This window comes from Talpa occidentalis, unplaced genomic scaffold (assembly GCF_014898055.3).
Source record: "Talpa occidentalis isolate TD23 unplaced genomic scaffold, MPIMG_talOcc4v2.1 talOcc4.8, whole genome shotgun sequence".
In the NCBI taxonomy this organism is placed as follows: Eukaryota; Metazoa; Chordata; class Mammalia; order Eulipotyphla; family Talpidae; genus Talpa; species Talpa occidentalis.
This window is the reverse complement of record NW_023605194.1, coordinates 64,827,856-64,899,579: the sequence shown is the minus strand read 5'-3', so window position 1 is coordinate 64,899,579 and position 71,724 is coordinate 64,827,856. Positions and strand designations below refer to the sequence as shown.

The 71,724-nt window shown below is 46.3% G+C and overlaps 2 protein-coding genes across 2 annotated transcripts; both read right to left on the bottom strand.

The window, feature by feature from the left end:
• Positions 1–28,422: 28,422 nt before the first annotated feature.
• Positions 28,423–29,155, bottom strand: LOC119234672 (60S acidic ribosomal protein P0-like). Its single transcript, XM_037497700.2, is given in 2 exon segments — positions 28,423–29,104; positions 29,107–29,155. Coding segments are annotated over 2 exon segments (657 nt in total). The 3' UTR covers positions 28,423–28,496.
• Positions 29,156–38,863: 9,708 nt separating this feature from the next.
• Positions 38,864–68,684, bottom strand: PPM1F (protein phosphatase, Mg2+/Mn2+ dependent 1F). The gene is made up of 8 exons (XM_037495783.2): positions 68,636–68,684; positions 62,552–62,793; positions 57,648–57,793; positions 51,754–51,956; positions 51,119–51,307; positions 50,366–50,509; positions 45,344–45,437; positions 38,864–42,984 (listed from the first exon to the last, which is right to left on the bottom strand). The coding sequence occupies exons 2-8, from the start codon at positions 62,746–62,748 to the stop codon at positions 42,605–42,607; spliced, it is 1,353 nt and encodes a 450-aa protein (XP_037351680.1). The 5' UTR covers positions 62,749–62,793; positions 68,636–68,684; the 3' UTR covers positions 38,864–42,604.
• Positions 68,685–71,724: the final 3,040 nt, after the last annotated feature.

The following is a 71,724-nucleotide window of genomic DNA, read 5'->3' as shown; positions in this document are numbered from 1 at the left end:
GAGAGCTTGGAGTACAATTTCTTTATATTAGAATGAAGATGGGCCTGGCTGCTGGCACTGATGTAATATCATTCTGGCCCCAGCAACAGCGTTGCTTTTCATCTCCTTTTCTAACTTCCCTTATCTATCCATCTATTAAATTTTAGTACCATATAGTTGCCAGTTAGAAGCTTCAGCTATAGGTCTAAAAAGTCTTAAGTCAACCAAGTCAAGACCAGGGTAAGGTAAGTGAGGCATCTACGGTGCAACATTTAAAGAATGGCACACTCTCAGAGTCATGTTATTGCAGCATCCACACCTGATATCGAGCACCTCCTGGTATGCCTAATGCCTCAATTGCTTCACCCTGGTCCTGGCCCTGCCAAACCAAAATGGTATGAACAGTAAGGACTCAGACTTTCTAATCAAACAAACATCCCATAGGTAAGCCTCATTAACATCCCTTAGGTAAGCCTCATTACTCCTCTGATATTTCTAGGGTCTGTCCAATTTGGTTGTGTTGGCATCATTCTCAGGTAAGGAGCAATCCAGTCCCCAATTGGTGCAGCACAATTCACAGCAAAAAAGGATGATCTTTTGCAAGTTTTATTCTTAGAGTAAGGTAACTCCTAAGAAGTCACAGAGTAGTATTCTCCTCATACTTCATTGACAGACCAGGTCATATGCATGCCCAATTAATCATCATTGAAAAGAATGAGACCACTGTGAGTGTCTCAAGTCAATCAAGATTTACCCTTGAAACTTAAGATATGGTAGTTCTTTCCTAGTCACATGAGAGAAGGCTGATATGCCATTCAATCCAGGGTTTAGAATCTGGAAGAAATCGGGAATGGATGAGCAACTAAATGGCTATCCTACCTTTCTCACATGACATATTCATCTGAGGGTAGCCATTCTCTTCACCACACTTGTAAGAATCTTACAATTCAGTTCCACACTCAAATGCACAACCCCCCCATTACAAATGTCTACCTGGAGATTTTATCTAAAGAAATAATTGCTAAGTAATGTCTCAATCTGGGACATGAACCAGATCAAGAAGTCTAAAGATCTCCAAAGAAAATACCAGACTAATGCACTCCAAGATGCATTATGATAAAACTCTTGAAAGCCAATGACTAAATATTTATAACACTGACAAAACAAAAATTAACCTTTAGGAAGCACCTATTAGATTGTGCATGGACTTTTGAGTAGTGGGGTTGCAGGAAAGAAGAAAATGGCAGGAGATGTGGAAAGTACTCAAAGACAATGATTTCTAGTCAGATTATCATTCAAGATAGAAGGAAAGGTAAGGATCTTCATTCAAAGGCAAAAAAGAACTTACTAACACTAGGCTCGATAAGAAGAAGTACTAAAGGGACAATTATAAAACAACAAAAGCCATCTCCAGAAGTAAAAGACCTAAATTACACAATGCGGAGGAGGACCAAAACAACAATGCAACCCATCAGATCAGAACCATCAGGCCATCAAAATAGCCCATCATATACTAACCATCGAATAAAAATCAACAAAGTATAACATGAGTCAGTGGAACTGGGACTTAAACAAAGAATAAAAGGAAGAGATCAAATAATTAAAAAGACAAACTAAAAAAAAATTTATAACAAAGTAGCATATGTATTTAAGTCACAATAATAACCACAAATGTAAATGGCATGAATTCACCATTAAAATGTATGAATGGATGAGTGGATTTCAAAACTAAGTCCAACTTTCTGCTGTCTATAGGAAGTTCATCTCACCCACAAAACAGCACAGACTTAAAGGTAGAGGCTGAAAGACAATCCTACAAGAAAATTATAATTTAAAAAGGGCCTCCTTGGTGGTGCAATGGATTCAGTCTCAGCACTATGAAGCTATCAGCAGCCACTGCAGCATGAGTTCAATTCCCAGCCAGGAAGCTGACCCACGTGTGGCATAGCAGATTTCTCCTATCCTGCCCGCTGCTCTCCACAGCAGTGTATTTCAGTAGATCTGCCTGATCTGCTTCCCACTCTGTCTCTGGTGAATCCTCTCACCTCCCGACTTCTGGCCTACAACCCAGCTCTTGTATGCATAAGTAAATAAATCTTTAAAAAAAAAAATAACAACAGGGACAGTTCTACTTGCATAAGATAAAATAGAAGCCCAATTGAATGGGCCTCCCTTTTGGCGCAGCGGTTGAAAGCTGGGCTGCAAAGCTGCCCGCAGCCTCTGCAGCGCTGGTTAGATCCCCGGCCGCTGGGCAAAGGTCCTACATGGCGCACAGACCTCTCCTGCCGCCCCCACTGCTCCCATCAGCTGTGTACTTTATCAGTCTGCCTGTTCTGCTCCCTCTCTGGCTCTGGTGAATTCTTTCACCCTCCTGAGCTTCTGACTGTACCCAGTGCTTGCATAAATAAATAAATAAATCTCTAAAAAAAAAAAAGATAAAGAAGCCCAATTGAAAAAAGGGGAGAGTGGAATTTTATATTATGATTAGATGTCTAATACAAGAAGAAGAAGTAACTCTTAAAATATGTGTTCATCAAATAATAGAGCACCAAAATACATGAGACCATTAATAGAATAAAAGAGAGAGATGGACAAAAATGTAATAATACTAGAGAAATTTTATTGCATTTACAACTGTGGTCAAGTCAACCAGACAGAATGAATAAGGAAACAATAGTCTTAAATGAGGAGCTAGACCAAATAGATTTAACACACATCTGCAGAACAGCACCTGAAAACTTCATATACATTTTTTTCAAGTGCAAGTCTTGTTGGAAAAGAAGTATTGTCTTTTTTTTAAGATTTTTATTTATTTATTTATACAAGAACTGGGGTACAGTCCAGGTGAGTGGGAGGGTGAGAGGATTCACCAGACACAGAACAGAGAACAGAACAGGCAGACTGATGAAACACACTGCTGAGCGGAACAGCAGGTGTGGCAGAAGAGGTCTACCCGCCATGTGAGACCCTCGCCAAGGGCTGGGGATCGAACTGGTGCTGCAGAGGCTACAGGCAGCTTTGCAGCCCAGCGCTCAACTGCTGCACCACCAGGGGAGGCCCAAAACAAGTATTGTTAAACAAATCATACCAAGTACTCTTTAGACCATAGTACCATAAAACTAGATCAACTATTAAAAAAATAGGAAAAACCATGCATAGTGGACCAGAACAATGTTGCTTAATAGCTATTGGACTAAAGAGGAATTTCATACACACAAAATACCTCTAGACAAATGCAAATGAGGAAACAAGCTGTCAAAATCTATAGGCAGCAGCAAGACAGTATTAGAAGGCAGAAGACTATTACAATACAGGTCTATTAAGAAGCAAGAAAAATTCTAAATAAATAACTTAAAAAAGAGGAAGAAACAAATCCAAAGTTAGTAGAAGGAAGGAAGTAATATAACTAAAACTAGAAATGAATGAAATAGAAATCAAAAAGACCACAAGACCATACAATAGATCAATGAAATTAAGAGTTGGTTCTTTTTTTTTTTTGTTAAAGATTTATTTATTTATGCATATAAGAACTGGGGTACAGACCAGAGGTGTGGAGGGTGAGAGGATTCACCAGAGACAGAGTGGGGAACAGAACAGGCAGATTGACTGAAATATACTGCTGAGGGGAGCAGTGGGCAAGTCAGGAGAGGTCTGCTGTGCCATGTGGGTATCTCCCTGGCTGGGGATCAAATTCGTGCTGCAGTGGCTGTGGACAGCCCCATAGGCTGGGTCCTAACACCTTGCACCACTAGGGAGGCCCAAGAGTTGGTTCTTTGGAAGATAAACAAAATCAATAAACCTTTAGTTGGGGCCTCCTTGGTGGCACTATGAAGCTATGGCAGTCACTGCAACACAAGTATAATCCCTAGCTGGGTAGCTGGCCCACATGCAGCAGACCTCTCCAGCTTCATCTGCTGCTCCCCTCAGCAGTGTATTTCAGTAGATCTGCCTGTTCTGCTCCCCACTCTGTCTCTGGTGAATCCTTTCACCCTCCCTTACCTCTGGCCTACACTCCAGTTCTTGTATGCATAAATAAATAAAATAAATCTTAAAAAATAAATAAATAAACCTCTAGCAAAGCTAACAAGAGAGAAAACAAAATTATGAATGAAAGGGGACATTCCCACATATGGCATATAAATACAAAGAATCATAAAATGTTACTATGAACAACTATATGCCAATAAATTTGACAATCTTGATGAAATGGACAAATTTCTAAAACAATATCATTTACCAAGACTGATCCAGGAAAAAACAGAACAGCTGAATAAATATATCACAGACATGGGAACTGAAATAGGAACCAAAAATCTCCCCCAAACAAAAACCCGGGTTTACAAGCAATACTCTCAAACTTCTAAGAACTTACACCCATCTTGCTCAAATTATTTCTAAAAATTCAAGAAGAGGAATGCTCCTCAATACCTTTTATAATACCAGCATTACACTAGTACTGAAACCAGAAGAAGATATAACAAGAAAAGACTACAGACCAGTACCACTGATGAATATTGATGTGAAAATCTTCAACAAAATGCTAGCAATCAAATTCAACAACTCATTACAAGAATAATAATTGAGTGGGGCCTCCCCTGGTGGCGCAGTGGCTAAGCGCTGGGCTGTGAAGCTACCCACAGCCTTTGCAGCGCTGGTTCAATCCCTGGCCACCAGGCGAGGGTCCCACATGGCGCGCAGACCTCTCCTGCTGCCCGCTGCTCCCCTCAGCAGTGTACTTAGTCAGTCTGCCTGCTCTGCTCTCCCCTCTGGATCTGGTGAATTCTCTTACCTTCCCGTGCTTCTGACTGTACCCGGTGTTTGTATAAATAAACAAAATAAATCTTAAAAAAAAAAAAAAGAATTATAATCGAGTGGAACTATCCCAGGAACACAGGATGGTTTCATAGAAGTAAATCACTCAACACAATACATTGTATTAAGACTTATTTTTATTTATATTAATGCATACAAGAACTGGGGTGTAGGCCAGAGGTGTGGAGGGTGAGAGGATTCACCAGAGGCAGAGTAGGGAGCAGAACTGGTAGCTCTATTGAATTACACTGCTGAAGGGAACAGTGAGTGAGACAGGAGAGGCCTGCTGCACCATGTGGGTTAGCTCTTAGGCTGGGGATCCAACTCATGCCACAGTGCCTGGTGATAGCTTGATAACACTGAGACTTTAACCCCTGCGCCATCAAGGAGGCCCCAATACAGTATATTAACAAAAATAAACATAGAAACATATGGTAATATGATAGACGCAGAGAAAACATTTGCTAAGTTTTAGCCCCTAGTGATAATAAAAACTCTAAACAAGATGGGAGTAGAAGGAAATAGCCTCCACATAATAAAGGTCATATGTCACAAATCAATAGTCAGTGTAATACTTAATGTTGACAAGATGAAAGCATTCCATTAAAGGTAGGACCAAGACAAGGATGCCCTCTGGCACCAGCTTTCTTTTCTTCAGTATTAGAGGTTTTATCTAGAACAGTCATACAACAGAAATAAAAGGTATCTGGTTTGGAAAAGAGAATGTGAACTATCACTACTTGCAGATGATATGATACTATATGGAGAAAAACCCAAAGACTCCACCAAAAACCTACTAGAAACAAGAAATGAACAGAACAAACTAGCAGGTTATAAATCACACACAAAAATCAGTTGCATTCTTACCTACAAACAATGAATGGGAAGAAAAAGAAATTAAGAAATTAATTTCATTCACAATCACTTCACAAAGATCAGATACCTAAAAATTATCCAAATCAAGAAGGCAAAGGACCTATACATTGAAAGCTATAAGATGTTATTAAAGATATAAAACAAGATATAAAGAAATGGAAAGCATTCCAGCTCATGGGAGGGGAGAATCAATAAAGTCAAAATTACTATCTTGCTTATAATGATTTGTAAATTTAATGCAATGCCCATCAAAATACCAAAATATTCTGCAAAGAAATAGAACAACAGGGCCTCCCTGATGGTGCAAGGGGTTAAGACGCAGCCTATGAAGCTATCCGCAGCCACTGCAGCACGAGTTTGATCCCTGGCCAGGGAGATACCCACATGGCGCAGCAGACCCCTCCTGACTCACCCGCTCCTCCATGGACACCTTTGGCCTGTACGCCTCCTCCTCCCACACCTTTTGTCTGTACCCCAGTTCTTGTATGCATAAATAAATAAATCTTAAAAAAATATAGAACAACAAAATAGAAACTATAAGGCCTTGACTAGCAAAAGCAGTCCTGAGAAAAAAGGGGAGTAGAGACAACATGTTATCTGACTTTAAATCATACTATAAAGCAACAGTAACTAAAAAAATGTTATTGGAATGAAAATAGATACATGGCATAATGAAAAAGAACTAAAAGCTCCTAAATAAACCCACATTTATATCAATGTTTAAAGATAAAGGAGTCACAACAATACAACTGAGAAACAAGAGCCCTTTTAACAAATGGTGCTGGGAAATCTGGATGTCCACAAGTAAAAGAATGAATTTGGATCACCCTCTAACCCCAAGCACAAAATACATTCCAAATGGATTAAAGATTAATGGATTAAAATATATAAAAGAAAATATTGGTGTTATGTTCATAACATCAATGAAAAGATTTCTTCAGAGGCTCGATCCCTATGGCAAGGGAAATGAAAGCAAAAGTTAAAAATTGAGAGAGAGACATCATCACCATGGCAGCAAAAGAACACTAGGATTGTTACACAGCAACCCCAATATGAAACAGGTTGTGTAACTGGGGGTCCTCACCCTGTGCTTAAAAGGAACTTATTAAGGGCCTGCCTGGTGGTGCAGGCGGTTGAGCGCAGCACTGTGTAGCTGTCCGCAGCTTCTGCAGGGCCGGTTCAAACCCCACCGGCCTCAGAGCAACCCACATGGCGAGCAGACCTCTCATGTCTCGCCCGCTGCTCCCCTCAGCAGTGTATATCTTCAGTCTGCCTGTTCTGTTTCCTGCTCTGTCTCTGGTGAATCCTCTCACCCTCCCATGCCTCTGGTCTGTACCCTGGTTCTTGTATAAATAAAATAAATCTTTTAAAAAAAAGGGGGGGACTTATTAATGCTCAACTGCAGACACAAACAAAAGGTTAATAAAAGGTTTATTTACAAAAGAAGGGGAAATGAAGAAACGAATAACTCAGGGAGAAAAAGGAGATAAATTCATGAATGCGTCCTGCCTTTTTGCTGACCTAGAATCCCAATGACCCCCTGAGAACTGGCGACAAGCCAAGAGCTGTAAGGCCAAGAGAGCGACCCCAGCCCCCATGGCTGGTTTTATATCAAAACATGGCTGTTAACTCCACCCTCAGGTCCCAGCAACCCTCCTTTTGTTGGTCATGGGATTTGTAGTTCCCAGTGCCATGGGGGTGGAGTCCACAAAACCTGTATGGAGTTTGCTCAGGACATCCTTTCCCCCAATAGGATCAAATTCTCCCATAAAAACATCTGATAGGGAGAAATAAAGGCGAGATCCTGATGGGACCCAGACGTGTTAGACAAAATTGGCAAAACTTGTAATTAAGGGAGGAAATGCTTGAAGAAAAGAAACCAGGAGAATCCTGAGACATCTGAGGTCCGGATAGTAAAAGATGGGCAAACTGGGGCATCTCCACAGACATACAGCTCAGGGTGCAAGCCCCTTTGTTGTGGCGCCACCCTCCTGGAGACCATGAGACCATTTAACTGGTGGCACATACCAGCAGAAAGGACATCAGGGGGAGCCTAATAGGGCTGTTTCCTCTATCAGGGCCTCTTGGTACCCTAAGCCCTCAGGTGAAGGACGCTGCAGGAGTCCCATCCCCTGTCCAACTACCTCACAGGCCCAGAAAGAGTGCTAATCCTCTTTCTGCAGCTCACACCCAAAGCTGCAGTTCATTTCACGCCCCTTTGTGCTTGTTTTTTTTTTAATTTCCTCTTCCCTCTGGGAAGACCATCCTACTCAGCCCTATGTGGTCCCCAGGGGACCAGACTAAAACAGCAATGACTAGCTCACTGGGAGCCATCAGAGTCCTGAGAAGCAATTTTCCCCCCATCTGTTTGTGTTTGTTTGTTTATTGGTCAGCTGGTTGTCTGCTATTCTTTTCCCTGTCTACTCTTTCTGTTTTACGATTCTTCTATTTTTTTCTTCCTCCATTTCAGCATTACCATCACTACATTCTCTTCTCCTTCTGCTGCATTTCCTCCACCTTCTCCTCTCTCATCTTCCCACTATCTAACGCCTTCTTTCTTCTCTCACCTTTGTTCCTTCTGCATTTCCATATCATCCTCTTCTTTCCTCTCATCCCTAGGGGTACCTAGCAGCTCAACAGAGAAATACTTCCCACCCTGCCTGCAGGCACCTCCCAGTGGACATAGCCTCAGCGTGTGTCTGGCAGTGCATACTCCACACAAGACTCTTGACTATCACAGGCTGAGACATCGGATCCTATCCTACAGATCCTATCCTACAGAGTGGGGGCCAGAAAAGCAGGGGATCCTGGTGCAAAGCACAGTTCAGAACAACACCAAACATAATAAAAGAGTCTAGATGTGTATCCAGCCACAAGCAGCTCAGACACTAGGCTGACACATCCATGCCTCAGCAAGGGAAGTCAGAAGTCATGCCTACCAGTACCAGTGGTACAAGGCCACTATGAACAGAGCAAAGCTGAACACTAACAATGGGAAGAAAGAAAATTACAAATGATCAAGCAGGCCCTTGTGGGACAATAAACCACAGAAAGAAAGTCAACCTCCAGAACCTGATAATATGCACATGGAAGAATTTCTCCACTTAGCAGACAAAGAATTCAAAAAGACCATAATGAAAATAATTAAAGAGATGCAAGGAAATGCAGAAAGAGATAAGAATATAATCAACGAACTGAGGAAGATAGGGAAGGAACTGGAGGATATACAGAGATTAGTGGAGGAGCTCAAGAATTCTGGGAAAAGGGGCCTCCCCTGGTGGCGCAGGCGGTTGAGCACAGCGCTGTGAAGCTGTCCGCAGCCTCTGCAGTGCCGGTTCGATGCCCATCGGCCAGCGAGGGTCTCACATGGTGAGCCGACCTCTCCTGTCTCACCTGCTGCTCCCCTCAGCAGTGTCTTTGTTCCATTTGTCTGTTCTGCTCGCTGCTCTGTCTCTGGTGAATCCTCTCACCCTCCTGCGCATCTGGCCTGTACCCCGGTTAAAAAAAAAGAGTTCTGGGAAAAGCAATGACAATAGAATAGAAGAAATGGAAGAACGAATCAGTACTCTCAAAGATACAGACATAAAAAGAACCAAAAATGAAAAGGAAAGAGAAGTACAAAGAAAAAAGAATGAAAATCATTTCGAGAACTATCTGACACCATGAGGAAAGCAAATATAAGAGTCATAGCAATCCTAGAAGGTGAGGAGAGAGACAAAGGAACTGAAAAACTATTCAAGATATTTTCCAAAGGTCCAAGACAAGGAAAAAATAATGAAACAGATGAGGGCAAAGAAATAGATAACCTATAAAGGAAACCAATCAGGCTGACATCAAACTTCTCTGAAGAAACACTATGGGCAAAAAGAGAATGGAGTCACATATTTCACAAACTCCAAGTCAATAAATGCCAACCAAGAATACCCTGCAAAGTTCTCCTTTCTCTATGAAGGAAAAATAAAAAGCTTCTCAGACAAACAAAATCTCCAGAAATTCGTTACTACTAAATCCCCACTCCAAAATATATTACAAGAAATCCTAAAGCCAAAACCAACAAAGGAATGAATAGGAAGAGCAGAATAAGGTAAGAAATAGAATCACAAAATGGCAAATACAGATGCTGATGTATTAATATAAACTCTAAATGTAAATGGACTAAACTCATTAATAAAAAGACAAAGAGTAGCAGGCTGGATTAAAAAATAGAACCCAACCTTTTGATATCTACAGGAAACACATTTAGCTACAAAAATAAACATAGGTTGAAAGTAAAAAGATTGGAAAACAATCCTACAAGCAAATGTACCAAGAAAGAGGGCAAAGTCCTCCCTGGTGGCGCAGGCAGTTGAGTGCAGAGCTGTGAGGCTGTCTGCAGCCTCTGCAGTGCCGGTTCGATCCCTGCTGGCCATGGAGATACCCACATGGCAGGGCAGACCTCTCTGGTCTTGCCTACTGCTCCCCTCAGCAGTGTATTTCAGTCAGTCTGCCTCTTCTATTCCCCACTCTGTCTCTGGTGAATTCTTTCACCCTTCTGCACATCTGACCCGTACCCCAGTTCTTGTATAAATAAATCTTTTTTTTTTTTTTTAAAAAGAGGAGGGCAGGAACAGATAAAAATAGGCTTCAAACTAAAAAGGGTAAAAAGAGCATAGATGGTCACTATATTATGATTAAGGGGACAATACATCAGGAAGACATAACACTCATCAACATATACTCACCAAATGAAGGAGCATCAAAATATATCAGACAATTATTATCATTTCTGAAAACAGATACTAAGAAAATATATATGTAATAGGAGACTTCAACATACCACTCTCACCAATGCACAGATCAATGAGACAAAAAATAAGTAAGGACACTAGAGCTCTAAATAAGGACCTAGATTTCATGGGTTTAATACACATCTATAGGACACTGCAACTTCAAAAATCACATTTTTCTAAAGTGCACATGGATCATTCTCCAGGACCAATCGATCACATACTGGGACACAAGATAAACATCAACAGATACACTAAGAACAATATCATACCAACTATCTTCTCTGACCATAAAAGCATCAAACTGGGGAAAAATAAAAAACCATGAAAAGAAAGCAAGGAGCCCTCCTACCTCATGGAGATTGTAACCCACACTACTACTGGAAAACATTGGATCAATGAGGAGATCAAAGAAGAAATTAAAACCTACCTTGAGATGAATGACAATGAGGACACAACTCTCCAGAATGTATGGGACACAGCAAAAGCAGTTATAAGAGGAAGATATATAGCAGTGCAGGCTCACATCAAGAAACAAGAAAGAATTCAAAGAAACAATCTAATCTCCCACCTTAAAGAACTGGAAAAAGAACAACAACAACAAAAAACCCCAAACGCCAGTAGAAGAAAGGAAGTAATAAAAATCGAAGCAGAAATAAATGAAATAGAAGTTAAAAAAAAATCCAAAAGATCAATGAAGTCAAAAGTTGGTTCTTTGAAAAAATAAACAAAATAGACAAACCTCTAGCCAGGCTCACAAAGAAAAAATGGGAGGAAGCACAGATAAATAGGATCATAAATGAAAGAGGAGAAATTACAACAGACAGAGCAGAAATGGAAAGAATAACCAGAGATTACTATGAACAGTTATATGCAAACAAGCTCAACAATCTAGAAGAGATGGACAAATTCCTACAACTTTGCAACAATCCAAAGCTAGATAAAGATGAAACAGAACACCTAAACAGAACAATTACAAGCAATGAAGTTGAAACAGTAATCAAAACCCTCTCCAAAAACAAAAGCCCAGGACCAGATGGATTCACAAATGAATTCTACCAAACATTCAGAAATGAACTAGTGCATATCCTACACAAACTCCCCAAAAACTGAGAAGAAAGGAATACTATCAAATACATTTTATGATGCCAACATTACACTAATACTAAAACCAAACAAGGACAATACACAAAAAGAAAACTACAGGTCGATTTCTCTAATGAACACTGATGCAAAAATCCTCAATAAAATCCTAGCCAACAGAATCCAACAAAGAATCAAAAAGACAATTCACCATGACCAAGTGGGATTTATTCCAGGGGCACAGGGATGGTTCAATATCTGAAAATCAATTAATGTAATCCACCACATCAACAAAAGAAAAACAAAAACCATATGATCATATCAATAGATACTGAGAAAGCATTCAACAAAGTTCAACATTCGTTTATGATGAAGGCCCTTGAAATTCTCAGCATAGAAGGAACATACCTTAACATAATAAAAGCCATATACAACAAGCCCATAGCCAATATTGTTTTCAATGATGAAAAGCTGAAAGCTTTCCTGTAGGATCTGGAACAAGATAGGGTGTCCACTCTCATCACTGCTTTTCAGTATAATACTGGAAGTCCTAGCCAGAGCAATAAGATAAGATAGACATACAAAGAATCCAAATAAGAGAAGAAGTAAAACTATCACTATTTTCAGACCATATGATAATATACATAGAGAATCCTAGAAACTCCACAGAAAATCTAATCAAAATAATCAACCAGTTCAGTAAAGTAGCAGGATACAAAATCACAAAAATCAGTAACCTTCCTATATGCAAACAATCATTATGAAGAAGAAATCCCCTTTATAATTGAAACAAAAAATATCAAATACCTGAGAATAAACCTAACCAAAGAGGTGAAGGACTTATACAAAGAAAATTATAAAACTTTGTTAAAAGAAAGAGAAGGGGCCTTCCTGGTGGCACAAGGGGTTATGTCTCAGCACTATGACACTATCAGGAGCCACTGCAGCATGAGTTTGATCCCTGATTAGGGAGCTAACCCATATGGCACAGCAGACCTCTCCTGTCTCACGTGTTGCTCCACTCAGCTGTGTATTTCAGTACATATGCCTCTTCTGCTCCCCACTCTGTCTCTGGTGAATCCTTCATCTCTTTGCACTTTGGCCTAGACCCTAGTTCTTGTATGTATAAATAAATAAATCTTAAAAAAAAAGATATAAAAGAAAGCACAAAGAAATGGAAAGACATTCCCTGCTCATGGGTTGGAAGAAATAACATTATTAAAATGGGCATCCTACCAAAAGCAATTTACTGATTCAATGCTACTCCAATAAAAATTTCAATGACATTCTTCAAAGAGATGAAACAAATATTTATGAAATTCATATGGAACCACAAAAAACTTCCAATAGCCAAAGCTCTGCTGAGCAAAAAGAAGGAGAATGGAGATTGCATATTCTCAGACTTCAAACTATACTACAAAGACATAATAATTAAAATGTCTGGTACTGGAACAAAAAAGACACACAGATCAATAGAATTGAATAGAAAACCCAGAGATAAATCCACATATTATGGACAACTAATCTTTGACAAAGGCGCAAAGAATATGCATTGGAACAAGTAGAGTTTGTTCAATAAATGGTGAGGGAAAACTGGACTGCTGCATGCTAAAAAATGAAGCTAGATTACTACCTCACACCATGCACAAAAACCAACTCTAAATGGATAAAAGATTTGGACATAATACCTGAAACCATAAAATATATAGAAGAAAATATAGGCAAAACACTACATGACATACATCTCAGTAATATCTTTAGACACATTCCCCAGGGCCTCCCCAGTGGCACAGTGATTGAGCGCTGGGCTGCAAAGCTGCCCACAGCCTCTGCAGCACTGGTTTGATCCCCAGCCACTGGTGAGGGTCCACATGGCACAACAGACCTCTCCTGCCACGCCCGCTGCTCCCCTAAGCAGTGTGTTTCGTCAGTCTGCCTGTTCTGCTCTCCGCTCTGGCTCTGGTGAATTCTCTCACCCTCCCGTGCTTCTGACTGTACCCAGTGTTTTTATAAATAAATAAATAAATAAATAAATAAATCTTTTTTTTTTTAAAAAAAGACACATTCTCCAAAGCAAAGAAAGTGAATAGTGTTCAGCAATCAAAAATGATAAACTCATGCTATTTGCAGCAGCATGGATGAAGCTGGAAGGCATTATGATCAGTGAAATAAGCCAGAAAGAAAAAGAAAAATATTGGATAGTTTCACTTATAGGAGGAATGTAGGGGGATCAAATAAATGATCAGGAAAAAAATAATTATAATAACTTAAAATACAAAATTAATAGGCAACTATTAATCAAAGACACTCTGCAGGGGTGGGGAAAGGAGAGGGATCAAAACAGGGGAGGGAAGAACACAAGGGACTAGGGTGACAGTACATGGTTGAATTGATGGTGGGAATTTCAATGGGACTACAGGCTATTCCATTTTTTTTTTTTAGAAGATTTATTTATTTATTTACACAAGCACTGGGTACAGTCAGAAGCGTGGGAGGGTGAGAGAACTCACCAGAGCCAGAGCAGGAAACAGGACAGGCAGACCAATGAAATACACTGCTGAGGGGAGCAGCGGGCGCGGCAGGAGAGGTCCGTCACGCCATGTGGGTGCCCCTGCCGTTGGTGGGCAGCCTCGCAGCCCAGCGCTCAACTGCTGTGCCACCAGGGGAGGCCCTCTTTTTTTAAAGATTAATGTATTTATGCATGCTAGAGCTGGGGTATAGGCCAGAGGTGTGAGGTGGGGTAGTGAGGGGACTCACCAGAGAGAGAGTGGGGAGCAGAACAGGCAGATCTACTGAACTACACTGAGGGGAGTTGTGGACAAGACAGGAGAGGTCTGCTGCACCATGTGGGTCAGTTCCCTAGTGGCTGCTGAGAGCTTCATAGTTCATTATTATTATAAAATTAAAAAACCTGGACTTTAAAAGAAAGAAAATTACCATGAATAAAGAGGAGCAGTACATAATGATAGGAGTCAATTCACCCAGAAGGTAACAGCCCTAATGTGTTAGAATAGGGTTACAAAACACATGAAATGAATATGATAAAAAAAGAAACTTCCAGGTATATCAGATTGAAAAGGTAAATCCTTAACTGAAGATTAGTTGAATATTTTAACAATCCTCTTTCAGAACTTGTTAGAACTAGTTAGCAGAAAATCATCAAGGATATAGGACTGAATCATTAACTATTTGGATCTAACTAACATTTATAGAACCCTCCATCCAAGAACAAAACATGTAATCTTCTCATAACATGAAATAATCACCAAGAAAAACCATATTGTTGATCATTATGAAAACCTCAACAAATATGAATTGGAGCCATGCAAAATATGTTTTCTGATTATGATCAAATTAGATTCTTATCAATAAGAGAAATATGGTAAAATCTCCAATTAGAAATTAGACAATTGGGCCTCCCCTGGTGGTACAGCGGTTGAGCACTGGGCTGCGAAGCTGCCCGCAGCCTCTGAAGCGCTGGTTTGATTCCCAGCCGCCCGGAGAGGGTCCCACATGGCATGCAGACCTCTCCTGCGGTGCCTGCTGCTCCCCTCAGCAGTGTATTTCGTCGGTCTGCCTGTTCTGTTCCCCACTCTGGCTCTGGTGAATTCTCTCACCCTCCCGTGCTTCTGACCGTACCAAGTATAAATAAATAAATAAATCTTTTAAAAAAAAGAAATTAGACAATATGCTTATTACTAAATTATCAACATGTCAAAGAGAAAGTCTCAAGTGAAATAAATACATTGAACTAAGTGAAAATGAATATAAAACATATCAAAGCTGTGGCTGCAGCAAATGAGTGCTGAATGAGAAATTTATAGCACTAGATGTTGATATTGGAAAAGAGGAAAAGCCTCAAAGTCTAAGTTCCTACTGCAAGATATGAGAAAAGAAGAGCAAAATAAACCCAAAGCAAGCAGAAGGAAGGAACTAATAATAAGTGCAGAAATTAGTTAAGTTAAAAACAGAAAAACAGTAGGTAAAAATCAATGAAACCAGAAACTGGTTCTTTGAACAGTTCCATGAATGGTGCCTCATGTGTGTGCGTGGGGGGGGGGGGGGGGTGGAGAGAGGGGGAGAGAGAGAGAGAACACAAAATTGCCAATTAACCATATGAAAAAATGTTCAGCATCACTTGTAATCAGGGAAATGCAAATCAAAACTACAATGAGATACCATCTTACACCAGTGAGAATGGCACATATTAAAAAAAACTACCTATAACAAATGTTGGCGAGGATGTGGAGAAAAAGGAACTCTCCTGCACTGCTGGTGGGACTGCAAACTGGTCCAGTCACTACAGAAAGCTGTGTGGAAATTCCTCAACCTGCTAAAAATGGAGCTTCCATATGATCCAGCAATTCCACTCCTAGGTATTTACCCGAAGGACACAGAAACATTAATTCAAAAGGGCACCTGCACCCCTGTGTTTATAGCAGCACTGTTTACAATAGCTAAGCTTTGGAAACAACCCAAATGCCCAAAAATAGATGACTGGATCAAGAAGATGTGGTACATATACACAGTGGAATATTACTCAGCAATCAAAAAAGATAAACTCATGCAATGTGCAGCAATGTGGATGGAGCTGGAAGGATCATGCTCAGCGAAATAGGCCAGAAAGGAAAAGAAAAATACCGGATGGTCTCACTCATAGCAGGAATTTAGAAAACCTAAATAAGGGACCAGGGAAAAGACTAATTATAACAAAGTAATAATCAAAATCAACAAGCAACTATAAACCAGAGAGACACTACAGTGGGAGGGAGGGGGAGGAGGGAAGGAGTGATTAGAGTCAAAATAAGGGAGGTGGGAATTTTATAGGGAATATAACCAAGATGAAAATGCATATATTGTACAAAAATGAAAAATGATGTAAAAAATATATAAAAGAAAAGAATGTGAACTAGTGACTAAAATTGTGAAAATGGAGAGGCAAATGTATCATTTCTCCTATTTACACTTCATATTTTAAAAATATTTGCATGTGTGTATTGTCATTGAGGTTTTTGATGGAAACTATTAAAGAATAAATAAAATCATTATGTTGTCCAAAAAATTAACATTTAATAATATCTGGAATGGAAGAGGGGAAATTATCACAAATCTTGGATTTAAAAAGAACATTAACAGAATACTACAAATGACTGTACACACACAAACTCCACAGCTTAGAAGAAATGGTTCTATTTCCCCAAACTTACAAACCACAATAACTCACCCAAGATGAAATAAGTGATCTGCATAGCTTTAAAACAATTGAAGAAATTGAATTAATAGTCTAAAACTTCTGAAAAAGAAATCTCCTGGCCCAGATGATTTCTCTGGAGAGTTATACTAAACATTTAAAGAGGAAATAGCACCATTTCAATACAATATCATTCAGGAAATAATGAGAGAACACTTGACATCTCATTTAATGAGACCAACATTATCCTAATGCCAAAACCAGTCAAAGACAATACAAGAAAACTACATATCAATCTCTCAAATGTGAAAACAAAAATTCCCAATAAATATTACAAAATAAAATCCAGCAATATAGAAAAACAATAATATACCACAGCTAAGTGGGCTTGTTCCCTACAAATGTAAGTCTGGTTCATTATTCAAAAATCAATCAGTAAACTCCACCATATTAAAAGCCTAAAAAAAAACCCTAACATGACCTAACATGATCATATGAATAGATGTAAAAAAAATTGACAAATTCAACACCCGTTCATGATAAAAAGTCACAGGACCCAGTTATCCAGTCAACCGCTTCTTTAAACAAAAATATCCACATTTCATAGGATTTTAAAAGGATTCAGAGTCGGGCCTCCTGTGGTGGCGCAGGCAGTTGAGCGCAGTGCTGTGAAGCGGACTCTCCGCAGCCTCTGCAGCGCTGGTTCCATCCCTGCGGGCTGGCGAGGGTCCCACATGGTGAGCAAGATCTCTCCTGTCGCACCCACTGCTCCCCTCAGCAGTGTATTTCGTCAGTCTGCCTGTTCTGTTCCCCACTCTGTCTCTGGCGAATCCTCTCACCCTCCCACACATCTGGCCTATACCCCTGTTCTTGTATAAATAAATAAATAAATCTTTAAAAAATAAATTAAAAAAAAAGGATTCAGAGTCCCATTGCATATTATTCAAAATTTCCAGAGTATAATACAAAAATTCCTAAAAATGAGCATTACTCAGAATACAAAGTTCCAGGAAAATCTCACACTGCCTGGGAAGAGACAATGAGAGAGTCAACTCCCATTCTGCAGGCTGCCTTTTCACTTGGTGATAGTACCCTTTGATGCACAAAAGGCTTTAATTTTTTTTTAAAGATTTATTGTATTTATTTATGCATGCAAGAACTAGGGCATAGGCCAGAGTTGTGGGGGGTAAGAGGATTCACCAGAGACAGAGTGGGGAGCAGAACAGGTAGATCTACTGAAACACACTGTTGAGGGGAGCAGAAGTCTCAGTGCTAAAAGATTTTAATTTTTTAAATTTAATTTTATATATTTTTTACATCATTTTTCATTTTTGAAGATTTTAATTTTTTAAAGATTTATTTATTTATTTATGCATACAAGAACTGGGGTACAGGCCAGAGGTGTGGGGGAGATGGGGTGTGGGAGGATTCACCAGAAACAGAGTGGGGAACAGAACAGGCAGACTGACCAAAATACACTGCTGAGGGGAATAGTGGGCGAGACAGTCTGCTGAGCCATGTGGGTAGCTCCCTGGCCAGCTGTCCTTCCAGCTCCGAGCCTTCTTTTGCAACTTGGTGTTGTCCAGATCTTCGCAAGTCCGCCAATCGAGCTGACTTTCTGGGCAGCAGGGCAGCAGGGGGCCACCTAAGAAGGGGCTTCTGGACCCCACACCATGGAGGACTGTGAGACAGGATGACAGGTGGCTCTTTACATACTCCAGACCCCAAATAGTGTTCAATGATTCATTTCCCAGGAATTCTAACATTCCCCGCTTCGCATACAGGCTCACTAAAGCTCAGAACCCGGCCTGGGCTCACCAATTGGAAGGAGGCAGAACTGGGTTTGGGGCCCTTGTCTCTGACTCTGGATTCCTTCTAACACTGCCCTGCCTGCTTGCCCTGCACCATCATGCAGTTTCCTAGAGCTCTGGGTTCTGATTTCTTTGGGGCACCACACCTACACACCCTGGAGTCCCCTCTGAACTTGGAGGACAAGTTATCCTTCTGTCTGGGGCTGGGCTTGGTGGCTGGGGAAGGGCTAGTCTGGCACTGCAGACTCTCCCTGACTAGCTCATCCTACTGCATGCTGAGCTTTTCATTTGGCATCAGGACCAAAGTTTCTGGGCATTTCAGAGCTAAAGGATCCCTCCCGTGTCACTGGGATGCAGCGTGCTGGTCATGCAGGTCTCATGGGAACTAATAGGCCCTGCATTCAAATCCTGACTCTCCCTCTCAGGAAGACACAAGGGTGCAGGTCTCTCTCAGCCTAGTTTCCTCAGCAGAAAGGGGCAGTTGCACGCCCTGCAGAGGCCCTCAGAGGTCTTCATGAGATAACTCACTGGAGAACAGAGGCACTGGGAGTCCTCCAACCCCTGAGCTGCCATGCTGACGCACAGTGAGCCCCCCACTACCCTGGCTCCAGGCCTAGGAGCCCTGGCTCCCTTCTGGCCTGCCCAACCTACCACGACTCTCTGTTCCTTTGGAAAGTCTTTGTTTGGTGGTTGCACCTTAATGGCCTTTGGTCACTGCTTTATGGGAGGTGTTTGTGCCTCAGAGCTCCTAATGTGTTCTGTGTAACTCTCCCTGGAAGGGACAGATTTTGAGCCTGGCTTCTGATGGGTGGAATGGAACTCAAGTGATGGGATGTCATGTCCAAGAGTGAGTCACTGGAAATCCCTGACCTCTGTCTGGTTCCTTCTCCTGGGTCCTCTGTCTCTCTCCCTGTCCCTCTGTCTCTCACTTTCTGTCTCTCTGTGATCCACTGTTCTGGACAGGCAAGCTCAGGTATTCTCAGGTGCCCTATCAGGTCCCAGGACCTGTGGGGTTCATGGTGTAGAACACAGTGTTTCCAAGGGTTCTTCTATCTGGTGGGGCCCCAGCTGAGGGAGTGTGAGCTGGGTGCTCAGAGGGTGTTGCAGGCAGTGGGAGGGAGCCGCACAGTCAGGAAGCAGAGAGTGGTGTTGGGAGTGAGGGGTGGGAGTGGTAAGTGCCTGCTTGGCATGGGTTCCTGTTGAGTAATGAAAATGTTGGGGAACTCAACAGTGGGGATGGTGCACAGCACGGACAGTGTGGCAAATGGCCATGAATTATACAACTCAGAGTGAAGAGAGGTTCTTTTTTATCAAACCTCAATTTTAACACATCAAAGAAACCAAAACCATATAAAAGTTTAAAAGGAAGGGCCTTTCCAGGAGGTGCAGGACAGCGCTAGTTCTGGAGCTGGCACTGCTGGAGTCCAGGGGCCATGGTGCTGGAGCTGCTCTAAAGCTGGGGCCAGTGCGCTAGCTGAGGCAACAGAGGTCTGGCTCTGGCCCTGGAGCGGCCCTTCAGGGCAGCTGGTGTGCGAGTGGGGTCTGATCATAGAAAACTCACTTCGTTTATTAGAGTCTCCTAATTTTTAGAAGTATTTTGCTTTGTCAAATCATCTGCTATGTAAATGTACACTCTTTGTGTTTGTCATTATGTCTTGCTTTACCTTACAGATTTCCCTTGAAATCTTTCCAATTTGTTATAAAAGGCAACATTTTATTGCTCCTTATGGATATACAGTTATTTCATGTGGGTAAAGTGTTCTTGACACAAACCTCTATCAGTGGGCACTTAGGTTGCTTCCATGTCTTATCTAGTATAAATAGTGCTGCTGCAGTAAACGTTGTAGAGAACAAGGTATTTGAGTGGATGATTGTATGTTCACAGAACATAGATACACAGAAGTGGATTTGTTGGATCATATGTATTTCCACTTTTAGTTTTTTTTTTTAAAGATTCATTAATTTATGCACACAAGAACTGGGGTGTAGGCCAGAGGTGTGTGTGTGGGGGTGAGAGGATTCACAAGAGTGGGGAGCAGAGCAGGTGGATTGACTGAAATACACTGCTGAGGAGAGCAGCGGGCGAGATAGTAGAGGTCTGCTGTGCCATGTGGGTTAGCTCCTTGGTCAAGGATGGAACTCATGCTGTGGTGGCTGCCCATAGCTTGATAGTGCTGAGACTTAACCCCTTGTGCCACCACGGAGGCCGCATTTATAGTTTTAAAAGGTAAATCTAGATCAGTTTCTAAAATGGTTGCAGCAGTTTATAAACCCACAGTGTAGTAACATTGCTCTTTCTCCAAATTTTCTCCAGCACTTGTTGTTGGGGGTCTTTTTGATATGTGTCATTCTCTGGGGTGTAATATATTCTGCCATTATTAGCTATGAGATGATTTCAAAGAGATTCCCAAAAGCTGGAAAGAATGTGTTGTTTGTGTAAAATGTGAATATGTTCTTACATTGAGAAGGATGGCCTTTTAGTATACTTATATTTTCTTTAGCTGTAAAAGCTTTTTAATTTGAGGCAACACCAATTTTTAACTTCCCTTGCCATAGGAATAGAGCCTCCAAAGAAATCTTTATCATTGACGTTATGAAACACAGCACAAGTATTTTCTTCTATATATTTTATAGTTGCAGGTCTTTAATCCATTTAGAATGTATTTTGTGCTTGGGATTAGAGGGTTCTCCAAATTCATTCTTTTTTTAAAAAGATTTATTTATTTATACAAGAAATGGGGTACAGGCCAGAGGCGCCGGAGGGTGAGAGAATTCACCGGAGACAGAGCGGGGAGCAGAACAAGCAGACGACCAAAAACACTGTTGAGGGGAGCAGCGGGAGGCAGGAGAGGTCTGCCGCACCATGTGGGTATCTCCCTGGCCAAGCAGGAATTGAACCAGCTCTGCAGAGGCTGCGGACTCAACCTGCTGCACCACTGGGGAGATCCCCAAATTCATTCTTTTACATGTAGCCATCCAGATTTCCCAGCACCATTTGTTAAAGAGGCTCGTTTCTCAATTGTATGGTTGTTACTCCATTATCTTTAAACATTGACATAAATGTGTTTTTTTTTTTAAGATTTATTTATTTATACAAGAAATGGGGTACAGGCCAGAGGCGCCAGAGGGTGAGAGAATTCACCAGAGCCAGAGCGGGGAGCAGAACAGGCAGAAAGACTGAAGTATACTGCTGAGGGGAGCAGAGGGCGGGGCAGGAGAGGTCTGCGTGCCATGTGGGATCCTCACCAGAGCCCGGGGATCGAACCGGCAGTGCAGAGGCTGCGGGCAGCTTCGTAGCCCGGTGCTCAACCGCTGCGCCACCAGGGGAGGCCCAAATGTGGGTTTATTTAGGAGTTTTTGGTTCTTTTCCATGTGCCATGTATCTATTTTCATTCCAATAACATAGTTTTAATTGCTGTTGCTTTATAGTATGATTTTTTTTTTTAAATTTTTTTTTTTTCGAGTCAGGGTCTCGCTATGTTGCCCAGGCTGGAGTGCAGTGGCTATTCACAGGCGCGATCCCACTACTGATCAGCATGGGAGTTTTGACCTGCTCCGTTTCCGACCTGGGCCGGTTCACCCCTTTATAGTATGATTTAAAGTCAGGTAACATGTTGTCTCTACTCCCCTTTTTTCTCAGGTCTGCTTTTGCTAGTCAGGGCCTTATGGCTTTGTGTAAACTTTTTGTTTTATTTCTTTGAAGAATACTATTGGTACTTTCATGGGCATTGCATTAAACTTACGTATCATTATAGGCAGGATGGTAATTTTGACTTTATTGATTTTCCCCACCCATGAGCATGGAATGCTTTCCATTTCTTTATGTCTTGTGTCATATCTTTAATAACATCTTGTAGCTTTCATTGTATAGGCCCTGTGCCTTCTTGATTTGGGTAATTTTTAGGTATTTGATTCTTTGTGAAGTGATTGTGAATGAAATTAGTTTCTTAATTTCTTTTTCTTCCCATTCATTGTTTGTAGGTAAGAATGCAACTGATTTTTGTGTGTGATTTATAACCTGCTAGTTTGTTCTGTTCATTTCTTGTTTCTAGTAGGTTTTTGGTGGAGTCTTTGGGTTTTTCTCCATATAGTATCATATCATCTGCAAGTAGTGATAGTTCACATTCTCTTTTCCAAACCAGATACCTTTTATTTCTGTTGTATGACTGTTCTAGATAAAACCTCTAATACTGAAGAAAAGAAAACTGTTGCCAGAGGGCATCCTTTAAGGGAATGCTTTCATCTTGTCAACATTAAGTATTACACTGACTATTGATTTGTGACATATGACCTTTAATATGTGGAGGCTATTTTCTTCTACTCCTATCTTGTTTAGAGTTTTTATCATAACTGGGGGCCAAATCTTATCAAATGCTTTCTCTGCATCTATAATATTACCATATGGTGTTTATGTTTACTTTTGTTGATGTAATGTATTGCATCAATCGATTTACTTCTATGAAACCACCCTGCATTCCTGGGATAATTCCCACTTGGTTATAATGTATAATTCTGGTAATGCGTTGTTGAATTTGATTGCCAGCATTTTGTTGAAGATTATCACATCAATATTCATCAGAGCTACTGGTCTGTGGTTTTCTTGTTCTGTCTTCTTCTGGTTTCAGTATTAGCATAATTTTGGCATTGTAAAATGTACTGGGGAAGCATCCCTCTTCTTGGATTTTTAGAAAAACTTTGAGCAAGGTGGGTGTAAGTTCTTCTTAGAAGGTTTGATTGAATTGCTTGTTTGGGGGGAAATTTTTGGTTCCTGTTTCAATTCCCATGCCTGTGATATGTTTATTCAACTTTACTTTTTCTTCCTGGTTAGTCATGGTAAATGATATTGTTCTAGAAATTTGTCCATTTCCTCAAGATTGTCAAATTTATTGGCATATAGTTGTTCATAGTAATATTTTATGATTCTTTGTATTTATTTGCCATCTGTGGGAATGTCCCCTTTTATTTATAATTATGCTTATTAATGTTTCTCTCTTCTTTTGTTAGCTTATCTAGAGGTTTACTGATTTTGTTTATGTTCTGAAGAACCAACTCTTCATTGATCTTTTGTATGGTCTTTTTGATTTCTATTTCATGTATTTCCACTCTTATGTTACTTCCTTCCTTCCACTAGCTTTGGGTTTGTTTCTTCCTCTTTTTTAAGTTGCTCTAGATGTAATATTGTTTATTTGGAATTTTCTTGCTTACTAATATGGACCTGATTTGTAATTATCTTTCCTCCTTCTAAGACTGCTTTTGCTGCATCCCATAGTTTTTGATAGTTTGTTTCCTCATTTGCATTAGTATCAAGGTATTTTTTGAAATTTCCGTATTGAGGGCCTCCCCTCATGGCTCAGCAGTTGAGTGCTGGGCTGCAAGGCTGCCCGTAGCCTCTGCAGCGCCGGTTCATTCCCTGGCCACAGGTGAGGGTCCCACAAAAAAAAAAAAAAAGAAATTTCTGTGTTGAATTCCTCGTTATTTCAATAGCTATTAAACAACATATTGTTCAGGTCCATGTATCTATGGTTTTTCCTACTTTTTAAATAGTTGATCTAGTTTTATGGTAATATGGTTAGAAAGAATATGGTTGGTATGATTTCAATATTTATAGTTTTATTGACAAATATTTGTATCCCAATAATGGTCTTGAAAATATTCAGTTTGCACTTGAAAAAAATGTATATGCTATTTTGTTGTGCATTGTTCTTAGAGGTGTTTAAACCTATTTGGTCTAACTCTTCATTTAAGGCTATTGTTTCCTTATTCATTCTGTCTGGTTGATGTGTGCATAATTGTAAGTGGCATAAAAATTCACCTAGTATTATTGTGTTGTTGTCAATCTCTTTATTAATATCAGTCTCGTATATCTTGGTGCTCTATCGTTTGATGCACATATTATTTTTAAAGACTTATTTATTTATGCATACAAGAGCTGGGGTACAGCCAGAGATGGAGGGGGTGAGAGGATTCACCAGAGACAGAGTGGGGAACAGAACAGGCAGACTGGCCGAAATACACTGCTGAGGGGAGCAGCAGGCGAGACAGGAGAGCTCTGCTTCGCCATGTGGATTGTTCCCTGGCTGGCCGGGGATTGAACTTGTGCTGCAGAGGCTGCAGACTGCTTCATAGTGCGGTGCTTAACCCCTTGCGCCACCAGGGAGTCTCCAATGCACATATATTTATAAGTATTATTTCTGGGCCTCCCCGGTGGCGCAGCAGGTTGAGTGCTGCACTGTGAAGCTGTCCGCAGCCTCTGCAGCATGGGTTCGATTCCTGGCCAGTCAGGGAAATACCCACATGGTGGGGCAGACCTCTCCTTCCTCACTCGCTGCTCCCCTCAGTGGTGTCTTTGGTCTGTCTGCATGTTCTGCTCCTTGCTCTGTCTCCGGTGAATTCTCTCACCCTCCGGCGCCTCTGGCCTGTACCCCAGTTCTTATATAAATAAATAAATCTTTGCTTTCATAATTTCAAATAAATTTAAAAAAGATTTTCAAATAAATCTTTGCAGCAATTCCACTCCTAGGTATTTACCCAAATGACACAGAAACAGTAATTCCAAAGGGCACCTGCACACCTATGTTTATAGCAGCACTATTTACAATAGGTAAGCTATGGAAACAACCCAAATGCCCAAAAACAGATGACTGGATCAAGAAGATGTGGTACATATACACCATGGAATATTACTCAGCAATCAAAAAAGGTAAACACATGCAGTTTGCAGCAACATGGATGGAGCTAGAAGGTATCATTCTCAGCGAAATAAGTCAGAAAGAAAAAGAAAAATACCGGATGGTCTCACTCATAGCAGGAATTTAGAAAACCTATATAAGAGACCAGGAAAAAGACTAATCAATCAAAATCAACAAGCAACTATAAACCAGAGACACACTATGCAGGGGGGATTAAGGAGGGGCAGGGAGAGGAAGAACTAGAGTCAAAATAAGGGGGTGGGGGGTGCAACTGTATGGGGAATATAACCAAAATGAAAATGCATACATTGTACAAAGATGAAAAATGATGTAAGAATTATATAAAATAAAATATAAATAAATAAATAAATCTTTAAAAAAAAGAAAAGTGTTATTTCTTATTTCTTGTATTAGGCATCTAATCATAATGTAAAGTCCATTTCTATCTCTTATTACCTTTTCTTTTTGAAAAAAGATTTATTTATTTATGCATACAAGAGCTGGGGTGCAGGCCAGAGGAGTGGGGGCTGAGAGGATCCACCAGACATAGAGTGGGGAGCACAACAGGTGGAAATACTCTGCTGAGGGGACCAGTGGGTGAGACAGGAGAGGTATGTTGTGCCATGTGGGTCACCTCCCTGGCGGGGGGATGGAACTTGCTGCAGTAGCTTTGGATAGCTCAGTGGCTGTGGATAGTGCTGCAATTTAACCCCTCACACCACCAGGGAGGCCCCTCTTATTACCTTTTTAACTGGACATCTATTTTATCTGATATAAGTAGTTATCCCTGACTTTTTTGCTTTGTCATTTTCTTGTAGGATTGTCTTCCAGCCTTTAACTCTAAATCTGTGCTGTTTATGTAGGTAAGATGGGCTTCCCATAAACAGCAGAAGTTTGAACTTAGTTTTGAAATCTTCTCAGTCATTCTATACATTTTAATGGTGAATTCAAACCAATTACATTGAAAGTTATTATTGAGGCCTACGTACATATTGCCATCTTGTATTTAAAATTTTATTTAGCTTGTCTTTGTCTTTTTAATTTTTAACCTCTTCCTTTTATGTTTTGTTTAGGCTCCATTTCCACCACCTCATATTTTACATTGTTGATTTTTATCTGATGGTTAGTATGTCATAGGTTTATTTCTGTGGTCTGTTTGACGTTCTGATCTCAAACTCATTTTGATGGGCTGCATTGTTTTTCTTCTCTTCTTCCAAATTGTGTAATTTAGGTGCCTGTTAATTTGTTTGTTTGTTCTGGAATTTGTTTGTTGTTTGTTTTATAATAGTCCCTTTAGTACTTCATGTCCAGCTTGGTGTTTATAAATTCTTTCAATTTGTTCTTTCCAGTGAAGTTCCCTATCTTTACTTCTCTCTTGTTTAATAGTTTGGTGGGATAAAGCATTCTGTACCATAAATCACTGTCTTTGAGTACATTTTAATATATCCTGCCATTTTCTTTTTGCCTGTGAGATTTCTACTTTAAAGCCCATGCATTATCTATAGGCGTTTCCTTAAAGGTTAATTTTCATTCGATTGGTGTTTTTAATATTCTGTCCTTGTCACTGATTTTCAGCTTCTTAATTATAAAATGTCTTAGAGTGTTTTGGTCAGATATCATTTTGTTTGGAACTCTTTGGAGTTCTTGTATCAGGACATCTGGTTCATTTCCCAATTTGAGATGGTTTTTAGTAATTGTTTCTTCGATTAAAAAATTTTTTGCCTGGCTGGGAATCGAACCCACACTGCAGAGGCTGCGGACATCTTCAAAGTGCTGCGCTCAACCTGCTGCGCCACCGGGGAGGCCCCACCAACTGGGAGAACATTTTTGCACCCAACGCTAATGATAGAGGACTGATCACAAAAATCTGCAAAGAGCTGATGAGACTCAACAACAACAAAGAAAATAATCCAGTCCAAAAATGGGCAGAAGAGCTAAAAAGAAACTTCTCTGAAGAGGAAATGCAAATGGCCAACAGGCATATGAAAAAATGTTCAACATCACTTGTAATCAGGGAAATGCAAATCAAAACTACCATGAGATACCATCTCACACCAGTGAGAATGGCACATATTAAAAAAACTAGCAACAACAAATGTTGGCGAGGGTGTGGAGAAAAAGGAACTCTTCTGCACTGTTGGTGGGAATGCAAACTGGTCCAACCACTATGGAGAGCTGTGTGGAGATTTCTGGACCTACTAAACATAGAGCTTCCATATGATCCAGCAATTCCACTCCTAGGTATTTACCCAAAGGACACAGAAACATCAATTCCAAAGAACACCTGCACCCCTATGTTTATAGCAGCACTGTTTACAATAGCTAAGCTTTGGAAACAGCCCAAATGCCCCAAAATAGATGACTGGATCAAGAAGATGTGGTACATATATACCATGGAATATTACTCAGCATTCAAAAAAGATAAACACATGCAATTTGCAGCAACATGGATGGCGCTGGAAGGGATCATGCTCAGCGAAATAAGCCAAAAAGAAAAAGAAAAATACTGGATGGTCTCACTCGTAGCAGGAATCTAGAAAACTTAAATATGGGACCAGGAAAATGAATAACTATAAGAAAGTGAAAATCAAAATCAACAAAAAACTATGAACCAGAGACACTTTTTGGGGGGTGGGGGGCCGGAGGGGAGGGACTGGGGTCAGAATGGGGGGATTGCAATTGTATGGGAATATAAAAATAAAATTTATTATTTAAAAACTAAATAAATAAACAAACAATAAAAAAAATTTTTTTTTGCCTTTCTCTTTTCTTCTTGGTGTCCCCATTAATACCTCCATGGGGCCTCCATGATATGGATGTTTCTCTTTTGTTTAATCCCAAAGAATTCTTATACTGTGTTCATTTTTAAATAGCTTTTTCTTCTTCATTGTTCTATTTGTGTGTTCACCACAACTGTCCTTTTAAGTTCACTAATACTCTCCATTACTTGTGTTTGTCTACTGCTGAGGCCCTTTATTGTATTTTTAATTTGGTTATAGTATTTTTTAGATCCATTAGTTCTAGTTGTAGGAGTCTCATATTTTCTTGATCTTTATTGTGTTCCTTTTCACATCATCCATTGTTTTTCCTAATTTAGCAAGCATGGCTCTAACTTATCTTTCAAATTCTCTTCAGGCATATTCTGTAGTTCTGCTGGAATGAGATTTCTCTCAGAGTATTTTTTTGCTCCAGCATTTGTGACATGTTCTTTTTTTTTTTTTAAAGAGAAGTAAGCCTTTATTTCCTAATATCACAATGAAAGCTGGCTTTGTAGGTTGCTTTTTGGTGATTAGTCGAAGAGACCAAATCCCATATCCTCATCAGACTCCTCCGACTCTTCCTTTGCTTCAGCCTTGGCTGGGGCTGCAGCAGCAGCAGGAGCAGCAGTGGTGACAGCAGCCACAGGGGCAGCAGCCACAAATGCAGATGGATCAGCCAAAAAGGCCTTGACCTTTTCAGCAAGTGGGAAGGTGTATTCAGTCTCCACAGACAAAGCCAAGACCCGCTTGTACCCATTGATAATAGAATGGGGCAGTGATGCCACAGTTGGATAGCCGATCTGCAGACACATACTGGCAACATTACGAACACCCTCCAGGAAGCGCGAGTGCAGCGTGTGCTCTGTGATGTCGAGCACCTCAGGGTTGTAGATGCTGCCATTGTCAAACACCTGCTGGATGATCAGCCCAAAGGAGAAGGGGGAGATGTTCAGCATGTTCAGCAGTGTGGCCTCGCTGGCTCCCACTTTGTCTCCGGTCTTGATCAGCTGCACGTCACTCAGGATTTCAATGGTGCCTCTGGAGATCTTAGTGGTGATGCCCAAAGCCTGGAAGAAGGAGGTCTTCTCGGGCCCCAGACCGGTGTTTTGGGCTGGCACAGTGACTTCACATGGGGCAATGGCACCTTGTTGGCCAGCAGCATGTCCCTGATCTCAGTGAGGTGTGACATGTTCTTTTGTCTCTTCACTTTTTTTTTTTTTATGAGTTGCAAAGTGGGTGGAAAGCAAGTTGCTTTTCTTATCTTTTTTTTTAATGTTAATTTTTTTTTTAAGATTTATTTATTTATTTATTTATTTATTTATTTATTTATTTATTTATTTATTTATTTATTTATACAGGCACTGGGTACAATCAGAAGCGCGGGCGGGAGGGTGAGAGAATTCACCAGAGCCAGAGCGGGGAGCAGAGCAGGCAGAAGGACCGAAGTACACTGCTGAGGGGAGCAGCGGGCGGCAGGAGAGGTCTGCGCGCCATGTGGGACCCTCCTCCGGTGGCTGGGGAGCAGCCGGGGATCGAACCGGCATTTCAGAGGCTGCGGGCAGCTTCGCAACCCAGCGCTCAACTGCTGCGCCACCGGGGAGGCCCTGCTTTTCTTATCTTAATAAATTGACTTTTGCCCTTTCTATAAGATGCTGGATATATGTAAAGGTTTGTTTTTTTTTAAAACTCAACATCTCTAGGTGTCATTTATTTCATTGACCACTGCTTTTGCATGTGTTCAGATGGCCAGGGCACCGTTGCCAATAAGGAGTGATAGGTAGAAAGGAACTTAGACTGTAGGGCACCAAAAGGTCACTTGCAATGAGCATCAAGGATTCAAACTTCCCACAGTGGTGTGGGTATCTGTGTTGTGTGGTGCTGATACACAGCAATCCTCTCTGTCAGCCCAAGTGTTGTTACATCTGTTACCAACCTCTACCTTTAAGCTGTAGTTGAGCACTAGATGCAGTGCTGACTGAAGACTATAGTTGAGACAAGGCCATAAACCAGGAATTTTCTCTTTCTTTTTCTATTATGGAGCTTTAACCTAGGACACTTGCTCCTGTTATTAAGATCAGCTCTGGTTAGTGAGAGCAATCCATTGTTGTTTCAGTTTGGCCCTGGAGAGCAATAAGGGAGGTGTCAAAAATCACAGTCTCAGGCTGCAAATAGTAGATTCTTCTATAAGGAGACACAGGTAAGTCCATATGGCTTTCCCCACAGGCTCATGTTCCTACTGTTCTAGGTTGGGCACCTCAAATTCAAACCAGTAATTATCACTTTGTACCCTTACTGCTATAGTTCTCCAAAGGTGCACTCTCTACCCTGCATGCTAACTGTGTACCCTGTGCTGATGCAGTTCCAGGTTTCCAAAGTCTCTGATGTGGGCTTGTGTCCCTATGTTAAGAATAGCATAAGGGCTCTGTATAGGAGCAGCCCCTCCCTCTAGTAGGTTGTACTGCTCCTGTATCACTCTAAACATAGTTTAACTTCAGTTTTTCCTCCTCTTTTTCTGCCACATCACTGTTCCTTATACATGTTTATCTTCCAGGGGTTATTGACTTTGGTTCATTGTAATTTGATTGTGATGATGTGGATAAAGTGTGCCCATAGTTTTCCCTTTACCATCATTTTCCTGAAATCACTCTTTTTTCTATTTATTTCTAAATCTATATATTTTGCATAATTATTCATTTTTGTACAGTTTGCTCTCTCCTCTCAAGTGTAATCCCTATAAAATTCCCATCCGCGAACCATCACCATAGTCTCTTGTGTTCTTCCCAGCCCTGTTTTATGCCCTCTCCCTTCCCCTCCCCTGCAGAATATCTCTGATTTACAGCTGCCTGCTATTTTTGTCTACCCCTCCTGAATCCCTTATTCCCCCGATCCCCTATATTCCTCCTATAAGTGAGTACATCCAATATTTTTGTTTTTCCTTCTCACTTATTTCACTGAGCATGATCCCCTCCAGCTCCATCCATGTTGCTTCAAATGACATGAGTTTATCTTTTTTGATTGCTGAATAGTATTCCATTGTGTATATATACCACATCTTCTTGATACAGTTATCTGTTTTTGGGCATCTAGTTTGTTTCCTTGTCTTAGGTATTGTAAATAGTCCTGCAATAAACACAGGAGTGCAGGTTTCCTTTTGAATTAATGTTTTTGTGTCCTTTGGGTAGATTTCTAGGAATTGCTGTTAACCCCTCTTTTTTAAAAAAAAAGTTTTTTTTCTACTTTTCTAACTGTATAATATTTTTAAAGATTTATTTATTTATTTATTTATTTATTTATTTATTTATTTATTTATTTATTTATTTATTTATTTATATAAGCACTGGGTACAGTCAGAATCACGGGAGGATGAGAGAATTCACCAGAGCCAGAGTGGGGAACAGAACAGGCAGAGTGACGAAATACACTGCTGAGGGGAGCAGCGGGCACGGCAGGAGAGGTCAGCCATGTGGGACCCTCGCCGGCGACTGGGGATCAAACCAGTGCTGCAGAGGCTGTGGGCAGCTTCGCAGCCCAGCGCTCAACTGCTGCGCCACCAGGGGAGGCCCTAACTGTATAATTTTTAATGTTCTAGTTTCAAGTTTCCCTGCTTTCTCCATTCTGCTATTGAGATCATTCATTAAATTTTAAAATTTCAGTTATTATATTTTTTTTGGTAGGAGAAAAGGTGTGCATATATTTTTTTAATTTTTTAAATATTTTATTTTATATAATTTTTACAACATTTTTCATTTTTGCACAATGTATGCATTTTCATTTTGGTTACATTCCCCATACAATTGCACCCCCCTTTATTTTGACCCTAATCCTTCCTCTCCCCTTCCTCCCTCCCCACTCCAGTATTGTGTCTCTGGTTTATAGTTGATTGTTGATTTTGATTTTCACTTTGTATTAATTAGTATTTTTCCTGGTCCGTTATTTAGGTTTTCTAAATTCCTGCTATGAATGAGACCATCTGGTGGCACATATTAAAAAAACTAGCAACAACAAATGTTGGCAAGGTTGTGGAGAAAAAGGAACTCTCCTGCATTGCTGGTGGGAGTGCAAACTGGTCCAACCACTATGGAGAGCTGTGTGGAGATTTCTTGACCTACTAAAGATAGAGCTTCCATATGATCCAGCAATTCCACTCCTAGGTATTTACCCAAATGACACAGACACATTAATTCAAAAGGGCACCTGCACCCCTATGTTTATAGAAGCACTATTTACAATAGCTAAGCTGTGGAAACAACCCAAATGCCCCAAAATAGATGACTGGATCAAGAAGATGTGGTACATATACACAGTGGAATATTACTCAGCAATCAAAAAAGATAAACACATGAGGTTTGCAGCAACATGGATGGAGCTAGAAGGTATCACGCTCAGCGAAATAAGTCAGTTATTATATTTTTCAGTTTTACCTGCCACTTGATTCATTATATCTTATTTCTTTGTTGAGATAGTGTATCTTTCCATTTGTTTCAATAGGGTTTGCACATACTTTTTAAGGGCACTTTTATAGTAGCAGCTTTAAAATCTTTGTCAGATAATTCCTATACCATTTTCATGCCAGCAGTGACATCTGTTGATTGTCTTTTCCCAGGAAAATTGAAAATTTCCTGGCTCCTTGTATTCTGAGTAATACATGCTCATTTGAAAAAATTCATTGCATTATATCCTGGTCATTCTGACTGTTGTGTCTTGTAACTCTGGATCCTTTTTTTTTTTTAATTAATTAATTTATTTATTCAAGCACTGGGTACAGTCAGAAGCACAGGAGGGTGAGAGAATTCACCAGAGCCAGAGGGGGAGCAGAGCAGGCAGAAGGACCGAAGTACACTGCTGAGGGGAGCAGCGGGCAGTAGGAGAGGTCTGCGTGCCATGTGGGACCCTCTTCCGGTGGCTGGGGAGCAGCCGGGGATCGAACCGGCACTGCACAGGTTGCAGGCAGCTTCGCAACCCAGCGCTCAACCGCTGCGCCATCAGGGAGGCCCAACTCTGGATCCTTTTAAAATCCTATGAGAATGTTGATATTTTAGTAGGTTATTGACTTGATTGGCTGCAAGTTCCAACCAATCAAGGCGGTTGTGGCATCAGTGTCAGTTCCATTTTCAAAATCTTTGCTGTGCTATTCTGTTTTGGATGTGCCATCCAGTGGCAAGTTTGGGGCCAGGGTGGTGTCTCTGCCATACTTTTGCTCTCTAAAAGTCTATGAATTGCTGTCTAGAGTCAGATCCACACAGTTCACAAATAATTTTTTAATTCTCTTGTTCCTTTCCGGTTATTGGGTTTCTCTTTTGTGGTCCTCTAGACAGAAACGTAGAGTTGTTCCTTATTTTGCTACATATGCCTAATGACTGAATCCATATCTGGAGCCAGCTGGTGAAGTACAGAGAGAGAAAAAAATTCAATATGTGCTTTATCTTCACCCCATTAGCAATCAAATTCCCTCTGATCAGACAAAGATTCTCCTCAGAAACTTTGACTCCTGAAGACCCCCATTGCAGTGATTTTGATTTTGCTGCTCTGCCCGAACTGTATCAGCCCAAAACTGCTTAGGAATGAGACAAGAAAAATGAGGAAAAAGAAAAAATGGGATCATCCCCTATTAGCTCTATATCTTAAGATAACCCTTTCCTGTTCTTCCTGCTAGAATCAGATGGCTTCTCTGGAAGCTCTTTTGTACATGGTAATGTACTCTTTAGGCTTCAGGCTGCATTGATTCTAGATTGGGGGATACTGGAAGGGAAAACGGGGGATTCACCACTGGTTCAGTTATACTTAGGATTCTAGTATTCTTAACCATTGTCATTTACTTTTCAGAGTCCTCAGAGTCCACGTGTCTGCATCTAGGTTTTATACTTGCATTTAGTGGGAGAGACAGGGTAGAGAGTGCTGATTCCATTTTTACCAACACAGTTCATTTTGTAGGATGACTCCAACCAACGCATGCATTATGACTTTTATAGGTCCTAGACACATTTTCATTTGTGGCTCCTTCCTCCACACACACAAAAATTGAAATACATTATATATATATATTATATGAATATGGTACTTATGCTTCTAATTTTACGATTACATTCATTCTTTTAAATTCAAAATAATCTAAGATAAAGATGGCTTGTGGGTCTCTAAAAGTATCAGGGACAATTGGCTCTGCTTTGCTCTGGGTCTGTTTAGTGTTCCTCATGACCAGCCCCAGGCTGTCCATTTCTGGAGGAATAATGCTGAAATGATGCTGTGTTATTCTTAGCATATCATGATGATAACTTCATCATCATGGCAATAACTTATCACCTGGCTTAGTCATTGGAAACTTGGTTCCATGGTCAAGTCACTGTCTGCCAGACTTGTCCACCACGAAGTCACCATTTCTCCTTCATGTGGTTTGAGAATTTTGTGGGGGAGATATTTGAGACCATGCCAAATACTCCAGCTGTCCTTATTTTCCTAATAAGTGACTCCAGAACATAGCTATGTCACAAAAACCATTCTACTGTGGTTATAGATCTTGTGAGTCAGGAGTTCAGACAAGACACAGTTTGACTTGTCTCTGTTCCTCCATCATCTGTGACCTCAGCTGAAATGACTTGAACTATCCAGAAGTGACTCAAATGGTTAGTAGCTAGAAGATTCACATTGAAGATGGCACATGGCACATGAGCTGGGGTGACTGATGTACAGGTTCCATGAGGGATTATTGCCATCGGAGACACCAACATGTGGCTTTTCCTTGCATCTTGGTCTTTTCACAGCAAGTTCACAGGGTTCTGAGAGGGAGCAATCCAGGATGGGAGTGCTCCAAGAGATAAAGGCAAAAGCTGCAAGATTTTCTGACATGGCTGTAGAGGTCACATTGTTACTGCTGCCACAATATCGATTAAGAGTGAGCCTCTGTAGTCTGCTCAGATTCAAGGAGAGGGAACTTCTCACCTGATAGGGTGTGAGAGAAGAGCATGTGTAGGGGGAGATTTTATTGAAAGCTATTTCAGAAATGCATTCTACATTTTGCAATAGTCTATTTCTCATGAAGCCTTCACCCACTAGCCTTACAGCATCTACAAAATCTTCTGTCTGAATCAATCCACACAGTAGTTTCTCTATTTCTGTTACCCTTTCTACATTTATCAGTTGGCTTTGCACTGATAGGAAGAGCTATCTCTTCTTAATCAATATGGACTCATGGATTCCTATGTTATTCAATGGGTTGGAGTCTGTTGTTATTTTTATTTTGTTGCTCTAATTGCCCCAGACTTGGTCATTGGAAGTCCCTCTGGCTGTCTCCTATATCTTTAAACATGTCACTTCGGGTACTTGACTTCTCCAGTTCCCCAGCCTGGGAAACAGCCATTTGTTCGAGGAATCCTAATTCCTTTTGCTGTAGGATGGTGTTTAGAAATCAAGATTTGGGGACTTGGTGTGCTTGTTGATAATGGGATGTCATTGGTTTTAGGCCCCCTCAGTGGACAGAACTATGGAGAAAGCACACACACACACACACACACACACACACACACACACACACGACATACATATATATTAATTATATAGTTCTCATGGACAGCTCTAATTCCTCAGGTTTCTTTCTCACCTTCCCTTCTCCATATTCATATTTCTCTTCTTCAGCAATTAGGAAACCCTGTTTCCCACTACCCTTAATATATTTGCTCACTCCCCTTGTGTGTAACTGATTTTATGACCACACTGACTGCTCCTTGGCCTCCAACTATGTTGCCAAGGGAAGGGGTGGGAAGGGAAGGGAGAGGCAGAGAGGAGAGAGGGAGGGTCTCCAACACTTTGTGAGTTAGCCCTTCACCTCACCCCTCCCTCCCCTGCTTCTGTTGGCCTTGACTGCTGCTGCTTCCTGATACCAGCCACTCAATGGCAAGAGCCCTCTTGACTCTCCTCGACTTACTCTCTCCCTCAGCTTATTCCTTCCTTCTCCTTTCCAATAGGAGAGTTTGTTTCCTTCCTTTCTTTTTCTTTTTTTAGAGATTTATTTATTTATGCATACAAGAGCTGGGGCACAGGCCAGAGATGTGGGGGGTGAGAGGATTCACCAGAGGCAGAGTGGGGAACAGAACAGGCAGACTGACTGAAACACACTGCTGAGGGGAGCAGTGGGCGAGACAGGAGAGGTCTGCTGCACCATGTGGGTAGCTCCCTGGACGGCCAGGGATCGAACTTGTGCTGCAGTGGCTGTGAATAGTTTGACAGGTTGCTTCTTAACCCCTTGCACCACCATGGAGGACCCCAGAGTATTTCAGCCAGGTGCAAACCTGTGGGAAGGAGCTAGGGAACAGAGTATTTATTCTATTCCCTACCTCCTTCCCGCAGCTTTGCACCTGGCTGGTGACAACCCTCACAACTCCTGCCACAGATGCTCTCCTTTACCTTCCAGGCCCAGGGAGGGTGATAGTCCTCTCTCACTGGCTCTGCTCTGTGCCTTTTGGCTTCCTGCGCCTTTCTAACACTTAGTAAGAGTCCCTTTATTAAACTAAAGTATCATGTTTGCACATGCTGTAAAAGCAGTATGGACTCTTTCTGGCTTGCAAAGTCCTAACAAACACCTTTAAACAACTCCACCTACCCAGAGGGCACTTCTGAAATGCGAATGCAGTTGCTGCCCAAACCCACCTCCAGAGACAAATAAGGTCTTGCTACTAAGGAAGAATTAAGAACAAATCCTAGGCTCAGTGGTGGAGGCCCTGCTCTGCCACAGGTTCACCACACCACGCCCTCTGCTCCAGTCACACCAGGGAATGGCCACACACTCTCCTAGCTCCTACTTTCTGCTAGCTCTGTCTTTACCTTCTAAATGAGGCAACTGATTACCTTTTGAAATATAAGATTACAGGAAAGAATAGTTAAGCCTGATTGCCAGCACACACAAAATCCTGATTTCTAACAGATCTATTCTATTCTGAGTCAACCACATGGGCATCTACAGAGATCGCTCTCTCTCTCTCTCTCTCTCTCTCTCTCTCTCTCTCTCTCTGTCACTCACTCACTCACACACACACACACACACACACACACACACAGAACTATCCTGCAGTTTCCTGGGTGACAGTAGAGGTGAGGTGGCTCAGTTCTTTCTGGAAGAATCTGTCTGGGCTCTGCTGTGCTCTGGCCGTCACTGAGTCAGCTGCCCCCCAAGTACCCTGAGTCTCCTTCATGGATGGACAATGCTGAAATGCAGCCTTGTAACACTGAACCTCAGTCCCAAGAAAAGGGGCACATGTTGACCATCTCAGCTGGAGCCTTAACTTGGCAGGTTTTATCTTTTCCAATGTTGAACCTGTCTGGTAGTTCTGTGGCCCACTGGTGGGGAAGCAGAGATGGGTCTACTCCACTCACTGACAGAGAAAAGATTTGGGGACCATGTATAGGCGTGACCTCTCAAGGTCAAGGTTGATTCCGTAGAATACATCCTAGCACTGCCTCCTCATCTGATTCAATTCTCAACTTAACCCTGGGAGGGGGAGGTCATCATCCCCATTTGCAGGGGAAAAAATAGAGGCTTAGTGAGAAGTTCTCTTGCCCAAAGCGGCAAAAGTTGGGGGAGGCTGGCTGCGAATCAGCTCTTTGCTTTCTGACCCTCTGCCTTCCACACTGGCTGCTCCCAGAGGGAAGTTCCCTCACTGCGTAGGCTCTCACTCCCTACCTGGCTCAGGGCAGATTCTGTGCCCTCAGCTTGGACTCTGGAAGCAGGTTTGTGCCCCTGCTGGCAGCAGATTGGCTGATGTCTCTGGCTTCCACCCCCAACTGCCACCATGATGTCATTGTCCTAGTCCAGCAGGTAAAGGCCACCCAACTGTGGGTTGCTCAGCCCGTGCCTTGTCCAGTGTGCCTGTTCCCTCAGGCCCCACCTAGTGCTTTCCCAGCTCCAAGTTCTGTGACAGTGGGGGTGGGGTGGGGGTGGGCGTGGGGGTGAGCAGAGTCACCATCTGGCTGTGGCAATGAGATTCAGACACATGAGGCAATTCATCAGAGAACAATCAAGACAGCATATACTTAAGCACAAGGCTCTGCAGGGCAGATCCTGCTAGAGCTCAGGGGAGGCGGAGGGGCTGGGTAGGAGGAAGACAGATGGGTGAGTAGGTGGGGTGGGAGGCCCAGGCCCTGCTTGGGAGCTCCAGCCTCCCCACCCCCTTCCTTGGAGACACAGAAAGAAAGCTGCCTCCCTTGCAGTATGTTCTAGAAGGTGGGAGACCACCGCCCCAGCCCGCCTCCTTGAGCAGGAGGGGGGCTGAAAGTTCTCAGGGGTGATATGGGGAGGACTAGGACAAGTTAGGCTGAGGGGGCCCACAGGCAAGGAGTGTACCCAGGGCAGGGATGAGGGGAGGCAGGGATGCAGAAACAAGGCCAGCTGGCTCCAACTAACCCCAACACTCCTCCGTTTTGAGGAGGTTTAGGATAGCATTTCAGGACTAACACATGGAGACAATTCTGATACGTATATTGTGGCACCTTAAGGTCTGAGTTCAGCAGGGACAGGAGACCTTCTGGTGCCTGCTGATAGGCTTTGTCCTGGGTGTTGTGTTGGGAGTGTCTCTACCCAGTTTCCCTGGGCCACCTACTGGTTCACAAGGAGCCTCACCCCACTCCTGTGACCCCTTGCAGATTCACAGTGAACACACCCTCTTGCTGCTGGTGCTGGTGGGCTGGGAGCCCAGTCCTAAGAGCCAGGTCAGGCTACTTGGGAGAGGCCATAGGCTGCCAGGGCTCTTCAGAATGTGTGTTCCACTTGCAAGGAGATTCAGAGACAGAGCTCCTAACCAGGTCCTGGGCCTCCCACCCCGCTGATGCTACCCCCCCAACCCCACACCTAGCACCCCAGCAGCTACCACACACACCAGATGTCCACGGATAAAAGAAAGTGGAACTCAGGACTTGGCAACAGGGTTTTAGAATTTGTGTTTATTGACACGTAAGCACAGAGGTCCCTGGGAGACCACCCTTTGGTCCCCTCACCTTGAGACTTGTTCCTAAAGAGAGGGGAAACAGTCATCTTGCCTTGGAACAAAATTCCCCTTTGTACAGAACACAACTCCCAGGAACCCCACTGATATGGGCACAGGTAAATCCTTGGCAAGGCGGGCATGGTGTGTAAAAGGCAAAGCTCTGTGCATTTGGCAAAGCTGTAGAACCTTGACGAAAAGCAGAGGCCTTCTGTGGCTGCCCCTCTGAATTATAGGTAGGATCAACCCAAAACACAGCTTATTTTGTATAGGCCCACCTGGGTTCTGTTGAGCTTGCATGGGGGAACCAGGCCTCGGAGTAGGCCGAGTTGTTCCCCCACTCCTGGTAATACTGCTGAGGTAGCCAGACGCCCATGCCAGAAATGGCACTGCGGGGCAGGGGGTGGTGGGGCTGTGCTGGCCCTGGAGAGCAGGGGGAGAAGGACTGCAGCTGAGCTTCTCCACACTGCCCACCCCGAGTTGCTCTCCATGCTGCGACACACCCATCGCCTAGTCTTGGATGTGGACAGGCTGGATGAGGGAGGCCTCAACTGCCTCTGGGAAGCCAGAAGGCTGGGAACCTAACTAGCAGCGGGGAGAGGCCAGTTATGCTCTCCCACACCTGCTCTCCTGCCTCACACCTGTGCTTTTTCTACGCCTGCTGGCTTAGGAACAGCCCTACCTGTAAAAGCAGGGCTTGATTCTGCCAGTTTTTGCGTTCCATATAAGGCGCTGGCATCTGCACCTCCATTCCTTTCCAACCCACTTAATTTAAGAATAGAAACTAATAATACTTAATCACCCTTCCTGCTGACAGTGGGGGAGGGCCTCAGCACCGGCAGCATCTCCCCAGGATACATACAGCTCTCCCCAGAACCTCCAGAACTCAGTGCAACCCCTGTGCCTGACAGGGGAAACCAGGTCCAGAGATACACTTGGACTTGCTCAGCACATGCAATGGGGCAGTGGCCCAGCTGAGACTTGAGAAGGGGATCATGATTTCCTGACCAATGTCCCTGCTGAGGGACACTGGGACTGAGACTTGGAGAGGGAGCGGGCCCAGTTCAGGCCTGGTCAAGACAGAAGAGACCTCCTCTGTGCTCAGTGCCAGCATAAGGCCATTGTCCGTGCAGATGAGCAGGAACATGGGTCTCCTTGGCTCCAAGGCAAGGACCCAGGGCCGACTCCTGACAGCAGACATTTTCCAGGCAGCCAGGTTTGGGGGGGCCTCCATCCCAGCAGCTGGGCTTGGGGGTGGGTCAGCCTGGAGAGTGCCTCACAGAACCTCACCGGCAGGACTCAGATCACCAAGTGGTGCAATCCAGACCTTGGGGCGGGGCCAGTATTCTGGGAGCTCCACACTGGGCAGCAATCCACTGAGTAAGATTAGCAAGAAAAGAGAAAAACAGACACCCAGAGCTCCCTCCCTCCATTAAGGTCAGGTCATGGGTAGTGGGCTGGCAGGGAAGAGTGGGCCATGTCCTACCTCGGCCCTGTGCAGCAAGGAGCTGACAAGGAGGTTTCTGGATATTGGAAGGCAGCAGGGGCTTCAAGTTAAGCTGAGCAACACCAGGTTATCATCGGCCACCAAATGCCTCTGAATTCTGGGGACCATGTTTAGGATGCTTGTTATCATGAGCCCTTGCACAAGGTGTGGACTGCATCATAACAACTTTTTCATCCCTGCTGTGAAGTGTGGGTGGTGGTAAATGCTGAGCCTGAAGACAGGCTCCCCTGACCCCACCAAAGGCAGGCTCCCTCCCCACTGCGGGATAGCCCACTGACCTCAGGAAGGGTGGCTTTCACCTCTGCCCCTTTCCAGGGCTGAGAAGGGCAGAGGCTGCCCTCACTACAGTGGGGGTCAGCATGTGCCCTGTGCAGACTGTTCTGGGGCCTTGCTGCCCAGCATGACTGAACACCTCACAGAACCTTGGGGCCTGAGTCAAGCTTCCTCCTATTGTTCCCCACCCCCAAAATTCTCCCCTTCTCAGACACATTGGGCTCTGCCTGCAGCAGCCCTGCCCACCACTGCCAGCCCAGGTACACCCAACTAGAGACCCCTGACCTGTCTGGAGCCCTCGCCCAGCCCTGCGACCCTTAAATTTGCAGACATCATGTCTTTCCCACCTGACATGAGCTCCTTAAGTGACCCAAGCCTGGTGAATTTTGAGTTTCATCTCCTCAGGGTATGCCGGGGAATGTGGGGTTCTCTCACAGGTGGTCAGGCTGGGGACAGGGCAGACCACCATCTGCAGGGCAGACTGAGTGAGGGAGAGAAGTGTGGGTGTAAGGGACAGACTCCAATAGACCCAGAGACCCACAGGCTGCCTCAGGTCTTGCCAGAGTCTCTTAAACATGTTTCCAAACATAACCAATTTGACTACCTATACACAAGAACATTCTGGAACATTCTAGTCAAATAGCAGCAAGGACCTGCCTCATGGAGCTGGGAACCTTAGCCTAGGATCCAGCCAGAGATATGAGTGGCAGGGCCAGGCTGGGTAGAGGCCAGTGGGGCCATGGATACCTCAAATGCCCAGAGCCCTGCTGTCTGGCACAGTCCACACTCTTGGGGGTCACTCTGCTGACTATCAGTGGTGCATCACAAAGAGGCAAAGAGAACTCTTTCAGGAAGAATTCTAGTTAAAATCATGCCACAAAATTAATCCTGCTTTTGTGAAAACTTAAACATACCTATTAGAACCTGTCGCCCTGTCAGAGTCCTCGCCTCACCTAGAGCGGTTAAGGCACTTGAATGGCTTGTAACACCTCCTAGAAGAGATTTTGTTTCAATCCTGATTTAGAAAAAAAATTCAGTAATACTGCAAAAAAATTTTTTCCTAAAAAAATCAAGACTTAAGTTTTCTAAGGAATAAAATAAATGCTAAGCTTTGCTTAAGTTATATGACACAACAGGTCATCTTGGCACTGACAAAACTTAGACAAAACCTGAAATACTGCTTCTGAATTAGACCTTTCCTTGGAGGAAAAAAAGACCACAAGCAAAAGACATGCACATTGTGGTTGTGAGCTTCTGACTCCCTGGTGGGAAGAGGGGAGCAGGGATCTGAAGACTGGGGCCCACGTGTTTCAGCTGCTGTGAAGCAGGTGGGTAAGCCTGTAGGCCAGATCCCTGGGTCCCTCTTCCTCTGTGGGAAACCACGTGGCCATCCAGGACCCTCCAGGTGCACCTGTAGATACAGTTACGAGCCCTCCCCCCGGCCCGGGCATGGCCAGTGAGGAGCAGACACCTGGGATGTCTTGAAAACATCTGAAGCTCCCCGGCTTCCTCAGGGTTCCACGTACATCTTGTCGTCCCACGCACATGCCCAGTGTCTTTGGTCTGACTTTGGCCAGTGCTTGTAACCTCTGATCCTGCCCCTGCCTGATGGGCACCTCCGGGACTTCTCTTTGGTGAGGTCTCTTCCCTAAGCTTCCCTGGAGATCTCCGGCTGTCCCACTGTCTTGAGCAGGATGTAACACTCACTGCCCAATGTAGTTCTGTACCCACCAGGAGGGGCCGATGTAAGCAGCACAAGAGGCTCTGGGGTCCTGGGGAAAGTGCTGTGCAGGTGGTGCCTGCCTGCTCATTGTTGCCTGTTGGGTCCTAAGGCATCTGGTCCTAAGAGGGAGGATCACAGGATGGGGGCATATGGGGAGGGCTGAACCTCCTAGCTTCTCTGTGGAATGTTGGTCTCTGGTTCTGAGAGGTCAGAGGGCAAGTCCTGGCTTCTCCCCTCTGCCCGGGAGTCCTCGAACCCCTGGAGCCTGCCCTCTAGCAGGTCTTGGGGTTCCCTGAGGAAGACTACCATAACTGTGATGTTGTCGTGGGAGCCCCGCTCCCGGGCTGCAGCCACCAGCTCCTCAGCAACATGCAGCCCACTGCCGTTCTGTCTGACCAGGTGGCTCTGGACAAGGTCAGCGACTTCCTGATGGGAGATGACATCAAAGAAGCCATCGCAAGCCAGCAGCAGGTAGTCCTCAGAGCCTGTCAGTTCCCGGGAGGATGCGTCTGCTTCTCCAGACACGTAGGGCTTCTGGAAAATGTCCCCTGGGCACAGGAGAGAAGTGCCTGGTGTCAGCAGGCTGCACTGCTGCTGCTCCTCCCGTTCCCCCAAGCTCCGGCCTTACTGCCTACCACCTTCCTGCAATGCCGGTGCTCATAAGGTGAGGACATGGGTGAAAAAATAATTTCAGATGGTGTGAAGAGCAATGAAGAAACAAAAGTGGGTGATGTGACAGATTTACTCTGTGCCCCTGAGGGTAGAGTTAGAACCCAGCAAGGTCAAAAGTGCTCTAAAAGCAGCTTCCTCCTTTCAGTGGAGTTGGTCCCAAAGCAGAGGGGATGGGCAACTGTGATGGAAAACTCCACACTGGCCCAGGATGGGGTATGGGTCCCCATACCCAAGAGCTCCTGATAGTTTCCCTGGACACCTAATCTAACCTGGTCCAAAATGCTTGCTTTTCTTCACAGAAAATGGCACCGTGGTCCCCTTAGTTTCTTATGCCCAAATCTGGGTGTCACTTGATTGTCCTCCTTGGGCTTCAAATCCTATCTGCTAGCAAGTCCGTTGACTTTGCCTGCAACATGCAACTTAAACCCACCTCTCCCTCCTCATGCCTTACCCAGATCCCAGAAAGCTACTGGCTGGCCTCGTTCCCTTCACGCTTGTTCTCAACAGAGTGTGAAGCAGATCGTGCTACCTTCCACAGAGCCACCTAGTGCTTCCCTCTCCTGGGAATGGAGCCACCCTCTAGCCTCCACAAGGAGGCACCGACCCCCGCTGCCTCCCCATCACTGTGTATCCAGAGACACAAAGGCAGAAGGAGCAAGAAGGGTTATAAGGAAGGCACCCCTTTCAGGGGGCAGGGAGGGCCATCCCCACTCACTGCAGGGTTAGCAGGATGGAGTGATTTCTAAGTACACATTTCCCCAGGTTTTCTAAGGTTTTTGTTAGGCTACTTCCCGTTTATGAAAGACCTACACTGATACCTGTTTTTGCTAACTAAAAGAAACCCAAAGAGGGTTTTTCCTTTTACAACTATAGTTGTAAAAGGAAAAACAGTGTTAAGCATTTGTTTAGCAGCAGCTGTTACAGAGGCAGCGTGCTCCCTGAGCAGCGAGAGTGGCCCTGCCAAGCTCCTTCCCAGGATGACTCCAAACAGGCTGTGATTTATCATATCATTCCTGCTTTTATTATGTTAGGGTTACTTTAGGTTTAGATGTTATTTGGTATGATTATGTAGGCAATTTTTTAGGTTGGAAACACTCAAATATTTTTCCGTCTAAATTAATGCTAATTGTTTCTATGCTTTGTACCATTTCATCTAAAAAAGTCTTCATAGAAGTGCTCTACTTTTGGATAGCAGGGAAAACCTGCACCTGGAGGGAGAGGGTGGCAGATGAGTCTCAGGCTGAGGTTTGGCAGTAGTGACAGGATGTTGAGAAAATACGATAGGAGGGGACAAGGAATGGGAAGCCTGCTTTATTACTTTCATTTTAAAAGACAGAAAAAAGAATCAGCAACATGAATGTGGGGAGGGGAATAAACCTCATTTATGGAATATTTAAAAATTGTCTTCGCGAGGGCCTCCCTGGTGGCACAAGGGGTTAATAAGCACATCACTGTGAAGCTATCCACCACCTCTGCAGCTTGAGTTCGATCCCCGGCTAGCCAGGGAGCAACCCACATGGTGCAGCAGACCTCTCCTGTCTCGCCCGCTACTCCCCTCAGCAGTGTATTTCAGTCAGTTTGTCTTTTCTGTTCCCCACTCTGTCTCTGGTGGATCCTTTCACCCCCCACACCTCTGGCCTGTACCCCGGTTCTTGCATGCATAAATCATCTTGTATGCATAAATCTTGTATGCATACAAGAACCGGGGTACAGGCCAGAGGTGCGGGGGGTGAGAGGATTTATGAGACAGAGTGGGGAGCAGAACAGACAGATTGACTGAAATCCACTGCTGAGGGGAGCAGCGGGCAAGTCAGGAGAGGTCTGCTGCGCCATGTGGGTTGCTCCTTGGATGGCCGGGGATCGAACTCGTGCTGCAGTGACTGTGGATAGCTTCATAGTGCTGTGCTTAACCACTTACGCCACCAGGGAGGCCCCTAAAAAAAATTATCTTCTAGCATACATATAGTAGCTAAACAGGTTTCCGGCTAGATTTTTGTGAGGAACTATTTTAATAACAGATAGTGACATATACCTTTAAGTGCAGTAATTTACGTGAGATGCAAGTTTCTAAGGTGTCTGCATCTGCAGAGTTCACCACAGTACCTCACAGTCTGACCCTGTGCATCACACAGGACATCACAGTCCCAAATAGCGGGTGAGCTGTGGACCTCAGGGGTCAAGAGGTCTAGGCCCTGGCTGGCCCCGCCTCCTCTCCCCACCAACCAGCCCCCTTACCAATGGCCCTGGAGACGGCCAGCGTCCCATTGACTCTCCAGCAGTCCATGTGACACACAAAGCCGCCCAGTGCTTCGATGCGCTCCTTCTCGTCCTGTGGGAGACAGTCAGAGGAAGAGACCAGGTGTGTGGCCAGAGAGACCAGCTGGTTTCCAAGACAGTGCTGGGAGTCATGGCTTATGAACGATGCCCAGATAAGGCATTAGTAAAGCAAAATATTATAAGCAACCTAAACGTCCTTCAGTGTGGCTAAACAGGTTATGGTACAAACCACCTGTGGCCACAAGGGCTGTGACCCAGAGCAACGTTTAGGGGTCAGGGAGATTCTCACAAGGCCCCAGAGTCAGAGTGCAGGTCCTGCAGTTGCCTCCCTGTTCAAACAGGGATATTATCCCTGCCTCACAAGGGGTTAGGAAAGTGAGATTTGTGGGATTTACATGGGATTTCTGCAGCCACTTGGCAAAGCTAAATGAAACCTGAACGAGACCCTGGTCTATACCGGTGCCCTGGGTCCTAGTTTGTTTTCAACTGTAAAGGACAATGGTGCTTTAGGCCTGAGAGGGTAGCACACAGGCCCAGTCTAGTCATGAGTACTCTAAAAACCTCTTTGGTCTATAAAGTCCCCCAGAGAAGAGGTTTTCTAGATGTGAACCTGAAGGGCATTAACAACAGCACCTGCTGATGGAGCAGACCCCACGGGGAGCACATCTACTCCACATCAGGAGGAAGGACCAGTGCTAGCCCTCTTTTTTCAGCTGTCCGCTTCACATGAACAGAGCAGAGCGAGATTTAAGCCTCTTGACACCACAGGACATACCCATGACCTCTGTCCTTACTCAGAGCTTCTTTCCAGCTCTCAGGGTGAAAGCAGCACGAGCCTGCTGGGCACCAGCTTTGTCAGCAGGATTTCCCCACGTGATGGGCATAGAGTCCACTGGACAGACTTGAATCAGTCCAGCCTCCTCTCGGTGGTACCACCAACACAGGCCCTTTTGCCAAGAGAGATGGTAGCTATGCAGATACAGAGGCCCCTCCGGAGAGAGCACAGTTTTGAAGGAGCCCTGACCTGCCTGCGTGGCTCCTTCTGGGTCTGAGAACCCACTGTGGTCTGAGCAGTAGCAGAGGAAGGCAAGGACGGAGGGGAAGACAGGTTGAGAAGAGTGAAGGGAGAGACGGGCAGACATGTATGCACGAGTCTGCAGACCAGAAGGGAGCTGCAGAGGAGAGCAACCTCTGGACCCTTGCCTGGACCTCCTACCCCTCAGAGGCCTTCCTTTGGGAAGGGAGTATGGGAGGCTTCCCTGAGCCCCAAAGGCATTGTCTGCTTATGTCTGTGGGAAGATACAGCTGAGAATGAGACTTTCTCTTGCTTCTGTCACCCACCAGCGCCAGGCCACCCCCCTACTCAATGTTAATGAGGCAGGGACAGTGGGCAGTGGTAACTGAGAGTAAACTGTGAGCTGCTCCTGGGGAGCATGGACCCTCCCGAGGGACGATCAGTGGGGACTGGTGCCACCTGGCACTTGGGATCCCACAGAGGTCAAGGAGCCAGGCACCTGGGCTTCCAAGTCGGCAGTGGTTATCAGGTTGAGCAGAAGGGCAGGAGGGCCCTGGAGCCTATGGCCCTAGGTAATCCTACGCCAGCAACTAATGGCAGCTCTGCCCAACAGACCAGTTCTATCTCACAGGGCCAGCTGGCTGCAGGGCTCTCAATCACAATGCCTTCCCTCACAATGCCTGCCCCACTTTGGTGCTCTCCCTGTACCTTACCCTCTGCCCTCTTCTGTCATCATCCTGGATCCAGGACTAGGGCATCCTGGGGTTCAGGGCACCCCCATCTTTCCCTCCTGACTCCTTGGACACCTATCTCCTCAACTGCCCTTCGATCTCTTCTTCTCCAGGTGCTCCAAGGTCAAGTCCAGAGCTGTTGTTTAGTAGGTCCCCCCAATAGCCATTTCCCACCTGCCCTGGAGTGTGGATCTGCTCAGCAAAGCCCTCTGTCTCCGATTCTGCTGCGGTCTCCCTGAACAGTCATTTCCTCCCACCTGTCATCCTATCCTGGACCCAGTGACCCCTCAGCGCTGTATTTGGTCATTCCCGTCCCTCCCCACTTGGGTTTTCCATCACGCTGTGCTCTTCTGGCTTCTGCCTCACTTCTGGTAGGACTCACACGCTCCCTAGCCCTGCCCATCTCCACAGAGCTTCCCATTAGCCTATCCAAGCCCTGCATACATGGAGAACACTCACCTCATCCTCCCTGGCCCCTGGCTGACTGCATCACGAGGCACTTGGATGCGCTTTCCACTTCCAAAGCCCGAACTCTCTCCTCCCTTCTCTGTCTCTCCTGGTACCGCCTTGCCAGGCAGTCATCCCACAGCTTTCCAGGTGAGTGCAGGGGCCTCTTTTATGACCAGCCCTCATTTTGCCCTCTGATGCCTTTGGAAGCTTTAGCAACTCCTTATTAAGTTCCTGCTGCCAGAGGAACAACATGCCATAAGGCTCTCAAGGACCAGTCCTGGCTTAATCTGCCCTTTCTTCCCAGACTCTATCCCTGGTTCGCTGGGGTCCCACCTGCCCTCAGGATCTCACTCCAGTTCTCCTTCCCATTCACCTCCCTCTTCTGCCTCTCCCAGCACTATGGCCTACAATGCAGCTCTCACCTGCCCATTAGACTGAGAGGAACTGGACAGCTCACTGCCTTGTCCTGCAGAGTCCTGCACTGAGCAGGATTAAATGTTTACGGCCCTGGAGTAAATCCAGCAGCAGGAGAAACTTGTTCAGACACTGCAGAACAAGGCAGAGTGACACGAGTCCCTGCATCCTCCTTAGAGCTGGTATCGGCAGCTGCCAGACCCTCACCAGGTCATTACCAGTTTCTACTATAAGCTAACATGGTGATGGCCATTCTTGTGGGAGAACCTCTATTATCTCTCTACATGGGTGTCAGGCTGAGGTCAGGATCAGAGGGTGAGGGACAGAAGCAGTGGCTTGCTCAGCTGGGAACAGGAGGCAGGAGCCTGGATGAAGCTGGGTTCTAGTCTCTGCAGTTGTGTGGGGTGCAGAATTCTGAGAAGACAGACGGACCTTGCTTCTCAGTTGTTTCAGGTACTTGTGTGCACCAGACCACTAATTCTACATTTTGGTGACCCCATTTCACAGAAAAGGTACTCATGGCTGGGGAGGGGTAGAGCCAGGAAAAGTGCTGCTGCCAGTGCACGCTCTTTGCCACAGTGCCATGATATAAGGTTCAGGCAGTGCTTGGAAGACACCCTCTGGAAAAAGCCTCCAGGGGGCCCCAGAAGAGACACAGGACACAGAGAGCTTGTAGGGGTACGGGCAGATAGGTGGGAGTAGATGTGGCACCTTGATCTAGGTTTGCATCTAGTCCTAACTGAGGCTGCATTTCATCTGCAAGCAGGGTATCTTGGGACAGGAGGGCTGAATGTCCCTAAGCCGCATTCTAGGATACCAGTTGCTTTCTGGCAATATGCTCTGGGCGAGTTGCTTAACCTCTGTGAACCTAAGTTCTCTCCTCTGCACAATGTGGAGCGTGGAAGCTGGCTCAGCACAGGTTGAGACGCAGGGAGGCAGGGGAACCCTGCATATCACAGCCTAATAGTCCCTGTAGTGCTTTTCATATCTTGAAGCCACCAAAGAAAAAGACAGCTCCATCCATAAAAAACATGTCTATGTGGCAAAAAACCAAAACAAAACCATAAACAAAGACAAAAGAGAAATGGCTTGGGGGATGATTTGCAAATCACTGAATGACAAGGTGCCAACCTCCCTCATATATACAAGATGCCTACAAACTGTTAAGAGCCACAGCTCCTGAGAAAAATGGACAAAGGTTAGGGGTGGAGCCTCCTTGGGAAAGGCAAAAGCAAATGATCGCAGCCTTTGAAAAGATGCTCAGCCTTTCTCTGAAAGAGAAGTGCAGCTAAAAAACTACCTCTCACTTTTCCTAGGTACAGGACCCAGCAGTTTGGGGGACTGTGGAGGAAATAGACTGCCTGGGACTCATAGTGCCAGAATGGCACAACTTGAGAGGGACAGTTTGGCAAATCTGCCTACTGCAAACATGTACACTCTGACCCAGCTGCCTTCCATCTAGGAATGTGCTCTACAGGCGTACTTGACCCCGAACAATGGAAGGCGGCACCCAAGTTATTTATTGCTGCAGTATGAGAAGACTGAAAAACCCTCAACGTCCACTGATGAGAGAGACCGGGAATGCACGAACTGCAGACACCTGCACCGGATGGAGTGCCTGAGTGCTGACGTGGAATACCCACATGACGCATGGACAGGTGAAAACAGCAGGTGCAGGCAGCAGGAGGGGACTACGGTGGGGTGGGGGAGTATTTGAACACTCCCTGATGTGCAAACTCTCTTGCTAACCCCATGAGGAGACAGACAGACCGATAATCCTGTGAGATATGGTCTGAACAAGAATGTTGTCTTGCTGCCCAGGTGAGGAACCTGGTCTCAGACAGGTGAGTAACCTCAGAATCCTAGCATAGCCTCTGCCCAACGAAGCTTCAAGGCTGGTTCCTTCCAGACCTGGCTCATGTCACTTCGTCCCTGAAGCTCTCCTCCCTCATAGCCCAAGTGGTGTGGCTGCTTCCTGCCCACAGGCATGACAGGAGGACACATGTTGACCCATTTCCTGGGTTATCTGATGCGTAGAGGGTCCAGCTCTCCCCTGGAGCTCTGAGCTCTGTGTTGTGTGATACAGAGTCATTTGGAATCCTGACTGTTAATGTCTATAAGACCTAGCCTTTAGGAGATTCCCTGATTACTGGAGTGGGGAAGGAGAGCTCTCCCTTGGAAGGAGAGCCATGGGTTTCCTGGGAAGATGGTCCACTACCCCTTTTTTTTTTTTTTTTTTTTTTCCCACTACCCCTTTTACTTGTTAATCCATTCCAGCCCCTTTGGCCAGGGCATCCTGACCGTGTGCTTTCCTGGATGGGCCTATATGGGGGGGGGGGGGACGGGACAACCCAAGCATGGAGCCCTCACCTGTCGCTCTGGTTTGTGTGGCTCCATCAGCTTCACCACCTGTCCTTGCTGCACCAGGATGATCTGGGAGTCCCCGAGCCAGGCGACGTGCAGGGTCTTTCCTGCAATCAGTGCACACACACCTGTGGTGCCGCTCTGCAGACGCTGCAGCGAGAGATGGCTGTGAGGGGAAGGGGGCCTGCACTACAGGGACATGCTCGTCCAGACCCAATGACACCTGTGCCATTCCATCCTTTGGAGTCATGCTTTCCCCTCTCTCTCCTGACTGACCCAGGTCTCTCCTTGTGTGCCCCCACATGGCGTGGTGTGCCCCCACCTCTTGGGAACTGTGAGTAATAAGCTCCTCTTTCAAGCTAGCTGTTTCTGTGTCTGTGAACTTACCATATCTGATTGAAACAAAATCCTGGGCACATTTTAAGAGTCTCATGCGCTACTGACTGAGCTAGCAGGGCAGTTGCCCCTGGGCACATTTGCAAACAGGCTAGCTGCCACTGTGAGGCCTCGCACCCTCTGCTCTGGGGCAGGTCCAGGCTGCTGTGGCCTTCTGGATCAGAGGTAAGCTTTATGATGCTTCTGTTCAAATAAAGCACAAGCCCTCTTTTCCTGTACAGATGAAATGACACGATTGCAGTGTTTAGGGGGAACCTCCCAGCACCCCCAGCTATTTTGATCCTCTTCCCTCTGCAGGGCTGGGGCCTCTCTGATGCTAATGGTCCCAAAACCATACAGGTAGGCCTTGCTGTTGGTTCTCACCTCTCGCTTGGCTTTCCAGAGAAACATCTCATCAGTGTGCTGGAAGGCATTTCTGAGGGCTGTCTTGGGGTCGGTGGGCAGCTCCGGCTGGTGGGCAGCGTTGACGTGCACGTGCACAGCAGCATACCTCGCGGCATCCACCCCTCCGTGACCGTCAAACACAGCAAAGTAGGCGCGGTCCACAGGGTCCTGGCAGGGAATGCAGTGGGAGTCACCGACCTGCTGGCCTCAAGCCGGATGGAGGTCACGACCTGGTAAAGGCACCTGACTGGGGCTCAGTAATCATAAGTTTGGGGGTTCCCTTTATAAGACTTGCGCAAACCATTTCCTTTCTTCAGTTCCTTAGCTGGGAGAGCAAGCTGGCTGTGGCTGCCCTTGCCCAGAAGTGCTGGGGCAATTAATTGGGCCCCCCAGCTGCCCTTCTCCCGGGAAGAGCTCTGAGAGCAGTTCAGCACCTCTGCCTGCAGACAGCAGTCGTGGGCATTTCTCCTGCAGTGGCTTTGGTTGGCAGCTCTGTTCAGCGGCAGGGGGCTCTTTCCCCTGCACAAGTCCCCACAGGCTGTCCTGACTAGGGACACTGGCCTCATGGGAAGCCTTGGCGCCAAGATGTGGAACACTAGAGGTGGAACACTCACAGAAAGTCCGAAGAGCTGGTTGAATGCTGGCAGGCACACATGCCGGTCCTCCATCTTGCGGCGAGAGTTCCGGATGGCATGGATGGAGACCAGCCACTGCCGCTGTTGTCCCCGGGCAGACACCGGCACCTGCTTCTGCCACTGACCACATACTTCCCAGAGCTGGTTAAAGAAACTCAGTGCCAGGCCTTTGGCATCTAGCACTGATGAGCATGATGGAGGAATAATTAGAGAAGCGCCAATGGAGGCGAGCTGAAGCTCCACTTCTTTCCCTGCCCCCATTTCTGCCGCCCCTGCAGCACCTAGACATAGGCCTGCACAAGCCCCAACAGCCCATCACCCTCAGGGCATTCTGAGAGTACCATCCTAATAAACTCTGCATGACAGTCTGTGTCATCAGCGGTTAGAAATGTCTGGTTTGGCATTACATACCAGGAGCCTCCCGCCCTATGGTGGAGCAATTCCATTCTGGAGAGCCCATCAAAGAAATTGTGAGAACTGCCAGAATAATTTAAGGTCAAACTATATAATCATTTGTAATTGTGCATTAATTAAAAACAATGTATATCCAATGACAAGGTAAAATATGGTTCATTCTCTTGATTAAGAATTAAACTGATTTTTGTAATGAAACATGCAACTGCCATATGACCCAGCAAATGTAACCTTGGACATTTATCCCAGAGAATTAAGACTATTCACACAAAAACCCGTGCACGAATGTTCACAGCAATGGCGTCTGTAACAACTGAAAACTAGGATTGGCCCAGGTGAATGGTTAAACAAACTGTGGTCTGTCTGCCACAGATTACTACTCAGCAAAGAAAAGGAGACACTGATACACACAGGAGCCTGGATAAACCTCCAGGGAACCATGCTGAGTGAGAAAGGCCAATCCCTGTGGAGATGAGCCCCTGTTACCAGCCCCCCTCCACTGCCCCCCCCCACTCCCAGGCAAACACACCCTTGCATTCTTGAAAATATACAGTTATAGAAATGGAGATTAGCAGTTGTCAGGGGTTAGGGATGGAGGACTAGAGCAGCCTTGAGGGGTAACAAGAGGGTTCTGAGTGGGAAGGTGCAGTTCTGTATCTTGACTACAGGATCTTGGTCGTGATAGTTACTACAGTTCTGTAAAACGTTACAGTCAGGGGAAAGCTGGGATGTGTGGGATCTCTGTGTTATTTCTTACAATTGTGTGTCAGGCTACAATTATCTCAAAATAAAGTTTATTAAAATAACTAAAGGGTAAAACAAAAAAGGACATTTACAGAGTTTGTAATCATGTAAAGGGCTTATGTCGTGGTGTTAAGAAAAAACATTGATATTAAAATGTCATGAATAGAGGATAGAAAATTCCATGTACAATTTGATCTTGAGGACAAGAAAAAGCCTTCAACCACTTGGATGCCCAAATTAAAAGGACAGGCAACCAAAACATCAGCAGTGCAGTCTGCAGGTGGCAGTTCCAGGAGCAATGTTTTTGTCTTAAGCGCACTTTTTCCATACTTGCCCAATTTGCCATTACCAGTGTTGGCCCCAGATGATGGCTTTAAAATATATCCATAATTGGGCCTCCCTGGTGGCACAACGGGTTAAGCACAGCACCGTGAAGGTATCTATAGCCTCTATAGCACGAGTTCGATCCCTGGCCAGTCAGGGAGCTACCCACATGGCACAGCAGACCTCTCCTGCCTCGCCCACTGCTCCCCTCAGCAGTGTATTCCAGTCAGTCTGCCTGTTCTGTCCCTCACTCTGTCTCTGGTGAATCTTCTCACTCCCGCCCCGTGCCTCTGGCCTATACCCCAGTTCTTATATGCATAAATAAATAAATCTTAAAAAAAAAATATCCATAAATTCTTTGCTACTTCTTTCCCTTTCAAGCAGTGGGTTCCAATTCCCTGCCCTTGAGTGGAGGACTTAGGAACCTGCTTCTGATAAGTAGAATAAAACATAAGTGATTCAGAATGACTTAAGCCATGATCCTGAAAAGGTGCTGTGGCTTCCCTTTCCCTCTCTCCCTCATAACTCACTGGCTCAGAGAAGTGAGGGGCTGAGCTATGAGGACTGCCCGGTGGACAGTCCACAGGGCAAGGAACTGAGGCTGCTGCTCCACTCCAGTCGCCTTCATCTGACAAAACTTTATGAGAGAGTCTGGGCCAGAACCATTCGCTCAGCTGCTTCCAAATTCCAGCCCCACAGAGACCATCTGGGATAATATAATGTTTACTATTCTACACCACTAAAGTTTGAGGCAATTTGTTATTCAGAAATAGGTAATATATCCTATTATACAAATAACACTAATTTTAAAAGAAAAAGCCAAATTCTATCTAGGCCTGGCTTCTAAAGAGAAGATAAATAAGAAATAGGCTCAAAGGAAAGGCCATGTGCCTTGCCTCAGAGGTTCCGCTCAATTCAATGCACAACCCCCTCCAGGAAGTCCTGCCAGCCCACATGCATGCAGTGGGTACAGGTGAGCCAGGGGCAGTCACCTCGAAGTGGGGCTCAGGGGGAAGTAAGTTAGAACAGGGTGGAGTCTGAGGACCATGGTAGGTCACATCAGAAGAACTCTGGGAGTTGTAGATGGAAGAGTTCATGTCTAAAGGTGATGGCTGCAGGAGAAAGGCCAAGGCCAGAGAAGGCACAGAGGGTTCTGTGAGCCCAGGAGGTCACAGGAAGACAGGCTGAGGGACCCATGCATCAGGGAAGGGAGTCTAGAAGTGGCCACCATCACCACACCCAGGACACAGGGGAAATCCAGGTGTTTGGTAAGAACTAGGGGTCTTGGGCCTCCCTGGTGGCGCAAGGGGTTAAGTCTCAGCACTATGAAGCTATCCACAGCCACTGCAGCAAGAGTTTGATCCCCAGCCAGGGAGCTACCCACATGGTGCAGCAGATCTCTCCTGACTTGCCCGCTGCTCCCCTCAGCAGTGTATTTCAGCCAAACCACCTGTTCTGTTCCTCACTCTGTCTCTGGCGAATCCTCTCACCCTTGACACCTCTGGCCTACACCCTAGTTCTTGTATGCATAAATAAATAAATCTTTAAAAAAAAAAAAAAAAAACTGGGGGACTGGCATGACCAGCTTAAAGGGTTGTTTGTGTATGTGGGAAGGCCCAGCTCAGGGAAGACAGGTCCACGTGTGCTTGGCCCAGCAGGCCCCCTACCAACAAGTCAGAGACCTCTCATTCAGCTGGTCCATGTGATGCAGCCCTGTAGCTGCCTCTTTCTCCCCTAGGCCTGTGGCTGTGCTCAGAGCACCATGGTTCCTGCCCCCTCCCTCTGGAAAACAGCCTCTGCGCTCCTATCAAGTCTAAAATACCCAGGGAGGTGCACATTATTCTCTTGCCTTAGGCTGTGCTGCTATTTCCATCAACGTGTTTAAATTTGAATCTCTGCTCCAGCAACGGGTAATTACCAATGAGAACGATCAGCAGGAGGGGTGATCGCCAGCTGACAGACTCCACATGCTGCTTACAGCAGATGCCTGTTTTCCTGGCTGTGGGCCGCATCCCAGTGCCTCCAGAAACTGTTCAGTGTGGAGGGGGCCAGCTGGTGGCTCCATCTGACCTGACCACACAAAGATCTTAGTCACCTTCGCACATGCAAAGGTGGTGATTCTTACAATGCCCACTGTGATGTCGATTTTTCAAGAATGGCTTCAAGATAACAGCTCTAACTATATCCCACTCTCATGAGAGGGATAAGCTGGTCAATGCTGAGAGCCAGGCTGCAGGGAGGGCAGGGGCAAGCTGATTTCCTCTCACCCACCCTGCCCTCTTTCACAGGCAGCATAAGGGGGTGTCAACCCCTGCACTGCTCCTTCTCACCAGCAGGTGGTGCTCATTTCCTGCAGGGATGGGTGTGCATGGAGGGTGTGTCTCCTTTGTGGGATCCCAGAGCTTGAAGACTTTGCAGAGGACAATAGCTGCCTGTCTCTGTGCAGGGCTGTCTCTGCGCCTTCCAGGCGAAAATGAAGGCAGGAAGTCAGGGAAAAGGACAGGAGAAAGGATGAGAGGCAATTACTGCAGAAAGAGGCCATATGCTTTTCTTCTTTTCCCCACTCGTTCTTCCCTTTGTCCCCAGTGACTTCACTAATGAAGAGTTTAAATAGATGATAATTATGCAATATGATGGAGGTTTTGGCTAGTTACCATGGTAATCATATTAAGTATATAAATGGATCAACACATGTATACTCTGAAGTGATACATTTATACATCAATTATATCTCAAAAAATAGGAAAACAGTCCAGTTGGGTAGAACAAGGCAAAGGGAAATCCACTCTGAGGCTCCCACTGCAACGTGAGCTGCCCCTTTCGCCAGCAGCATGGCAGGAGTGATCACCTGCTCCCTGCTGTTCCTAGCCTGGCCAAACAGGGCCCAGGCCCAGTGACTTGCTTTCTCTGCAAGTCTGGTCCAATAAGAACTGACATTTTAGTGAAAAACAATAGAAAAGAATCACTAGGGATGTGAAAAAAAAAACTCTGTAAGTACATATCTTCCTTTACAGAGGAAAGGTGAGGTTCCATATTCTCTAATGAAGGATGGAGCTGAATAACCAGGAAAACAGGCAAAAAATCTGGAAGAGAAGGGCCTCCCTTGTGGCGCAAGGGGTTAAGCACAGCACCATGTAGCTATCCGCAGCCTCTGCAGCACGAGTTCGCTCCCTGGCTCGCGCCTCTGGCCTGTACCCCAGTTCTTGTATGTATAAATAAATAAATCTTTAAAAAAATTTTGGAAGAAAAGAATAGGAAGAACACACAGGAGGGGAGACAGGTGGAGCAGAAACACATGAAGGAGGGCATGCTTGCTTCTCAGCCTTGGACTCGTACCAGGGACTTGGGGGACATGGAAGGAGAAACATGGGTGAGAAACCCATGGGCAGGCTGACAATGGCAGCCTGTATCTTGGTTATACTTTGATTTTGTTCCTTTTATCCTAGACTTGCCAGGTCCCTTCTGCCTCTGTCCTGGGGTTCCTCGCCAGGAGGTGCCTCAGACTTGTGGCAAGTTTTCAGGCCCCACTTGGGCCAACCCTGCTTGGCTGGGCTTTTCCCCACAAGGGGAGGGTAACTGGGTGTTTTACTGGGAAACTATTATCCTTTCTTCTCTCTCTATGCACACTAAGTCTATTAAAGTTCTTAGTCTTTATGTGGCAGATGATAGACACACTTCAGAGTGTGCAGGTCTGAGGGTCCCAGGGTACCCTCCCCCCCGCCTGCCTGCTAACAATAAGAGCCCTGTTTTTTTCTTTATGACAAGGCTCACTCCTGTTTTTGAGTTCCTTGGGCCCTGTGGCACGACTTGGATCCCCCCTGCTTGACCACTATCCCAGAAGCAGGCTGAAGGACCAGGTTCCACTGCCACTGCCTCACCACACTCTCCTGATACCACTGAGAGTCTCCGCCCGACCAGGCCCCATCTCAGGCCAGCTGAGGCAACAACCCCACCAAGCTCCAGCATTTTTTACCAGTAAGACCCCAAGGTGGGGAACCTGCTCACACCTTACTCTCCTAACTCCCACCTCACCATCAGGTGAGGCAGGCTGACACAAAGGGCAGGTGAGTGGGGTGAGCTGGTGCCTCGCTGTTCTCCATGTAAAGCGGGACAAGCACTACTGCTCAGCCATTCAGTGGGAGGGTCACTGAGCCCTCTTGCCAACTTCAAACTGGTGTGATGCTTTCATTCAATCTTGATTTTGTCACTCTGTGGTCAGCCAGGGCACCTGGCGCTGCTCCTTGGCAGCCCTCACTCAGTGCTACCCTCCACTGCCCTCCCAACAAAATGGAGAGGCCCCGGGAACCCTGCTGTCTCCCACACTGGCACTCCCTGCCCCTGTCCATGTCTGTCACCTGCTAAACATAGGTGCCCTGAGAGGGAGAACTCACGGGTCACGGGGGCCTTCTTCTCTTCCTCATCATCGTCATCCTCTTCCTCCTGCCTGGGCAACTTCCTGAATTTGGAAAGGTCTGTCTGCAGCAGCTGGGACACCGCCTCACAGGCCAGAGATGAAGCAAGCGGTGGTGGCACGTTTCTGGGGATGGAAATAAGAAGAGAGGTGGGGCTGGCTCCGCCGCAGAAGCCACCACTCCAGCACACACCCAAGTGCTCCAGATGGAGACCTGGCCCCCTTTCTGCTCAGGAAGAGCCTTCTAGAGTAGCATTACGTGTTTATGACCTCTGGTGGGGTCACTATGAGCGGGTCAGCCTGCAGGCCACAGGGAATGGGATATTGGCAAAATGCCCTTTGTGTGGGCCTGCTCTGCACCAAATGGGGACTGAGTGGCTGGGGAGGGGTTGTCACAGGTGTATGAGCTGTGTCCACTGGCTTTGGTGGCCAGGTAAACTGCCCAATATCTAACTTTATCTCCCAGGGTTTGGAGAGGCTTATGGATTGACTTGTGTCTCCCCAAATTCATATGTTGAACTTCTAACTCCACCCCCCACCAATGCCTCAGAATGTACCTTATTTGGAAAAAAGGTGGTTACAGATGTAATTAGTTAAGCTGAGGTGACACAGGGGTTAGGGTGGGCCCTTAGTCCAATGATATTGGTATTTTTTTCCGAAGGGGAAATTTTCTACACACATGCAGGGGGAATGCTGTGCAAAGATGAAATCACACACTGGGGCAATGAGTCTGAAAGCCAAGGACGGCCAGCAACCACCACATGGAACCAGCTTTGCCAACATACTGACCCTGAACTTGGAGCCTCCAGAAGCCTGAGACAATACATATCTATTGTTTATGTCCCCCAGGCTGTGGAATCCAGGGATCGTGGGAGCTCAGGCTGCATTTGGAAGGCTGGGTCATGACAGCCAGAGTGTCCAGCAAGAGGATCCAGCTGTGCTTCATCTGTGGGATCCTGGGGCTAAGACCCCAAGGCAGTTGGCACAAGGGAGGATAGGGAAGAGGAGTCAGGTGCTAGGGCAGTGGGAGCCATGACTTTAGTGTGTTTTGAAGAGGGATGTGTGTGAAGGGGATGGAGAGTGTAGGCCTCTCTGGCCTTGACATACAGGGTGGACTTAAGGGTAAATGCTGGGGTAGTGGGCAAAGCCCAAGTTGGGCAGGGCCTGGCTAAGGACAGGAGGGGACAGAGCCAGTGGGGGCAGGGGGTAGGCATGGGCTCTGTGTTGGCAGTGAGGCCCAGGTTCCTCCAGAGTTTGGAGGCTGGGGTCAGTGGGAACAATGGGGGCCGGGGGAGGGGTGCAGGGCTGCAGGAGCTTACCCAGGAGGGAATCAGTGGCACGGCAGCTAGCAGTCAGGGGTCAGGAGCAACTGGAGAAGTGGGTGTCAAATGGGAAATTACAGGGGCCATGGAGGAACAATTCCAGAAATTGAGACTCAGTTAGCATCTTTTTATGCCACAGACAGGTTGCCTACCACTGAGCCCCAGGGTCAGCACAGCAAATGGAGGGGAGAGAACGGGAATCTCAGCACAGAAGATGAGGGAGAGGTGGCAGAGCCTGACCAGAGCAACTGAGGCTAGCTCTGGCAAGGCCAGTGGTGAAGGCTGTTGGAAATTCTGCGACACATGCACCTTTCCATGGGCTCCGGCCCTGTCTGCTCAGCCCCCCAGCCTTGGGAACCAGCTCCCTACTTCGTCTAGGACTAATCCTGACCCTGGAATCTGCCCCCACCCAGTGGTAGCCCCCAGGAGGTCAGAGGACCTGTGTTCATCCCCAGGTCTATGGAAGAGCAGGGCCAGCGCCCAATGAGTCTGACAGTGAGTCTGTCTGAGATCCCCCTGAGAGTGGTATCTCCCAACCACCCCAGCCCAACGGAGCACATCCCTTTGGGGCTGGGCATCCACAGTGTCTACTGATGGTCTTAGGAATCCACCAGGATGAATGAGTGATTTTCACAAATGAGAAGGTGACTCAGGGGGCCCAGCTAAACCTCTAGATCTGCCTTTGAAAAACAACCAGCCAAGGCATGAGAAATGAGTTCCTGTGCTATTTGGGGATTTCCTGCCAACCAAGGTTTTCCTTTTTCACAGCTGGGAGCAGGGGTGTCTGTTCCCCTGCATCCCTGTGAGGTCATGCCACAGTTTCCTGCATGACTGCCAGTGTTGCTGGAGGCAGGAAGGCAACTTCCAGTTGGGACAATGCCTGGCTGGGGGCCAGGGCCTCACTTCCTGTGCCCCACCCACCTTACCCAGGGTCCCGTCTGATTCACTGGGTCAGGCCTGCCTTAGCGTGTGGAAGGTGTGCGCCAAGGCCCAGGTGCCTGAGAAAAGGCCAGTTATGTCCATCTCAGGGTTTTCAAGGGGTTTATAGTCTAGCAGCAGAGCAGAAAATGTACATAAGTAACTATAGTGTGAGGGGTGTACTGCTTGGGGACCTCAGTGTCAGCTGTGACACTAACAACCAGGGGAAGACAGGTCCGTGTAAAGGTCCATGCCCTTGAGTTGGGCAGTCTGACCTCTAGACACTTTCCTGAAGGATGTCACTTAAAATCTGAAATCCCCTATATGGACCAACATGCTGGCTTTGGACCCAGGAGGGAGCAGGGCAGATGGGAGCCCATGGAAATGTGCATGTGGAGTGCTCAGATGAGGCATGGAGGCCCCAAAGTGTGACCACAGTGTGAACATCCATGTCTACATAGGAAAGAAATACTAGAAAAGTACAATAGCTGAAAATAAATCCACTAGGATGGCTGGAAAATGTCTTTAAAAAGATTACATTTTAAGGTGCTTTAAGGTAGACTCACAGGGGGACCTAAGGCACCTGTAGAGAGCTTTGTAAAGGCTTGCACTGCCCTTTTCAGCCTAGACCCTGTGGGACTGTGACCTCCCTCCCCCTTCCCATGGAAAATGGCATCAGGTCTCGTCATCCCTTGTTAACCTGTTCAATGCCTGTACCTGGGGTCTGCTGTCCTCCTCCTGCTCTCTACCCGCCCTCTCTGCCTTCCTGCTGTCAGGAGGACCCGCTCCTCCTCAAACAAGTTCTGGTTTTCCCTACATTTAGCTTGAAATTATCTTCCTCCATCAGAGCTAAAACATGCTCCCTGCCAAGGCTCTGTGCCCCTCAGATGGAGCCCTGACTGCTGCAGCTCAGCCCACCCTCCTCTTCCTCACCTCTCCCATTTTCACTGCTGGAAGCAAAACCAGCCCCTGCCCTGGATCCCTCCCCTGTGCCCTCTCCCCTGGGCACTAACCACTCACACTGGAGCCACTGAGGCCTGGCCCGCCTCTCATTCTGTGCTGTTGCCAGAGGCCCAGCTAACAGGGACCCTGACATCACTCTGGACAGCTTTCCTGTGTCTTCTCCCTGGTCATTACCTCTTCATGCTTCCATCACTGCGTTCCCTCACTCTCCGCAGGCCCCAGGCTCACAGGCAAGGGGCAGGTACACCCATCCTCCTAGGTCCTTCCTCCCTCAGCCCTGAGTCCCCCTAGAAGGCCCAGTGGTTGCAGGAGAAACACAGGGTGCCCTGTGTCCCTCACTGTCCCTTCTCTCCTCTGAGTGCAGACATTGCCTGTGGCTGGCTCCCTGTCCTCCTTCCCTTCCAGCTCTCAGCTTCTGAAGCTCTTCCCTCACCTCTCTTGCACACAACCACCCAGTACCTGCGACATGGTATCACTTGGCCCCGGGTCCACTGGGCTACAGTGACTTGTTTTATGTCACCTGTCTATGAAATAGTACTCAAAGGCCTTCATGCTCACTGACGTGGGCTTTCATAGAATGAGAGTGTGGTTGTGACTCTGCTGAGGCCTCAGGGTCCTGCCAAACAGGTCCTCGGGGGTGTGTGGGGATGGAGCTCACCTGCCATAAAGGAAGCACACTAGAGGGTCACACCAAGGCCTGGGTTGGGGAGGGTGGGGTAGAGGGAGAGTGGAGGTCCTTGACTTCAGGTGATGTGGTGACAAGAAACCATGGATGTGGTCCCTTGGGGAGGGATGTGGGTCACACGTGGAGGCTCTGTGGCTCACCAGCTGGCAATGCTGCCAGTCTCCCTGCATTGCAGGCATATCACTCTTCATCTGCCCTGAAAGGTTCTGAGCTGATCATGCCCTATTCTGTGCATTAGCTTCCTCACCTGAATACAGGGAGACTATCACCCCTCTTGGGTGGCCAGGGGACAGCAGGTCTGTGCACTGTGCACACAGCCTGGCCCTGCCACACCCCGAGCCTGAGGCCTCCATCCCTCCCTCAACCTATGTGGTCTCTGCCTCCCTGTCTGTGACACAGGATAGAAAAGGTGAATTGATGTGTTGAGATCCTACCCTGCAGTGGCTCAGTGTGACCTGATTTAGAATTAGGTTTTGTGGAAAAAAAAAAAAAAATTAGGTTTTGTGGGGTTAAGATGAGGATATACTGGATCAGAGTTAGCCCCATATCCAATAGGACTGGCATCCTATTGGATGCCAGACACACAGACAGGGAAAGAAACACGTGGAGACACAGGCACACAGGAGCACACCACAGGCAAGGAAAGCCAGAGTGGGCAAATGTGCCTACAGGGGAAGGACAAGAAAGACTGCTGGCAGTACCCAGAGCTAAGGGAAGGCCTTGAGATGTTCCTTGATCATCTTTGAAAGAGGTGAAACCTTTCTGACACCCTGATCCATGAAACAATACACTTCCATTGTTCTGGGCCACCCAGTCTGTGGTTCTTTGTTACAGCTGCCCTGGGAAAGCAATACAGCACTGTCACTGGGATTTGTGCAGGTAACACATTTGGCCCATGGGGGGTAAAGGCAGCCACGGTTTAGGTTGGCATGTGGCATATGCCTTGTCCCTCTCTCCTGTCTGGTGCTGCCCCCGCCCAGCAAGTGCATGGCCTACCTGCCACCCAGGAAGCCCAATGCCAGGTCAATCAGCTCGCCTTCCACCTCCTCCTGGCTCAGGGTCATCCCTGGGACCTTCCATGGCAAAGGGCTCTCCGGGCTGAGGGGGGCTGGGAAGTCACGGAGAATTGCGTCTAGGAAGCCTGGCGTCTCCTCTGCCATCTGGCTGCTCTGCTGTGGGGCTCCAGAGGCCATGCTCAGGGCATCCCAAGGGGCCTGCTGCTGGTTCCAGTCTTCACTCTGGGGAGAGACATAAGGGTTAGCAAAACATAGGGAAAGCCAGGTTCTGCTCTTGGGATAACTGTGCCCTTGCTGCCATTCTGAGGGCACCATGCCTCACTGTCTCTCCTTCTTTCCTTTACCGCCAAGCATCTTGAGGTAGGTGGTGCACCAAGACAGGGCCTCAAGGTGGAATGGCAAGACTGTCTGGCTTCACACATAGTTCAGGAAAGCCAGAGAAAGAGCCCTGGCTGTTATCCTGAGGCCAGTTCAAGAGAAGTCCACTACTTAGGAGCTGGAGCTGAGGCTGCACGGGTGTCTTGAAGAAGTGACAGAGAAGCTGTGCCCCTATAGCCAGTGTGACCAGAGGTGGGCAGGAGGGAACTGGAGGGCCAGGTCACTAAGGCAGGGAACATGGCAGGTGAAGGGATTCAACCTAAACTTGGGACCTGGTAGCCAGGACATGGGGAAGTAACGCCATCAGGTCCATGACCCAGAAGTGGTTCCAAAAGGGGAGAAGGAAGGGATGCCTGTTGGAGGAAGTTAAGGGAAGGGTTCAGACAGGACGGTGGCAGGGCCCACATGCCAGAGAGATGTCTCACAGGCTTCACTAACATCCAGGCTGGGGAACTTTCTTTGGGAATGAATCCTGCAAGTTTAGTCTCCTGGAAATAAAACAGTGCTCCTTGACTTGAGAATTCAAGCAGCACCTCAAGTTTTAGGAGAAGAATTTTGGGAGTGGTTTCAAAGTCCATCCCCTCCCTGAGGCCTTCCAGGTTCTGATGAGTGAATAGAGAGGGCAGGACCATAGGAGAGAATCTTCCGGAATCCAGTCTTAGAATATTTACAGACCATGTCTCCAAACTTTGCCAAACCCTGCATACAGGTTTGAGGTGGGAAGATGAAGTAATGAACACAGCCAGGGGGAGGACTGTCCTTCTCAGAAGTTACTGCCATCACATAATAGAGAAGAATAAACATGAGAAACACCAGCATGAGAACAGAGGAACAAAATCGCATTATAACCACAAGGGTATGACTGAAACTGAGAGATCAGAAAAAGCAGACAGCTCTGTGGGAGTGATGGGGGTCAACTGAGGAGAAGGGAGGCCGGCCAGGACAGTGCCTGCAGAGCTGCAGAGCCTGAGAATTAAGCCAATGAAAAACAAGAAGATGGCGTGAATTTCCCAGCAAGCTCAGATGCCCTTGGGCAGAGAGAGGCCAAGCTTGTGAACAGCTCTGGCCTCCTGTTTCTGAGGGAAGAGAAACATGAGTAGTGCAGAGCAGACCCTAAACAACAGCTGGCGCCCCCAGAATAGGAAATGCTGCCCAGCTCCCATGCAATTCTGATTCCAGAAACAAATACTCTACAGGCACTGAAATCTCGGAGGTGCAAAGCATGCTCATGTACGTGTACGGTTAGAACCAAAATGAGAGGAAAGCACACTGAATGCAGGTCTCTGCAGGGTGCACATGAAGGTCCTGGTTTGAGAAATCCTGCCCACTGCATAAAACACAGAATTCCAAACCTTTCACCATCAAGTTCATTTGCTGGTGGCCCCTGCAACATTTTGGAATGCAGGAGTCTCCTCAACCCCCAGCCTTGGAATGCAGTTTCCTCAGCCCCCCTTCTCGTTTCCCAGGGGTTGCGATCCCTCCTCTCTGCACTAACTACAGTACCGCAGACCCTGTCACTGCTGTGCCCATCACTTCAAGCCCAACGCCCCTGGAAGTGACATGACGCTGTAGGGACTGGGGGACCAGGTGATGCAGACTGGATCTCATCTGTGGGGTGTGGGCTGCTTTACTTGGGGTCTGTGCCAAGCGCTCTTCTGTGCTATACAGGTGGGGGCCCAGAGTCATACTGCTTCTGAGATGTGTTCCTGTAACCCTTGGCTGAGGTGGAGGGAGAGGAAAGGAAGCAGGACATGGCTTTCCTTCTCTGGGGTAAAGGACAAGAGTAATTTCCTCCTTGCCCTTCTTTTTTTCCAGTGAACTCCCAAATCTGTTATGTACAGCCATATAGATGAGTAAAACAACCCCGCTCTCAGGTGCCCATGGCCTAGAGATAAAGTCTGGAAGACAAAATTCCCAACTCAAAGGGGACCGAGAGGCAGCCCTGGGAGTGCCAAGAGGGGAGGAGGACAGTGTCATGCCCTGCGCTCTCACAAGCCCAACTGAGGAGACAGTTCAGGCATGACTCAGCACTCAGATGGCCAGCAGCAGGACAAGGGGGTATCGGATGAGGTGGAGCTGGGCCTGGAGCAGCAGAGTTCTGACGGGATGCAGAGGGTATGGGGCTCAGAGGGCACAGGACTCATGAGTGAATCTGTGCAGCTGGGGAGGGTGTGGAAGGAGACACTGAGCCCCCAGTTCTCAGTCACCTGCCATGACCAGTCTGAACAGTGCCGGATCCTCCAGGCTCCTAGAGTAACAGTGCAGCCTTACCAGCTCCTAGAAAATCCCCTTCTACACGCACTGCTCATCAGTAGGAGTGACAGCGTTGCAGCTAACATCCACCAGGGGCCCACAGGCACTGTCACCGCTCTTCCTGTATCACCTGTTGTATCCTCCCAACCTGTTAACAGCCCATTTTCCTGGAGGGGGCTGCAGCATACAGGCCAAATAACTCAGAGAAAGTGCCTTGGACAGGAAGCCCCACTGTGAAGCCTGGGTCTTTTTTTTTTTTTTTTAAAGATTTATTTATTTATTTATACAAGCACTGGGTAGTCAGAGGTGCGGGAGGGTGAGAGGGTTCACCAGAGCCAGAGCAGAGAGTAGAACAGGCAGTCTGACGAAGTGCACTGCTGAGGGGAGCAGCGGGCGGCAGGAGAGGTCTGCGCACCATGTGGGACCCTCATCAGGTGGCTGGGCATTGAACCGGTGCTGCAGAGGCTGCAGGTACCTTCCCAACTCAGCGCTCAACCGCTGCGCCACAGGGGAGGCCCTGAAGCCTGGGTCTTAATGATGATGGAAGCCCAGCCCACCCCTTACTGGTCACCAACCTCAAGATTCCGCACCTCTCATGCTCTTTCTTTTATTTCTGTGTCTACTGCGCTGGGAAGGTCTACCACCCCCATGTTTCTGTGTCTCTCAGTCTGCTCCTGTGGCATTCCATTTTGCCCCCAGAGACCCTGCTGATCCTTTAAGCTTTGCTGGAATTATCACTATTTTGGGGTCTAGCATGCTGTCCTCCAGGGGCCTACAGCACTTCTGTTTCTGAAAAGTCAACTTTTCTATTTTTTTCCACTTAAAACATTTGTTTTCCTCTAGTTACCAGTTTTGACTCACAAACTAACAAAGGCTTCTTTATATACACAATTTTGCATTTTTCTAGGCCATACAGACAAAATGCTTAAGGAAACCTTAAAAAAGGAAATTGCATCACTGTTACAAAAGTGCTGTATTCACTGTGAAATTTTTTTCAATTTCAAGCAAAATGGAGAATCTTATTTCTTTTTTCATAGTAACTAGAAAAAGCTTGGTGTAAACCCAACCACATCTTTTCCTATTTTTTTCTTTAAAACATTTAAAATAGGGCCTCCCTGGTCACGCAGGCAGTTGAGCACAGCGCTGCCAGGCTGTCCACAGCCTCTGCAGTGCCAGCTGGATCCTTGCCGGCTGGAGATACCCACATGGCGAGGCAGATCTCTCCTGTCTTGCCCGCTGCTCCCCTGAGCAGTGTATTTCAGCTGGTCTGCCTACTCTGTCCCCCACTCTGTCTCTGGCAAATCCTCTCACCCTCCTGCACATCTGACCTATACCCCGATTCTTATATAAATAAATCTTTAAAATAAATAAATAAATAAAACATTTAAAGTAAAATGCAGGGCCTCCCTGGTGGTGCAAGGGGTTAAGCATCGCACTATAAAGCAATCCACAGCCTCTGCAGCATGAGTTTGATCCCTTGCCAGGGAGAAACTCACATGGCGAGGCAGGCCTCTCCTGTCTCGCCCGCTACTCCCCTCAGCAGTGTATTTCAGTCAGTCTGCCTGTTCTGTTCCCTACTCTGTCTCTGGTGGATCCTCTCCCACCGCCCCCCACATCCCTCGCCTGTACACCAGCTCTTGTATGCATAAATAAATAAATCTTTAAAAAAAAAAAGTAAAATGCATGTGGGGCCTCCCTGGTAGCACAAGGAGTTAAGACGCAACCTGTAAAGCTATCCATAGCCACTGCAGCACGAGTTCGAACCCCAGCCAGGAGGTTACCCACATAGCACAGCAGACCTCTCCTGACTCACCTGCTGTTCCCCTCAGCAGTATCTGTTCTGTTCCCCACTCTGTTTCTGGTGAATCCTGTCACCCCCCCACACCTCTGGCCTGTACTCTGGTTCTTGCATGCATAAATAAATCCTTAAAAAAATAAAGTAAAATGCACGTAACATAAAATTGATCATTTAACCATTTTAAAGCGTAGAGTTCTGTAGCATTAAGCATATTCGTACTACTGTGCAACCATCACTTTTAACAGGCTTGGCATTTTCACTAGATTATAAGCTCCTTAAGGTCTCAGGTATAACTCAGCTCTTATGCAGCAGGTGGCAAGGATGATGGCAGAGGGAAGGTGTGGGCTGCTTTCCAGTATGACCAGTGGGTGGCATAGGTTGAGATATGCAGCCTAAGGCTTGGCACCTTCACAAAGCAAGCTAAACTCTCTGTGGAGCACAGTGGACAGCAGAGACAAGTCTTAAAGACAGGGGCGACTTGAGGCAACACATCATAGGAATTCTACAAGAGAACTTGTGTGAGGTTAACAGTCTTCAAGCTGGTATTCAAAAGAGTATGCATTTTGTTTACCCTCTCACAACTATGCTGATGAAATAGGTTCATAAGGATAGAACAATCTGCCTAAGGTGACATAGGTAGAAAACAGCAAAGCAGTACTCAACAGTCTTCTGATTGCATTTGTTGCTTCTAATTCAGTTGCAAAAGGAAAGAGTGAAACTTGACGATAGGCCGGATATGGGTATAAAGGCCAGAAGTGAGGTGGAGATGACCTCAGAGAACAGGCCTCACATTCTATCCCCAAAGATGGGAGCACATATGAACCGCAGAACTTGCCCCAGGGAACTGTACAAGGACAGGTCACTCAGGACATGTGGGTGGAATGCTGTGGGGTTGGAGTCCATCACCATTGACTGGGGCCCACTATGTGTTAAAATCTGCATTAAAAATCTGCATTAAAATCTCTACAATCAGGTGCCATTTCTCTTTATTGCACGAAGAGGTTAAGGGGCTTGCCTGAGGCCACACAGTTGCAGTGGTGCAACTGAGGATCTATGACACATGTAAGGAGAAGCAGCTGCAGCCCAAACACTCCCTTTAATTAAACACTAACCTTAAATACACTTGGGAGAGGGCCATGGGTGTGGAGAGGCCATGGGGTAGGGGCACTTAGGCAGAGATGTGGTTCAGCAAAGGTGCAGGGGCGGGTGGGGCAGAGATCTAAGCAGTGGGCGCTGTCCAGATGCTCCTGAGGATGGGAATTGGGAAGGACCTGACCTCGGGCAAATGGGGGCAGTCACCCTGAGCACCCCATGCTGCCTCACAGTCTTAAGGTCCCCACCTGGCTTTCAGCTCGACCACACCCCCGCCATCCCATGGGCCCCCAGTTCTGCACCCTTGGCATCCAATTCCCCACCTGGGGTGCTGCTCTAGCTCTTTAGCCCTTCACTTGGCCCCCGAACCCCTTGGGTCTCCCGATCTCGGCCTTTCTAGTCCCCTGAGTCTGCCCCTCTTGTTCCTCAGCACCCCGCTCCATCCCTGTACGCCTCGCGCCCATACTTGAACCTCATCCGAGCCCCGTCAGTGCCAGGGCCCCGCGCCCCGGGTTTCCTCAACCCCAGTCCCAAAGGCCTCACCTGCAGCTCCGCGCCCAGCGTCCCGCGTCCCACTCGCGGATCCCAGCCAGCCCCGCCCACTTCCCGTCCCTGGCCGCCGCGGGCGCCGCGCAGGCGCAGTCGGAGCCGGGCGGGCTAGGGAGCTCTACTGCCCTCTGGCGGCCCGGCCTGGCCACCAATGACTACGGCCCTTTCATTTCAGGAAAAGTTTCGCGCCCCAATTGGCGGGTCCTGGCTGACTTGCAGCCGACATCGTGTGTTCTGGAGCTGGGGAGCTCCTTGGCAAGTTGCTTCACTTCTCCAGCCTTGGGTGGGTGAGTTGACGGGGGAGTGCAATCCCTATCCCACAGGGCTCAGAAGTTAAGCGACTTGTGCAATCAATGGCCCGCCAAGCAGCACAGTGGGACGCAAACCCAGACTGCCCAGGGCAGTCAGACAGGGAGGTACAGTGCTCTGCACCCACAACACGTTTCCTGTGGCAACTCTGACAAATTACCACAAATGATACCAATATACCATTTACAGTTTTGGAGGTCAGAAGCCCCCAAAGTCTTGATGGGCTAGGTTCAAGGTGTCTGCAGGGTGTTTTCCTTTCTGGGGACTTTCGGGAAGAACTTGTTCCCTTTTCTTACCAACTTCTAAAGACTGCTCCATCCTTGGCTCATGGCTCCTTCCATCTTCAAAGCCAGGAACCTTCGGAGAGCCCTTCTTACTCTAGCATTTCTTTGGTTTCTGCCAGATCCCCTGTTCCCTTTTTTATTTTTCTTGGAAAAGGTGATAACTTTTTAAAAAATAATTTATTTTTATTTATATCTTTTACATCATTGTGTATTCCTCATAAAATTCCCACCACCAGTTCATCTGTGAACCTTCACCATAGTCCCTTGTGCTCTTCTCTCCCTTTTCCCTATTCCTTTTTTAAAGCCACTTGTGATGACATTGGGCCGTCCATAATCCAGGATAATGTCCCTATTGTAAAGTCAGATGAGAAATGTTAATTCCATTTGCAGCTCCAGTTCCCCTTTGCCTTATACCTGACATCATCCAGCATAGGTTCCAGGCATGGAACATGGGCATCCTGGGGGAGGGAGGGAGAGGAAAAGCATTTTTCTGATACAAAATGATTTCTTTTGGGGCCTCTCTGGTGGCACAGGGGTTAAAGTCTCAGCCCTATCAAGCTGGGCTATCCCCAGCCACTGTGGCAGGAGTTTGATTTCTGGCCAGGGAGCTGACCCACATGGCTCAGCAGACCTCTCCTGTCTCACCCTGCTGCTCCCCTCAACTGTGTATTTCAGTAGATTTGCCTGTTCTGCTCCCCACTCTGTCTCTGATGAATCCTCTCACCCCCTGCAGCTCTGGCCTACGCCCCAGTTCTTGTATGTATAGATAAAAATAAATCTTTTTAAAAAATAGATTTTTAAAAAGATTTATTTTATTTATTTAGGTATAACTCAGCTGCACCATGTGGGTCAGCTCCCTGGCTGGGGATGGAACTCGTGCTGCAGTGGCTGCCGGTAGCTTCATAGTGCTGAGACTTCCTTAACCCCTTGTGCCACCAGGGAGGGCCCCCCCCACCAAAAAAGATTTCTTTTAAAGGCAGAAGAAAGAAATGAACTTTTAGATCAAAGAAGATGTTACAGTACATATTACTAATCTTTATATCAATGCAATTATAAAGTATTTTTTTAAAGTTTTAATGGAAGGGCCCTCAAAAGTCCAATTGTGGCCTTGCCCACTTTCAGGTCCTTCCCTGGGATTAGGGTCTCTGGGATACTTCATGAACAGGAGAGGGTTTGGTGAGGCCAGAAATCTGGAGAACTAGCACTTGACCAATTTAAAAGCAAACTATGTGGAGTGAGGGTAGGTCTGGAAGACAGGAGGTGTAGGGCAGAGAAAGCAATGTGGGAGGGGTACTGGCTCATCCATTCTACTCACCCCATCCTAGATCCTTAACTACCTGTTAGTGTGGTGATCCCTAGCAAGGCCTGAGGCGACAACTTCTTATAATCTGTGACCTTAGACATTTTCCTTATATCATCTAAACCTGTTTCTTTACCAGAAAAATGGAGACAATAGAAACCAACTCATCTTACAGGTTTTTTTTTTTTTTTTTTAGACCCTCTGTTACCACCTGCATTTGAGTGACCGTGGAAAAAAGCAGCACAGGTGAGATGGTGTCTGTGAAAGCTGATATGCCTGCAGGTCTCCTCAGCCGGGACCCACATTTTTTTGAGAACTGATTCCAAGCATTTGAAGTTGGCAGTAGGCAACAAAGTGAGGTACTGCCACTCAGCCAGGAGCTTGCCCCTTATAGGCACCTGGAGATTACTTGTGCCCAGTGGCTTTTGTCAACCCCTCCCTGTCTGCATTCCGTCACGCCTCAGCTCCTGCCTTTTGGTTTTCACCCTTGTAAAGGGTATCTCTCGACATAACCCTGTCTACCCAGACACTGAGTTCCAGCTTCTCTGATTCTCTCACAAGATCAAGCCCCTGCCTAGGTGGAGGGAAAACTGGGGGTTCTCAAAACACTCATCCCTGGTTTTCCTCCCATCTCTGCCCTGATTGAACTTTCTCCTGGCCCCTGTATGTTCCATGTTCTGAAACTTGCCCTGAGACTATTGCTTCCCCCCCCACATCTGCCAAGTGGTTAAAACCTCCCTCTTCCAAATTTTCCTTTCTCCATGCCTTCATATCACATTGCTCGTGGGCTTTCAAACCTTAAGTGATGCCAGCGACCTTGGGAAGGGAGTGCAAACTCCTCACCCTTGACTTTCCAGACCACTTACAATGGGGCTCCTGCCTGGCATCCCCCTACAGCAGTGCTACCTTCTGAAGGGGGCTCTGGGCTTTCCCTTGGCTGCTGGAATCTTCAAGGATCCGATTCATGGAAGTGGAGGGGGAGCAGATTCATATCTGCAGGTTTGTGGTGCCTTCTGTCCGGCAGCTTGGGAAAGGGTGCTACACTCATTTGAGCAAATACATGTGGGGGCACCCAGTGTCAATGTGTCAGGTCTCAGGGTGACAGGTTTGGGGTTTGCCAAAGGGCAGCCAATTCAGCTGGATGGACACTCGGGCCACTGTGAGCAGTATGAAAAATGGGATGCCTGTAG

Bases quoted from the DNA above. Each gene is read 5' to 3' on its own strand.
- PPM1F (XM_037495783.2), bottom strand. From the start codon at position 62,748: ATGGCCTCTGGAGCCCCACAGCAGAGCAGCCAGATGGCAGAGGAGACG. The intron at 51,308-51,753 runs GTGAGTGTTCCA...ATTCCCTGCCAG, and splicing joins ACCAGCTCTTCGGACTTTCT to GACCCTGTGGACCGCGCCTA. The intron at 42,985-45,343 runs GTAAGGGGGCTG...TCCTGTGCCCAG, and splicing joins GGCCGTCTCCAGGGCCATTG to GGGACATTTTCCAGAAGCCC.